This window comes from Tachypleus tridentatus, chromosome 1 (genome assembly GCF_004210375.1).
Source record: "Tachypleus tridentatus isolate NWPU-2018 chromosome 1, ASM421037v1, whole genome shotgun sequence".
NCBI classification, from domain to species: Eukaryota; Metazoa; Arthropoda; class Merostomata; order Xiphosura; family Limulidae; genus Tachypleus; species Tachypleus tridentatus.
Window position 1 is genome coordinate 46,411,356 of NC_134825.1, and position 72,089 is coordinate 46,483,444.

The following is a 72,089-nucleotide window of genomic DNA, read 5'->3' on the forward strand; positions in this document are numbered from 1 at the left end:
TATCCTTATATTTTATTCTGAATCCTTTGCAGACGATTTAATTATGTTTCAGGGTGATACTTTTTCTTTTTTTTTTTAGCAATGCAGACGATTTTCTGCACCAACGTTTGAGGGCGCAATCGTATACAATAGGGTAATAACTATTCTCCGAGGCTAAATTTCTAGAGTAGCGAAAAGGATTATAACTTTTCTTAAGTATCTAAATAATGGAAGTGGAAAATAAAACAAGCGTTAAGATGTTACAAAACTGGGATATTGTTTCTGACGATGCTAGAACTCTTATTTAAAATTTATGTATAATTTTACGTTAATTGTGTTGAAAATATCAAAAAGTAAGCGACACAATTGCGTGAAAACAACAGTATAAAAGGAAGAAAGCTTAATATGATGATTTAAAAATAAAACGGATTTATGTATAGTGACTCTGTTGTCTTGGTTATAACGACGCTTGAATTTCATCAGAAACTCTTTGTCAATATCAGTATCATTGGGTACGTTGAATTATTCAAAAATTAATTACACTTGTACTTACATTGTGTACCAAAAACTAAAAGACTACAAAACACTGGGATTGTTTTTTTTTTTGTTTTTTCCATCGTTTAATTCAGGATGATAAAAGCATATCGTGTTAAAATGACCTAATTATCAATTCCGTTTATCGTACGTAAATACGCAGAAAAGATTCGCGAATGTTCTTTAAGTGACTACTTGTAAATGTTATTAGTCTCACCACAGTTAATTACGTTAGTGGAATGTACATGATGAATAGTACACAGTAAACAGTTTTGTCAATAATGCCGTTAGAAGTAGATGTATATTTTAACAAGAGATGTAAACAGCTTTATCAGCCCCCAAAGTAATAACACTTACATTAACACCTTTATGTATAGATTAAATTAATGGACTACAGAGGAGCCGAATACACAAACACAAACATGCATACAGCCAGTATATCTTGAGTATAACAGGTGTGCGTTTCCCACCAGCCTCGAGCTCGGTCGGTACTTTTCACTGGAATATAAATTGGTACTGAGAAATAATGCTTCATCGACAATTTTTAACGCCTTAGTAGCGTTTGCCAGCCTTTCTTTGATGATGACTTTGTTTTGAAACATCGTAACGGTTGCTAAGCATGTGCATACGTTCAATGTATATTTTGACAGACTATTAATTTTCAAGGAAATTAAAAGTGGTGAGAAGTCTTGAAAACAATGGCTTTGAATTCGGAATAACTTAATGAGCAAAAATACCATGGAATTTGACAAATCTGTGAGTTCACGAACATAGTATAAAATTGACGTAAGATAATTTAAAAGAAAATAAATAAATTTGAAGCAATTGAGCTGTGGTCAAAATTAGATTTATTGTAGTTATAATGTACAGAAGCTTCAGAAAGAATGATTCATAGCTCACGACATCATTAATTATATAATAAGAGAAAAATGAACATGTCAGTTTGGTAATGATACCATAAGATTTATGTATTAAGTTATTGGAATTAAAAAGGTAAATCTCAGTGTGTTTTTTCTTCAGTAGTGCTGTATAGTGACCCAGAAAACTGTGGTTGTTATTAATACAGATTGTGATATTAAAGAGCCTGTAATACTTTGCTGTTTAATTATGAAGAACCACCTTTCTACAGCTGGCTACACACGTTAAATGTCAGTATCAACTGTGAGACGACTTGACTCGCCACCTGTGACTGGTTCTAATTTTTAAGGTGCAATTTACTTTTGCATGTGAGGGATTTTGATGGTCTATGAATTCTCACCATCCTGTTGGTCTTACGTCTGAAGATGTGTTTTTTATTCTTGTTTAAAAATACGCTGCCTTCCATCTCTGTAGTTTTATTTGTCTGTCGTTTATATACAACACTAGTTGTTCTTAGCATAACTGTGTGACAAAATGCTTTACAAATATATATATATATATATATATATATCACGTAGATTGAAACGAACAGTTAAATGAAACTACAGTACGAACAGTAGAGTTTGGTACTTGAGAAAAGAAAATGGGAGATTACTTTTTCATTTAAACTACACTTTTCTGTTTGTATCCAAAAATGTTATATTCTTTATTTTTTTCTGTTTCTAAGCGTTGGTGATAAAGGATTTAAATATAAATATAAAGAACATAAACAGGCAGTAAAGCCCATAATATCCACCACCTAAACCACCATTCTGTCTGAACTATTGTCAAGTTTTAACTTTCGTTCTACGTATGAAGTATGCAACATTTTAAATATTCCATCTAAATAAAGACAAAGGTGTTCAAGCCCAGAATGCACTGCGTCTAAATTAATATCTTTTTATATAACTGATAAATCATTTTTATAAATTCTAAATGATTTTTAGTGCTCTTTGTTTTTACTTTTCTATATAAATATGTATATTTAAGGAAAACACAGCATCTTCTTAATTCGAAAGGTCATTTATATTTCGAACAACTAGACAAAAACAAACTAACTCAGCAAATATATGCTTCTGATGTTACACTTGAAGTTTGCGATTATAGATTATAGTAGACAAGCGATCATCTCTTTGTGTGGGACCTACAACAGCAGTTATTTCGCCTTCTAGGAAAATTCCATCATTCTAACGCTATAGTTTGCATCTTTAACCCATTAACTGTAACTGCTCTAAACACGGGCAAAATTTTTTGCAGACTGTTATATGTTAAATCATATCCGATACCGGGAATCAACACTCAATGGGTTAATTGTTGGATTTGTTTGACGTGTACGTTCATGGCTATATGATTTTGTTCTAGTTATGTGAAATTAAGTACTTTCTTTGTTTCAGATATTGTTCATTATTAACAAAAATATAAATTTTTACAGATTTTCTGTTCATTACAATAACAGTAAGTATTGTTAAAAAACGTTGTTTTTATTAATCTATTGTCTGTCAATGTAAGCTCATTTTTAACATATTAGACCTCACATATTTTACCTACAAAAGTTTACTAGCATTATAGACGGAATATCTTCTCTCATTTACATTATTTATTCTGGTCAATTACATTAACTTATTTCTTGATTTCAAATGATAATAATAAAAAAAGATAGCATTACATAACCTTCATGTCTCAGTACAAAATAGTCCCTTTGAAATTACATATGACTTGTTCTGTAAAAAGATTTACTTATATCGTACATTATGAGCAATTCTATGTCATTTTCAGTGTAAATACTAAACTATTTATGGAATTGTAAGCTCTGATATACTGAAGCTTTCCTCAGGCAAGATGTTAAACATAATAACGAACGTTCCACTAAACGTTACGAAGGTTTACATAAATAAATTAGTATGTGCATGAAGAGATGACCTGTGCCGCTGAAGACACATATTTTGAAGTTATCCCCAACATACACCCGCTGTATAATTATGTTGACGATATGTTTATATGTTTATATATATATATCAGTTCACATCAGAACTACATCATCAAAATTACTTCTTGGCACACAATGCTACTTCAGCTTGAACTCTGATTGGTAAGCAACTAGTAACAAATAGGAGCGAGAGGTCGCTATTGTCTAACGTAAACTGACGTGTTTCCTATTTTCCCGAAACACTTGTCAGGATTTGCTTGTGCAGAAATAAATCGTTAACAATTTCAAAGTAAATGTATTAGGTGTCTAACTAATCGTCTATCATAACAATGACAGTGGCTATTGTCGTTAGTTTTCAAAATTTAACATACTGTCTTTTTCTTTGAATAATGTTCGAGTCCCACCTCTGATTGCTGAGGATTTCAGATTCAAATCCCACTAATATTGCTTTTTCGTAACTGCTTATATGAAATGTATATAGCTTACTGACAAGACAAAGTGGTTATAGACCATAACGGCTTTACGACATTCAGTGATCAATTACCATAGAAACTTTACTGTAATTACCGATCGGAAATGGTTTGAAATATTATGTACATGTGACACTGCTAAGTAAAATTTAAGCCAGTGCTTAACCGTAGTATTTTCTGTTTAGAAACACTGTATTAAGATTCTTCCAAGCTTAAGACTCTTCTTAAGGTCAGATATCTTTTTTGTTTATTTTGTATTTAATGCAGATGTGTCATTAATTTCACAGACTGTGTACAGCATACTATTATGGTGATTTATTCTATGCAAAAAAATGAAACAGTCATCATTCATTTCGTTGCGAATAAAACAGTATAGCAACCAGTAAATAAGCAACTATACTTCGCCTTCTAATGTAGTTTTGTATTTAATAACGTATAAGGTTGCTTAATTGTTTGAAAAAAAAAAGATGTTTTTAAATATTTCGATTTCTTATATATAATATTAAAAGTATTAATCTAGAGACTTATAAATAGTTATGTCTAAATACACATATAAAAATCAGTGATGTCGAGAAACCCACTTGTTGAGAAATTTATATGCAAAAACGGCTCGTTTGGGTTGAGAAAATATTTTACATAGAAGAGCGAACAACGTTTCGACCTTCTTCGGTCATCGTCAGGTTCACAAAGAAAGAGGTAACTGACCGGAAGCTGACCACATGTTTGAAAGGGGTTGTGTAACTGTGTGTCGAAATGTAGAGGGCGGTATTAGATGTTTGAATATATAATTTATTATATTAATATAGGTATAAAGGCGTTCCTTTATATTGGTTTATTTTGGGTTTAAGTTGTTGTATAAGCAAGGCTTTAATTTTGCGTTTGTTTATTTTTGTTTCTTTATTTAGTATTTGAGTGTTTTCTATGGTTATGTTGTGTTTTTTGATTTGCAGTGTTCGAAAACGTGTGAAGGTGAATTTTTATGTTCTTTGAATGTAGTTTCCATTTTTTCTACTTGTTTCTCCAATATAGAAGTCGTGGCAGTTATCACATTGTATTTTATGAATAATTAAAAAAGCCTTACTTACACAGCAACTTAGTCAAAGAGTAATCTTGTTGTCACGATACTTGCATGTATACTTAGGCCTACTGACTATTACTTACGAACTATCGCTTAGATCGAAAAGCTTAGAAGCACACCTATATCAGGCCTAAGTATGTAATTCGATTGGTAAGAACACGAGAATCACAAGAATCTAGATTCAAAGAACATAAAAAGTCACCTTCACACGTTTTCGAACACTGCAAGTCAAATAAACACAACATAACCATAGAAAACACTCAAATATTAAATAAAGAAACAAACATAAACAAACGTAAAATTAAAGAAGCCTTACTTATACAACAACTTAAACCCAAAATAAACCAATATAAAGGAACGCCTTTATACCTATATTAATATAATAAATTATATATTCAAACATCTAATACCGCCCTCTACATTTCGACACACAGTTACACAACCCCTTTCAAACATGTGGTCAGCTTCCGGTCAGTTACCTCTTTCTTTGTGAACCTGACGATGACCGAAGAAGGTCGAAACGTTGTTCGCTCTTCTATGTAAAATATTTTCTCAACCCAAACGAGCCGTTTTTGCATATAAATTACACATATAAAAAGTAGACAAATAGTGCACTACACATTTAAGACATAAATATAACAAATAATTATCATATTTACTCAAAGTTCTTTAGTTTTGAAGTTCCATTAAAAATATGAAAACGATGCCTCGATTTTTTAACTTGGTTGCAATTATCTATGTGTGTGTGTATATATATGTAAGTCTGTGTGTGTATTTCTGTGGAATTTGTCAGATTTCAGAAATTGATTTTTTTAACATTAAACTAAATATTTTATAATGCGTATATTAATTTTATAGTTAATGTTACATAGACATGAACCGAAATTTCCTCATCTGGATGTCTTCTAAGTGTATTTTGGCCATCTAGTGGCAGTTATATTAATCATCGACTCATAACACTCAAAGGTTCTCAGACAAGAGTTTTAGAAAGCATATACATCAAAAAGTACAGTTTTCAGAATATACACATACATTTTAAAGGTCTATTGAAGACAGGCACGAATATCAGTATATTAGAGTTACCTTCACCCTACTACATGAGTGTCAGTCGAGAATAATACCGTTCGAAGGTTCATATCCTCGTTATTCGATTCTATGATAGTCGAAAGATTTTACAAAATCGAAAATAAAAAGGTGTGGTTCATGAAGCTACAAAAATGTTTTGGACTCTGGCTTTTATAATGTGATGTTAAGTAAGTATCCAATTAACTAAGTTATGTTCTTCTTCGGCAATGTTTTCTTTTTTGCGACATTTTTATATTTCCTTTTTTTTTCTATTAGAAGTAAGTTTTGTTCTCCACTTGTCTTGATACACGTTACCGATTTGAAGCTCCAACGAAGAGTATTACCAAAGAAGATCTGGATAAAGAATAGAGGAAATAGCTGCGAACAGAACTACTGGAAACATTCCTTGAAGAGAAAACCGAGATAGTCCAGAAGTATCTGAAAGTTGGAAGAAATAAAGAAATCATGAAAATTACTCCAACCACCAAAAGAAAATGAAATAAGTCAATCTTACAATAATAAATAATCACCTGATGTGTATTTTTATATGTTCATATAATAATAAGGTATGTAAAATAGTTGTTTGTAATACGGTTGTCATTTATATGCTCTCAATGATAAATTATTAAATAAGACAATATACTTGTTGTTGCTATGTTTTATAGCACTTTTATGTGTTAAAAATGTATATAAATGTATTAAAATATCAATAATATTGAAAATACACACCAAACGATATCGTGTAAAAGTAATCACTATTCATCTGAACTGTTAGTGTACTTAATAAATCGTATGCAATACCCGAAATAATGTAAGTGGTACTCATGTAAGTGCAACCATTATTTAAGCAAGCATACGCTGTAACACAGAAATCTTTCAAAGCAAATATTTAGAATTACTTTTCGTGTTTTCATGTCAAAAGGCTATGTTAAAATTCGAAAAATGTCACAGGTTATAAATTCAGGCTTAAGTAAGTGAATTACCATTACAAAAGATTGAGAACATTATATTAAAACGATTCTGAATATAAAAATTGGTAAGTCCCTAAACCCACAGTCGATATAACATTGTAATATAAAGATATGTATCAAAACTACATTTTAATGTTGTTTAGAATTTCAGAGGTAGCGTGAAACCATCAAAAAGTGATCGTTCATGAAACAAGTAGGTAATTGTCATTTCCATCACAAGCTATTCATATAGTCAGCTTATAACAATATGTTTGGATAGGATAGTTAAAATTCCGAATTTGGTAACACTTATAATTAACAGCATTGGAAAACAAAACCTTATGGATCGACTTGAGAAGCCAGAAATATCGTAAAAGAGACTTACAACAAGTTGTAGCTTCAACTTGGTAAGCAAAATGCATCTTCTTGTAAGAGGTGAGAATACACGAACACAAAGATAAGTGGCAAAGCCGTACTATTGTCCTAGTCAACGGCACGCAACATAATAAAGAAAAATAAAACACATGTATACACAGAATACTTTTGCCACATATCTGTTCAGCTCTCGCATACTTCAAGCTGGTAGAGAATAAAACGGATATTAGTGATATTCCATAAAAAAGACATACTCGCAAGACATCAGCTACTGCGTATATTAATTTCTGTACGATTAGAATGTTTAAATAGGCGCTGGAGGATGGGTGCACATTGAACATCACGGCCTTAAGACGGAGCCTTTGACAATGCAAACAACGACATGTAAAGTCAGTCGTCAAGGTGACTGAACGTGGCTACATGGACTGCAACTACCTGCTAAGTCTCCGAAAGCGTTTCAATAACATACTCAACCTCAGTAAATGACAAGCAATTAAAGCTTGCCTTAACTTATTTTGAATTTCATAAACCACAGAGAACACTATGATAAATGTCTGTTTTAATATGGCATACCGCTGATTGTGTAAAGTATTAAACGAGTACACACACAACTCAACAGTGGGCCTAGAAGTGAACATCTAAGAATCTTGTCAGGATTAAGAACGTTATAAACCGAGAAGTTATCATTATTAGATATATGTTTATTTTTCCTTGCATTCAGGCTATTCTTCAGCCCAAAATATAAAATTAGAAACATATATACAATAGAAATCTGCTATGTCTCCTGTAAAATGTTCCTGTAAAACTTAATTTCTTGCGCCTGATAAACCCATTACTCAGCACGATACGTGGTTCAAACAGGAAAGTAAAGCAAATGAACAAAAAAAATCAAAATCTAATTTTCAACAATGGAAGATACAGTAATAATAATGAGTATTATTATTATTATTTTATTTAATACAGAATGGTACAATGTAAAATGCAATATAATAAAAACATCGTGTGTAATTTAATGATTTTTTTCTTTGTTCTGTTTTGTAACTTTCATCGTCGTAACTTGTGTTGCTTTTATTTAAGGGTTAATTTTTAATTCAGCTACGTCCATATGACTAACGTCGTAACCATTTATACTGAAAAGTAATAAATAATACAGAATAAAAAAGTATCCCCTTTAAATGTCTGCATGAGCTCTGTTGAATCTAAAATGGAAATCTAAAGTAAAATATATTGTTAACAATTTTTATTTATCTAACTAGAAACACCTAAATACAATATTAAAACGATATTTCTTTGCTCAACGAGAGAGCGGTTATTAATTACAATGGTTTCTCAATTTTTCTTCATAAACTTTTATATATTTCTAACATGAGACATAATTATATTTTTGTATACTTACAAGTATAATAACAGTATACACTAATTATTCCCAGAATTCCTTTCAGTTCCAACGTTTACAATTACATTGATACAAATCGATAATATTTTAGTAAATACTTATATAGCGGTTTTCTCTATGTTTCAAAAATGTTTAAAAGAAGTGATAACAATGTATAAAAATAATGTTATCCTACATGCGTTAGTAAACCGTTAAAATATCTCTATAAGACAAAAGATTACCTAAAGGTTTAAGTTATCCTTTTATAAACCTGTTATAATCTATAATCATTACAGCTTAAATATACAAATAACGCAAATCGCAACAAATTAAATATCTCAGAAGAGTTAGAAATTACACTGAAAGTACAAAAATATATTTTAAACTCTAAACCTAGTACTACTTCGTTAACCAAAAGTATGCTCTTCTAGTCAAAATATTAGATAACTAAATGAATGAGCTAACCTCACATCATTCTTGATCATTTTTTGGATAATAAAGAAGTTTATGATGTGAATAGAAAACATATGTTGAAGAGTTTTTGGAGAATAAACAAACGATAACCGCTGACTTATACTGATTAATTAAAAGTATCAAGACAAACAAGTAAGAAAGTATTCTAGCAATTCTATTAGTTACTTGCATATAATAACTACAGCTGAAAAAAAACTACAGGAGGGCTATCTGTGTTAGCTGTCCGTAACTTAGCAGTGTAAGACTAGAGGGAAGGCAGCTAGTCATCACCATACACCGCCAATTCTTTGGCTACTCTTTTACCAACATTTAGTGGGATTGACCGCCACATTTTAATGCCCCTATGGGCGTAAGGGCGAGCATGTTTGGTGTAACAGGGATTTGAACCCGCGACCCTCAGATTACGAGTCGAGCTCCCTAAACGTCTGGCCATGCTGGGCACGTTTCCGTCTAACTGAAAGCGATTACACGAGGTTGAATGATGTGTTTTTTTATGTGGATTACAAATTAGAAATAGAGTGATTATGCGAGTTTACTATTCGATACTTTTATTTAAAAAACTAAAATATGGCACCTGAAAAACGTATCTGTTCACGTTAAAAATAGCTGTGAAATAAATTTTATTTCCATATGATCTTTCTTAGAAATCTGTAATAAAGAATATTTTAATTTTCATGTGTGTGATTCATACTTTTAACATCCAGAGTTTACATGAGGATAGTAAACTCGCGAACCTAGTAGATAAATGAACATAATATGTCCATTTTCTTCACTCCAGCTGGTATAGATAAAGTACCAAATAAGTGGAAGTATTAAAAGAAAGCAGATGAACGTAAATGTCCTTCTTTGTGCATGTGAATAATAGCTTCACACCGAAGCACCAGATCACATTGTTCGTGTCATGATAGTTAATAACAAGCCTTCTCAGTTCACCACGTTTTGAAATACTGTACACTGACAGTGAATACGTGCGATACTACTTAATGGAAAACTGCTGTACATCGTCCCTCGGCGTTAATTCTTCCTTAATAATTAACTTGTTGGTCACGTGATTCAAGTATCATGAACAAAAAGAAAGTAACCTACAGAAGATTACAGGGAATTATGTTGAAATACTGTTTAGAATTAACAATAAATTAACTCTATTTTAGAAATAGTCACTCTCGCCTTTCATGTTAAGATTAAAACGAAAATTTTAAATTATTGATATGAAACAAACAGCAAAAAATATTTAGTTTTAAGATATTTTGAGAATTTTAGACGCCCCCTAACTTAAGCCCTTCCACAGACACTTTAACAAACTATTCTGAAAACAAACTGTAATTGTAATGTATTTGTTTAAGTATTATCCTCCATTATCTTCTGAAGGATGAAGAAACTGTTGGATAAATGCTATGACACAGTGAAACCTAATGAAACCAGATGGTGAGTACACTTTAGTATAATGTAACCAAATAAATTTCCAGGCGGAAAAGTGATGAGTCTTCAGATTTACAACGTTAAAATGAGGGGTTCAGTTCCTCTCCGTGGACGTAGCAGATAGTCCAGTGTGGCCTTGCTATAAACAACACACACATAAGCGTGACTAAATAATTCAATATTTTTTTTATTTTTTTAAATACAAAGGACAAGTTCAAAGGTCTGGATAGATAAGTTAATAACCTTTCTATTGACACACCAGACAAAATTAAGTTTAAAACATAAAAGGTGTAATCAGTTTCGCTAACCCGTAGACTGCGGCTGCTCCACATGGAAATGTTTATTCGAGCCGTGTAATCAGTTTCGCTAACCCATTAACTGCGGCTGCTCCACATGGAAATGTTTTTGCGAGCCGTGTAATCAATTTCGCTAACCCGTTAACTGCGGCTGCTCCACATGGAAATGTTTTTGCGAGCCGTGTAATCAGTTTCGCTAACCCGTTAACTGCAGCTGCTCCACATGGAAATGTTTTTGCGAGCCGTAAGCAGCACACTCGTATTCAGTTGCCGGAGTCAATGGGTTAAAACTAATTGTTTACTGTCTGTGTTTTAGCACAGTCTGCTGTTTTTCTCAGTGGATACTGTGTAGTGTTAATCATTGTAAGTGAGTAAACACGTTTACGGTAATAACCTGTAATATTCTAGTTGGATAGTATATTTTGGATGGACTAAAATGGCTTAAAGTTGTTTAGAATTAATTTCTTAAGATAAACTATTTTCGAAGCCGTCTTTAATCGTACGGTTTTAAAATTAATAAAGTGCAGAAATAAAATATCGACTGATCCATTGTGTTCCGATAGTACCTAATCCTTTGCTCCTGACAAAATACTTAAACAGTGCGACACGTAGATTAAACAGGAAAGCAAAAGCACTTTAACACAGCGTAAAAATATGATGATAACAACGGTAAAATCTACAGAACAAGAATGCAATGTAAAATAAAATACAGGATGACAAAAAACTTACATAATTCAAACATTAACCCTTCAGTAAAGGTAAAAAGATATTTCAAACATGAGCCCTTCAGTAAAGGTAAAAACAAGTTGCGAGTATCTGTGCTGTGCTGTATTTCGTTGGCAATGTTTCGCGAGCGAAATCAGTGTCCTCTGGAGTGAATGTGTTCTCATGTGACCGAATAGCCCAATTCAAGATTTACGTTGTTTGGAAAACGTTTAGCAGATAGTTCTCAGAGGAAGACGTTATTGCAAAAAAGGTTTAGGCGTTTTTATATTTCATCCTCTGTTGCTTCTGGATCAAACAACGCCAACAGGAACGGTCAGACGCATCCTCCTCCTATACGTTGAGGTTTATGAATACGTTTTGAGATTAGATTTCAGATTATTCTTCATTCCTTTTACTTGCTCACCCCGAGAACGAATTCCGTGGCGAAGTTCCAGTAAGAGGAGTTGACGAGGAAAGCAATGTTCCTGCATACGTAGACAATGACCGACCCAACCAAGTTTTGACCTTTCATTAGCCGGGTTTCATTACTCGTGGAATAGGCTTTTCAAGGACGTTGATGTTAGATCTTCTTTCCTCTCATTTGATTCCAAGGATTCAACTGATGCATCTCTGATGGAATCCCTCATGGGCTCTTGCGTGTCTTCTGTACACTATCCATTTTTCGCTGCCGTATAGGAAAACAGTAATGATCATTGTATGTTAAACCATCGACTTGGTTTTCTTTCTCCAATCTATGTTGTGGAAAAAGAGTCGTCTTGGTCTGTAGAAGCATTTCCTGCACAGCTTATTCTGCTTTCAACTTTCTTGTCAATGATATTGTTTGAAGATAGATGACTACTATGTTATCCGCACATTTCAGTAGTTCTTTATTGACAAACATTTCGATAGGTTTGAAATTTTGTTTCCAAGGTATCGGTTGAAATGTGATTTTAGTTCTTTTTCATATTCATGGAAAATCCAAAGCCGAGTTAATGAGATCCATTATCGTTTGCATATAAATATGATTATGGAAGATTATCATTGAAGTAACTGAGGACAAACGGGTAACTTTGGTTCTAGCTTTCAGTCGTTGCAGGTTGAGCATCCTACCCTCATAGTGATAATGAGATTGTATGCCAGCAGGTAAGTCATTTTGTATGAGAAAGAAAAATACTGACAAGGAAAGGTTGAAAAGGTACGGGACGATTACACATCCTTACTTCATGTCCGTACGGATTTTAAATTCGTCAGTTTGAGAGTTTTGGCAGAGTACAGAAATAGTCATACCATCAAAGGAGTCTGAAAAGTTGGATGAATCTTCCAGAGCACTCAAAGTTGTCAAGAATTGTTCATAATACTTCATGGTCGAAGGAATCAAATGCTTTCGTCTATACAAATCTTAGTCCCACTCACCACATTTTTCTTGCATTTGACAAAAATCATATCAGTAGTTCCACGAAAAGGTCTGAAATCACACTGTGACTCAGGAACGGCTCCCTCAGCTATCTGAGATATTATGTTCGCCAGATTGTGAGCCAAAATATTTCTTACAATTAATAAAAGTGAAATGACTGATAATTTTCGCGCAGGGATTTGTCTCCCTTTTTGAAAATAGTGACAATATGTGCATCGCGTAGGTTATATGGTACTTTTTCCGTAACCCAGATTTGAAGGATGATAGTATCCAAATTAGATGTCCAAATTAGAGTTTTTTCCGGGTACCTTTACTCTTTGCTGGTGAATGTCATCATAAATACTCTCTTCAACTGTTCTACCCCTGTTCAGAAGTTGCTCCAAGTGGTTCTTCCAGCATCCTTTTTATGGAATCGTCGTCTCTGAGAAGTGCTGTACGTACCATGGGTATTGTAACCCTATTTTTAGCGTTATAAATCGACAAAATTAACGCTGAGTAACTGGGTATTGCAAATTTACAATATAGAACAAGAAAGAGGAAATTTTCAACAAAAAAAATTGTAAATAATACAAAATATACCGTCTTGTGGGTATGCGTATGCTCTTTGTAAAATCTAGCTAAAGTTTCGTATTTAAAACAAAATAAGTTATCAATAAGTTGTAAGTATTCACCTAGAGGCACTTACATTAATTCTTAAAGTGATTTTCCTCGACTGAACATAAAGAATAATCATATCTCTATTTATTTACGTGTGTAATAACAGGATACAGCAATCATAGCGCAATTTTTCTTATTCCGACTTCTAGAATTATATTCCAAAAAATTTGGTTTACATCTTTATAACTACTTGTATTATGTTTCTTCTAAATTTTAGAATGTTTGAAAGAGGGATGTTAGTGTGTGAAAATTACCTCATACTACAAATGTTGGCAAACTGTTGAAATGTCTCCACGAACAAAAAGTAATTGAAAAAAGTTAAAAAGAAAACAAAGACCTGTCCTCTCATGCGAAAAGGAATATGGATGACTCTTGCACCATAGTGAAATTTAAAAAAAAAATGGTCTCTTAAATTTTCAACATTGTTAATATTCACATTCAATGCACAGCAGGAAAACATCTGAGGATCAAATACTGTTCATAAGCGTTTTAGTTCACAAACAACATAGAACATTTTATGTTTTAAACCTATTCGTGTCTAGTATGTTGGTTAAAGATTGTTAATATTTCTCATCCTGTTGACTTTATCATAGTCTATTTTTAAACTAACTATTATATTCTGATGCTCTTTATTCGCGAGGAAATACGATAGTAACTAACAAGTACTCATTGCTTATCTCTTTCTTTTTTGTATACGTTTGTTTAGTATGATACAAAAACAAACCGTAATAAAGGTTCTTTACTTTGGCCTTTGAAACATACTGGCTATAAGAGTTTTGAAATGTTTTAACATACCTTATTTATACTCTATTTTGACTGAAATGTTGCATGTAGGTTAGTAATAAGAAAGTATAATGAAGCGGCCTAAATAATAATTATTCTTATAAGTTCTGTACTATTTCTAGAAAAATGTATTTTACCCATCAGTTATTTAGAATCGTGGCTCAAAAGTAAAACTAAAACAAAAAAATCTAAATAGTGTTGTAGCTTTGCTAGTAAAATGTACATGGCACTAGAAAAAAAATGCTGGCGCACATTTTAAGAAGAAAATTCGTAGATTCTTAAGTATAAATACCTCAATGCATCCGTGGTATATACAGTCTGATCATTTATACTTCAATATTATGAGTGCAGAAGACTGATATAATTGTGATGTAATAAAATTCAATGTTTCATTTGCTAGTATCATGCCAGCCTTGTTATCCATATCAGATCTGTATGGCAAACTCAAAATAAGTATCAAGAAATGAAGATAGCGAGACACTATCTTTAACTTTTGATGGTTTCGTTAACGACAACATGTACAGAAACAAGACACTAAGAAAGGAAAAATGAACGCAGTTAAACACATTATAATACTTAAGTTTTTCAAATTACATTTCTCAAGACACAACTGAGATGAATAGAAAATTTCTATCTTTATGTGTCCTTGGCTTCCAGAACCTAAATCTCTAGCAAAGACATACGAAACAAAACGAATATCCGTGTTACAATGATGGGTGAGGTTGTTAGATGTACAGTTATAACAGACTTTATTAATGATCACTGGTGGACTAAATCCCATCATCAGCTTAGAAGGAAAATGCCACGTGTTTCTGAAGTTTTTTTTCATCAAATCTAAGAAGTCTTCAATCAACGAGGGTAGAAGATGACCGCTTTAAATGGTGAATTTATGTAAGTGTCTGTGGACATTCTATAACCATATATTTTATTCTCTCAGACAAGAATGTATATATATAGTCATAACTACATTTACGGTTTACAACTACGTATTTATAACATGTAAAAGTCCACGTGAATCATCTATTTTCGTTTTTAATATAATATTTTAACCAGGTTTATATCCTTTTTACATACATACTATTGTTACTTTCTATTGTTGATAACTGTTTTATTTGTTTTAAATTTTGCACAAAATTGCACGAGAGCTCTCCGTTCTAGACGTGACTAATTTAGCAGGGATAGACTAGGAGGAACGCAGCTCGTAAAATCCACCCACCGCCAGCTCTTGGGCTACTCCTTCACCCGCAAATAGTGGGATTGACCACACATTATAACGTCCCTACGGCTGAATGGGTGAACATGTTTGTTAATGGGAATGCGAGCTTACAGCCCACGGGCTACATTTCGAGCGCGCTATTCACCAGGCCATATTTTACTGAGACTGGGCTTTATAAATCTTTCAGGTGAAACGCTGAGGAAATTAATAATTTTCTTTGAACAGTCGCTGTTTGAACTCGTAAACCATTTATACGGTTTACTGGTCAGTGTAGGTCATTTCATAAAATAAATAACGAGATCTCTGTCAGATGAGGCTCGGCATGGCCAAGTGATTAAGCACTCGACTGGTAACCTGAAGGTCGCGGGTTCGAATCCCAATCACACCAAACATGCTCGTCCTTTCAGCAGTGGGGGCGTTATAATGTGACGGACAATTCTACTATTCGTTGGTAAAAGAGTAGCCCAAGAGTTGGCAATGGGTGGTGATAACTAGCTACCTTCCCTCTAGTCTTGCACCGCTAAATTAGGGACGGCTAGCGCAGATAGCCCTCGTGTGGCTTTGCGCGAAATTAAAAAAAAAACAAATTGCATACAAGTCTTTATGTTGATCTTCTGGCTGTAATTCTTGACCATAAGACCGAAGTGTCAGTGATATTAAAGTTACTGAGCTATTCATCTAACGAACTTCTCATAGCTAGAAAATTTTGCTAATGTCTTCAAAAGTTAATGTGGAGATGAAAAATATCTGAGAAGAGAGTGTCCGTGTTTATATTTTCTTATAGCAAAGCAACATCGCGCTGTCTACCGTGTCCACCGAGGTTAATCGAATCCCTGATTTTAGCGTTGTAAATCCGTAGAATTGCCTCTGTCAAAGCGGTGGACGAATCTGACAAGAAATTAAAGAATAGGTAACAAAGAGAGATGGCTCCACCCCCACCCGGCAGTTTATCAGTAAGCCTCATCAAAAATAAAATAAATTACACAGAAAGGTTAGTTTATGTATTCATTTTAACTGTTACGAATCTCCCGTCTTTCCGTTACCTTGGATTGACATCCATTGTTCTGCTGCTGCAGTTTTGAAAAACGGAGCGTCTGCCGAGACTTCGCAGCGAAATTTACCTCCAGTCTCTGCCTGGACATTCTGGATATAAACGGACTGTTTCGTGGACCTTGAGAACTGAAACATATTTAATTATTTTCGAGCTTTATTAGCTTATGCTAACACAATAACAAAACACGGGCTTTACACATCTTAAGAAAATATCAAAATATAAGTGAAAATTTAAAACACACAATACAGCACAAGTGAATTATGTATTGTTAAAGACAGTGTTTGAGATTATTAAAGTTTTACTTGTGGAAAAAGACATCATAAAAGAAACTGTGAGCCGACGATCTTGAAAAATATTTACGTGTCTTCTCGACATTAAGGAAATAAATAGTATATTTAGTAAATTATTTGATTTCACTGAAGATATTTATTTGAAATATAAACGTTTTGAAAAATAAGTACAGTATATATATTAGTGTGTCTCTTAACTTCAAAATACAAGTCAAGTAAAAAAAATTGAGATAATTCTAGTCTATGAAATTAAAAGATCGATTCCTCATTTAAAATTATGTTATCGAAGTTTAGTAACCATTACATAAAATACTAAAGTTTTGAAATTATATTTAAGTAATTTGAAAACAATTTACTATTTACAACAAATACACTTTATAAACTAGAAATTATAATCTTTTACTTACGTGTTAAAATAAAAATTTGTTGTTGTTTTTTTAACAAGAAGAACCGTATTAAAATAGTTTACGAACTTTATTCATTTGATACACTAGGAAAAAACGTAATTATAAATCATAAAAAGAGATAATTTTTTGATCTCGGTTTATTCATAACAGTTTCTAAAATAATAAAAGAGAATTTGTGATTTAACTACACCATCTAATTTTAACAGATGGTTTAAGGTATTTTTTCGTTAGTGAAGTCAACCCAAATTGTTAAATTAAATGGAAAAGATAAAAATACGACATTCTAAGTTGTTGAAGTCTGTAAATGTCAACATGTTTAGAATAATGTGAACAAACAAAAATAATTTACAAAAAAATCAAGACTTCTCAACTTTCCAAATTTTTTTCAAATATTGCTTCTCTTTGTCTTACATTAGGTTTAACACATTGAAATCTTTTTTATAAGTCGTTTTAAGACTTTTTTCTTATTCATGACACATGACGCAAAATAAGGTTTTTAAATATCCTGATATTTTCGTTTATGATTCTTCCAAATCTCGATGTTTGTTGACAAGCAAGAAGTTACTGTTGGTTTTCATAGAATACTAATTTTTAATCGCTTACAAAAAAAAATAATATGATGACAGCAACTTAAACTGTAAATCATAAATGTTTTAGTATTCTTAATAAATTCAAAAGAAAATAATAAAAATAAATAGTGATGTTGTTGCTTACATCAACCTCTATCCCTTCAAGAGGAAAATAAAGTTGCTGAGGCTCATCTCGTGGAACAAATCTGAAAAACTCCATATCATCTCGATACCACTTCACAGAATAAAGCTTTTCTCCCTCCAGATCGTAAGAACAAGTCAAGCGAACTTCTTGTCCTCGTAGAGCTGTTTGAGGAACGTCGAAAGATAAAATCTTAAGGGAGAGGGAAACTGAAAAAAACGAAACTAATTATGTTCATTGGAAATAACAAAATGAAAGTTTAAATATACACGTTAAAATACAATGTGAAAGGAAAAAGGGACCTGGACATTTCATGTTTCAACTCTTAAAGTGACATCAGGCAGCATTTATGGATCTAAAAGTCATACATATATCTTGTTTCATTTTTGTCTACATTTTTTTTATTTTTACTCCTTTTTTTAATCAGATTATCAATGCAATATTTTCGAAAAGTCTCCCACGACGGAATTTACAACCTGTGTATATCACCAGCTGTTTGATGAATACTGTAAAGTAACTAAGAATGATACTTATGTTACTCAAGTTTTGAATAAAACATAATTAATTATGCTCAGTAAGCTGTTTATTCGAAATCAATATTTCGCTGGATTTCGGCGCTTAAACCTTACTTTTTACCGCATTATACTGCTTAAATATGTATATATAATATTTCATAGAATCTGTTGTCTTTCACTGCCTTGTCCAACTGATGAGTTCTGGTATTGAACGAAAGCTTTATGTTTCATTGGCTTGTAAAAGAGGAAAGAAAAATCTGAAATGAATTTTTTAACAATTATGACTTGCCCCCCGGTATCTCAGCGGTATGTCTGTGGATTTACAATGATAAAAATCGGGTTTCGATAGCCGTAGTGGGCAGAGCACAGATAGCCCATTATGTAACTTTGTGCTTAATTTAAAACAACAACAATTATGACTTCGAGCAGTAACAGACAAATTAAGATAAATGGGTAAAAAATCCATCAATAGATAAATTTTATAACAATTTTAGGCTTAGTGATTTTCCAATTCTCCTCCTGTTTTCGGAGTTTAAATTGTAACGTTTAAAGTAGATATAGGTTTTGCACCAGTTATTAACATATATGCAACATAAAAAATTTTATCCTCCGGCATATTATCGATTGAGGCAACTTAGTTCGATGATTATTTTCACAATTTATTAATCAAGTACGAAAATAACCTGATAATCGCCATAAACGATACCTCTAACATACTTATTAGACTAAATAGTAATACTCGCTCAACAACGTGGTAAAACTCCAACACAATTTCATAAACGTTATCTTTCTGTAGAATGTTACTTCAGTAAAATAAATAACAAAACTGAAACATGTTTTATGAAGGTAGCCAATAAGGTATGTCACACAAACTTTCCTTTATTGACATCAAGGAAACTTGTAAAGACTGAAGTCAATGGTTTCACTAAATACAAGCAAGCCAAACATTTTAGTAATCGGTAGATCAATGAAGATCATTTAAAACTATCTACCAGCATACATATACATATACATGAAAGTATCCACAATGCAGTATGAATTATTTGTAATTATAGCTGAAATTAATATTAAAAAAATGCTCACAGGCACTGCTTGTGGAGTGGTTATTGGACCAGAGCATGCTGTGAAAGGTGCACACAGACACTTCTTGTGTTTTTCATCTTTTGCCCCGAAATGAGAGAGTAAAATGGTATGTAAATATTAATGTCATCAAAATCAGTTATTATTTGCTTGTTTTTTTTAAACATGAAGCTACACAATGAGCTATTTGGGCGTTGACTAAAGCAATTATAATATTCCTCAGGAAAGCCAGAAAAAAACTGCCAATAAAGAATAGTTTAGGTCTGTTTAATTTAGTATAATATAAAGTTTCATATTTATTATAAAACACTTCCATAACTTGCTTAACGCGCTCACGCTGAATGTTTTTAAACATCGTATGTTTTTCATCACACCTGAAGAAAGAGTGTATTGAACAAACATGCTATAATATTTCTTCTCTATTTCATTTTGTCTGCGCTTTCCTTTTTTCTTTTGTTCTTTTTTAACGTAATGTAACTTTCAACATATTTTTTTTATATTCCGGTTTCTTTACGGGCGAATCTTTATATGCTCATGTTGACAAGATATTTTCTGCCCAATCTATCTTATTCACGTTAATGCTTGTACAGAGAAGCACTTAAGTACAAGCCCTAGTAGATTTGTTTATTTGTTTTGAAAGTTTGAGTAAAGCTACACGAGTGATATGCCGTCCCTAATTTTACAGCGAAAACAGCTTGTCATCACCACCAACTGCCAACTCTTCGACTACTCTTTTACCAAAGAATAGTGAGACTGATCGTCACATTATAACGCCCCCTCGGCTGAAAGGGTGAGCATGTTTGATGTGACTGGGATTCAAAGCTGCGACCCTGAGATTAAATTACAACAAACAAAATAATCACAAGAAATACGAACACTGGTTAAAATCGAAGTTGCGAGAACAATGTTGCTTATAAATAAAAACAAAAGCATGCCATTTTATAAGTGTTGTTTATATCAAAGTAAAAATGTGAATAAAATGAAAACAATTAAATACTAAAAACTACAATAATAATTATTAGGGAAGCCCAATTCTCACCACACCTTTTGATCGAAATAATCAAAACGTAAGGATTACCATAGTATTGAAATTCGCTACAGGGTCTTCATATATCCAGACATGTGTATCTGGTGCTGCATCTAATAATCTACACTAAGAAAAGAAGGAAATGGAAATAATTTATATTCTGCGATAAGAAATGTGGTAATCAATATCTGCACATAAAATAAAGAACGAGCTCTTGAGGGTATGATTTTATTTGGCTCTAAGTATGGTATTGGCTCTAAGTATGCTAACGGTTTCACACTGGAACTTTCTTACCAACAAAGTCACCAGTGCAAACACACTAAGTTAACTTTCATTCAACTGGTTGTTAATGTTTATTTTTCATACCACCACAGGCTTTAAAAGGTTCTCTTAGATAAAGATCGTTTTCTCTTAAAGACAAATGACAGCAACAACGAAAAGCATCGTCGACTGATATTATACATATCCTTCTTCTTACCATCGTTCATATCTATACTTATAGGAATTTTACTGTACTCTTCTGTCAACAATTTATGTACACACACATCAAAAGAAAAGGAAACGGAATCTAACTGGAAGCTAATCAGTATTAACAGTTTATTGTTAATATTGTTGTTGTTTTCTATATACGGAGACTACTTGAAGCCTTATATGTAAATCAATAAGTTCCTTTTCACTAACAACAAAAAAAGAAAGTTTGGAGAAATATTTAATGAATAAAAATATCTTTAGATTAAATACGTTGTTTCAACGAGTTTGTTTATTTGTTTTGGAATTTCGCACAAAGCTACTCGAGGACTGTCTACGCTAGCCGTCCCTAATTTAGCAGTGTAAGACTAGAGGGAAGGCAGCTAGTCATCACCACCCACCGCCAACTCTTGGGCTACTCTTTTACCAACGAATAGTGGGATTGACCGTCACATTATACACCCCCAAGGCTGGGAGGACGAGCATGTTTAGCGCGACGCGGGCGCGAACCCGCTACCCTCGGATTACGAGTCGCATGCCTTACGCGCTTGGCGGGGCCTTGGATATAAAGTTCTAAAGTATCTTACAGGATTCGGTAGTTGGGACTTCTGAGAAGAGGAAGTTACATCAAAACTAATAGAACAGATTTAAAGTTAAAAGAGTCTTTGAAAAGGGAGCTGGAAAACAAAACGGAAATCAGCCATGAAACAGCACATCCATCGATAACCAACAACCTATCTTTATGGATAAACCGAAATAATATATTTATCCGAAACACCTCAAATTTGTATTTTAAACTGTTTTTCCAAAGAATTCTCGCATAAAACCTTCAACATAATTTCACAAAAAAAGAAAGCTAAGAAACAACCTTACACAGAAATATATTAATTCTGTAAATAAACTAAAACAGGACAACAACATCAAAATTCTCTAGGCAGATAAAGGTAATGCAATAGTTATAATGAACATAAATGAGTTCATTCAAAAATGAATAGTATTTTATCAGATTCAAACAAGTTTAAACCAGTACATGTAAATGCAACAAAAATACATGAAAACTAACTAAACAAAATGCTAATACAAACGGAAAAGCTAACATAATCTCATAAAATCTTTTTTCTTACGTACGCAAGACCGAATCATTCTCGCCACAACTATAGAGTACTCCCAAATCTCACAAACCCGATCGTTTACTACGACCAATAATGTCGACCTGTAACTTACTCAACTACGGCCTTCGTAAATACATAGCGTGGACATTTTCTAAATATGTAGCATCAATATATAGAAAACACCATCGTACTACGTAGAGAAACAAATGCAAAAATGCAAAATCCTACTTATACGTGAACTCAAACCAAAATTGAACCAACATAAAGAAACATCTTTACACCAATATTAATTAATAACGTAACTTCTAACTGCAACGCCCCCTACAATTTTGTACTTGTTTCCACTCTCGTTCCAAAGAGATATGCAAAGACGTTCGTGATGACGAGAAACCAACATGAAGTTGATCATAAGCAAACATTTCTGAAACTAGTCCGTAGGACAACTGTTCCACCTAAGTGTATATCATTGAAGAGGGTCTACAGTAGGTGTTTGATACGTGTGACTTGCGAAGACTGATTTTTAGTTTCAACTTATCATCATATCGTCTTTTACCGCAAATACCACAAGTAAACATATAAACACAGCATTTGACAGGCCTCTCAAATATTTTTTTTTAAATTCGTAAGCATGTAATAATATATTTTTAAATGAAACACAATTTGTACTTTTCTATCTCAAATCCAACTAGTCTAAGAAAACTTGCTTACGAGAAAAAAATCAAATTTATATGGCAAGTAACAAGTGCATAATGACATAAGTTACAAGTTTAACCAGTTTATAAATGAACTGCTTTCTTTGTTTTAAAGTAAACTGCATTGGGCTAATTGCTGTGTCTACAATGGGAATCGAACCTAGAATTTTAGCGTTGTAAATGTGTAAACATAACGTTGTTCCATAGTGAATTGTTTAAAAATTCATTTCAAATAAAATATTAAAGTGAAATATGGCATGCTAAAACACTCAAACAAACTTGTTGTACATTTCACAAGATAGAAGAAAAAGAAAGTCCTAGAACATTCTAAAATTACATCACTTGCATTATTATCTTATGGAATTCACTAATAAAACAATGATGAACTTAGTTGGTTCTTATTTGATTTAAAATAAAATGTATATTTACATATGTATGTGTACGTATAGCATTCCAAAGCAAGCTTAAAATGAATAAAACTAAAAGAAACTCAATGTATAAATTAATATGTCATCCTATACGTTACACAAAGAAGTTAAAGAAATATACTTTAAAGCTTTAACCATTTCATGTCACATCATTTAACAGTTTTTGATTTAATAAGACAAGTAGGTAAAGCTACAGAAATAATTTCATTTATAACTCTGTTCTAGAGTTTTTTATGTGTTTGTTTATCAGGAGACTTACTTTATGATCTAGAAATAAATTAATGAAGTTAGTTTACTAACCCAACGAGAGAGCCTACGACTGTCTTTTGAGAACACAAAGTAAATATAACAGAAAAAAGCTTGAAATAACTAAAATAACTTCATTGGATTGTTTATATAGACTAACCGTCTTTAATAATAACAGTTCCACTAAAAATGTTGTTTTTCTACTTTATATAACTCTGTATCCAAGGGAAACTTTGGATCCAAGAGTACTCATGTGATTCAATAACAAACAGGAACACGATTTTTTAACCGAGCAACATCTATTGCAAGAGTCCATCTTCTAATACCAATCAGATGGATATGTAGAATTGTGTTTCCTGCAGTATAATTTTTCTTTGCATGAATGTTCCCTTAAGTGCACTGGACTGCTATTTAACTAAAATTGTGGACATACTTCAAAATGTTATGTTGAATATTTTCTTTATGTCATTTCTAACCCTGTCACAAAAAAAATAAATCTGTCTGACTCTCCACAGCCAGTTTTCAGCAAAAATAGATCAGAATTACAAGAAAGAAGAATATTTTAAAACATTTTTGAAATACTAAAAATATATTAAAATATAAAAGTAATTAAACCATTGAAATGGGGGAATATTATCAGTTTTAAGCGAAAGAAAATGACATTTTTCCAGTAAAATGAGAAAATTGTATGATATGGGTTTTTTTACTTGTTGTTTTGAAGGATTTGTTTTTTTTCGTGTTTTTTTTTAATATTGTACAAAGCTACATGAGGGGTCTCTGCGCTAGCTTTTCCTACTTTAGCAGTGTAAGATTAGAGGGAAAGTAGATAGTCACCACCACCTCTTGCGCTACTCTTTTACCAACGAACAATGGGATTGAGAGTAACATTATAACGCCGCCACGGCTGAGAGGGCGAGCATGTGTGGTGAGACAGGAATTCGAACCCGCGACCCTCCCGTTATCAGTCGAACGTCTTAACCCATCTAGCTATGCCAGGCCTGTTCTGAAGGAATACCACGAGTTATAAGAAATATTTTAAATTATTTTTCCCGAAAATGAGAAAAAATATATTTTTTGTTGTTGTTTGATACATTAAAAGCTTAGAATACTACGCCATAATTCATTTTAAGAAACCTTCTAAAATAAAAATATTTTACAGAAAATTTTTCAAAATTGTTTTAATATAATGTACTCAATCCTCTGCACAATCTTCAGTAATAATAATTTAGATGTGATTTTTATGCTATTATAAGGAAAAGGTTATATGGGTAAATTATTCAATAGTTTGTACACCATTTGGACTAAGTGTCTGAGATATGAAGGTTTTAGGAAATGAAATTGTGAAGAGATTCAGTGAATAACTATGATTTCTAAAAGTTGTTTAGATTTTAATATTATTGGTCCGTAATTCTTTCTTTAATGGTATTTTAGACATTTCTCAGCACTTTGTACCCGTTCAGAAAATTTATATGTTCAATTCAAGTTTGTTTGTTTTTGGAATTTCGCACAAAGCTACTCGAAGGCTATCTGTGCTAGCCGTCCCTAATTTAGCAGTGTAAGACTAGAGGGAAGGCAGCTAGACATCACCACCCACCGCCAACTCTTGGACTACTCTTTTACCAACGAATAGTGGGATTGACCGTCACTTATAACTCCCCCATGGCTGAAAGGGCGAGCATGTTTGGCGCGACCGGGATGCGAATCCGCGACCCTCAGATTAAGAGTCGCACGCCTTAACACGCTTGGCCAATGTTCAATTCAAATATTAACTGTAAAGCACGGGTTAAGAGTCGTGGTGAACAAAATTCCCTCTTTTCGTTGTGTGGAATAAACCAAAATAAATGTGCAGTAAAAGAGGTTATGATGTGAATTAGAGGAACACTGCCGAATGGACGAATTCTCTTTAATTCTTTCAATGAAGTCAAGGAAAAAAGACTGAATATATCTGTCCTTTTCTTCGTCAGTAACTTAGGCCAACTCTCGAGCACGACCCATAAAATAATCAATGCAAAATCATTGTGATTCACGTGCCTTTCCACCCATCAACTATATTTGGCTTGAATGATATCTGATTAAACGATACCAGAACACTTTCTCTCATCGAATATTTCGTCTCCTAGGTAAACCTTCACCATAACATTACATAACACCATAGGAGTTACATTATATGAAATTCATAACAAACCTTTAAAGCTTTAATATGTTTTATCATATGGTATTCCATAACAGTATTTTTAAACATTTGATGAATCTACAGGATTCATTTATAAACTGCTTTTAATAGGTTTTATGAAATTTATAATAAATCTAACACTCTTCTCAAACTGTTTTAATAGGATTTAATGCACAATATTTCATGAGAGGACGTTTTCTGGTAATCTGTGATAAATCTACGGTTCTCTTCAAACTGTGTTATTAAATTATACAGTATATTATTTCATAAGAGCACTTTCTGTAATAACGTTTCAAAGTGTTTTAATGGATTTTACAGTATAATACAGTTCGTTATAAAGTTTTAAGTTTAATATGCGTATACTGAATACCATTCATAGGAGCACGTTTTTAATAATTTGTGATAAATCTAAGGCTCATTTCAAATAGTTTTATTAAGTTTAGCGTTATAATATTTTGACTGGTTTAATGGGTTTTACAGTGTATGACTTTATTACACAAAGTGTGTTTAATTTTCTGTACATTTGCATTGTGAATTTACGATAAACCCAACTTCTACCGAAATTTTAAGCTTTAATATATTTTATTTCTTCATTTTGTGAAGAAAAAAATTAGCGCAAAGTTCTCTGTTGGTCATTGTTGGGTTTTCCCAAATTTTGTAATTTGCAAGTACTTATGTGTTGGTGTTATACATTACACATGTTGGTTTTTAGTGAACGACACACATAACTCTTACTTTGAGTGATGTAATCTAGCTTTGATGATGTTCAGTGAAGTTGTGCAGAATAGCGTAATTTAGTATTTCTTGCATTTGTGACTCCTTTGTTATTGTTATTCATTACTTGTGGGATTTATTTTAAACTTAATCTTGTTTGATTGGCTAGTTGTGGTGAAACACAGAGCTATACAATACAAACCCGTTTTTAGCGTAGTAAACCTGCAGACTAACCGCTGAGCCACTGGCGGGCTTTAATCCACACAAAATGTAACAGAATTAGTATATCAAACAAGAAAGTAAGTTTAGGTTTTACGGTAGCTTAACATCTGTGGTCAAAGTAACAGTGAATATTGTTTTAAAACCTTACAAGCTGTTGTTGCTCTCATTATCCCTTGTTACCATAGTTACCAAGTGGTCACGGTATTGAGTTTGTATTTCAGTAACAGCAAAGTTTGTGTTGCATTTCGAAACTAAATATTCTTACCTATTTTTTCTTTTGCCATGAAATTCTATGAGAATAAACAAAATCCCCTCCATCAGTATTTAGATTGAAATGTAATAATATGTATTTCGCATTTATCTGACAATATTTTGTCTCATAATTTGTAAAAGAGTTAGGTATGTAAATAATAACATTGTAAAAAGAGAAATAAACAAATTACACTATGTTAAAAATGTTTACTTTTTCTTTTTCCTGGGCAAAGAGCGTTATTTTCCAATTATTTATGCCTAGAGTAAATGTAAAAGACTTATTTTTCTCTTCAAACTTTGCTTTTATGACCTGAGTAATGAAATTGTCAAATTTACCCATTTTTCAGAATATTCCAGGTAGATTCAGTGCTGAGTAGCTGATAAATACTTTTCTCCAACTTACAAGAAGTTTCAAGAACTTTCTAGAATATTGTAGAACATACAAGAATTTTCTAGAATGTTGTATAACTCGCAAGAATTTTCTGGAATGTTGTAGAAGTTACGAGAATTTTCAAGAACCTTTTATAATTTCCTCGAACTTTCCATAGTAATATATATATACAGTGGCTCACCACTCACCACTTCAGTTTAGTTCTAGCTGTCTAAGTTAACTTGTAGACCTACTTGATTTTATCAGAGATGGCATCAAGAAACTGCAAGCATTCTCCAGACGCATTCTGCTATGTATGTGGCCAATTTATCAAGACATTCGGTGCACCTCAAAGAGGAGTACAGTAGCATCAAGACCTTGCTAGAAGCCTTGACGTATGATCAGTATGGCTAAGAGGTTATCGAATACTTCAAAATGGTGTCATTCCTGATGGGTCTCCAAGGAGGCTTTACCAAGTTTCTCTGTTATCTTTGCCTTTGGGACAGCAGGGACACTGCAGAGCTCAACAACAAGAACCACTGGCCACAACGGACCAAGTTCTCTGTGGGGAGGCACAATGTTAAGTGTGAGCCACTAGTTGACCACCAGAAGGTGTTGTTCTCACCATTGCACATAAAATTGTGTCTTATGAAACAATTTGTCACAGCTCTTGATAATGAGTCAACAGTCTTCAAGTACCTTCGAGACTTCTCTAAGCTGTCTGAGGCAAAGGTCAAAGCTGGTGTATTCGTTGGACCAAAAATAAAGATGATCCTGCAGTGCACATAATATTCCAAGAAGCTCAGTAGGAAGGAAAAAAAAAACTTGGGGCAGCTTTGTCGCAATGGTTCGGTGTTTCTTGAGCAATCACAAAGCTGAAAATTATGTGGATCTGGTTGAATATCTGGTGAAGAACTACGGCAAAATGGGCTGCAGGATGTCCCTGAAAGTCCATATCCTTGACACTCATCTTGATAAATTCAAGCAGAACATGGGAGCATACTCGGAGGAACAAGGCGAGTGCTTCCACCAAGATATACTGGTCTTTGAACGCCGCTACCAAGGAGAATATAACGAAAACATGATGGGAGACTATATTTGGGGGCTGATGCGTGAAAGTGATTTACATTACAGTCGCAAATCTCGAAAACCTACTCACTTCTAAACATTTTTGTATAACGTTTAGTGTAAATATGTGTAAATATTTATTCATATGTTGTTTTATTCAGACTTTGTGTAAATGAAAATTTGCAAATTTGCCTGTTTTAACATAGAAAATAGGTTAATTTCCAAATTTTATTATCCAGCAAAGTTTGAAGGGAATAACGGCCATTGTCTGTACTTTTACAACATAAGCAATTAAGAAATAACACATACTATCCAGGAACAAAATTTGTGTTACGTAGTGTTATCAAACTAAAATTATAAGGTAACATTCAAAGCGACACTTCTTCATATAAAAACTAAAATGTTTTCATTGTCATTTACATACATATCGTAATGTATTCTGTGCAGTATAAAATATTACATGTTTATAAAATGTTACCAACAGTATCATGGTACAAACAATTCTAAAGAATCAAATGAATTTAATATCTGCTAAACAGCACGACTAAGTTTAACCTTTATTTGAGTTTATTGAAACGAGTTCATTGAAAAACATTTTCATTAAGCATAATGCTAATACAGAATTATTTGTATCAATGTAGAAACGTATTTCATAATCATTGTTTGCTCTGGATTTTTTTTATTATACAAACTAAGGAACAACTGAAGAAGTACAGAAAGTTTAAATGTCGTCAAACGTGCTATATGCATATACACATAAGAACAATCAGTCCAAGTGTCGTTAAACGTGCTAAATATATATACACACAAGAACAATCAGTCCAAGTGTCGTTAAACGTACTAAATATATATACACATAAGAACAATCAGTCCAAGTGTCGTTAAACGTGCTAAATATATATACACATAAGAACAATCAGTCCAAGTGTCGTTAAACGTGCTAAATATATATACACATAAGAACAATCAGTCCAAGTGTCGTTAAACGTGCTATCATTATATATATACATGTCAACATTCACTGTAAGTATCGTTAAACGAGCTGTCAACATATTTTTATCAACATTCAGTGTAAGTATTGTTAAACGTGCTATATATATATACATATGAACAATCAGCCCAAGTTTCGTTAGATGTGCTATCAACATTCAGTGTAAGTATTGTTAAACGTGTTATCAACAAATATATATATATATATATCAACATTCGGTGTAAGTGTCGTTATACGTGCTGTCAACATGTATATATATCAACATTCAGTGTAAGTGTTGTTAAACGTGCTAGCAACACATACATATGTATGTATATATATTAACATTTGGTGTAAGTGTCATTAAACGTGTTATATATATATATACATAAGAACAATCTGCGCAAGTGTCGTTATACGTGCTATCAACATATGTATATATCAACATTCAGTGTGAGTATCGATAAGAGTGCTATCAAGTTATATATATATAAATATTCAGTGTAAGTGTCGTTCAACGTGTTAACAACATATCTATATATCAACATTTAGTGTAAGTGTCGTTCAACATGTTATCAACATATATATATCAACATTCAGTGTAAGTATCGTTAATGGTAAAAAGAAAATTTTTCTTCAAGTCTTTCTGAAAATTAATAATTAAAAAATGCACAATTAGTTTTTTTCATGCCTTTATAGTTTTAACAAATAAGTAAAAAAATCTACTATACCACCATTGACAAAATAATTATTGAGGTAACACCAATCTGTTGTTGTTGTAAGAAAGGTAAAAACGCTAAGAAAATTGATCAAATGATATATGGTACTTTACGTCAAAATTATCATATTACTAACTCTGAGTTTCTCAGTGGTTCATGATAAAAATTTTATATTCTGGTAGTTTCTCTAGCTTTTAAGTTACTGCTAGAGTATACTTGAATCAGACGTTGTTTACAGCTGCTCTGCACCCGTCTTTTCTAATACTGTACGTTCCAATAGCTTTCTCTTTCACAATAATCTAATATTATGGTTGTGTTAAGTGTGAAGTTTGAAATTCAACGATGGAGGTTTAACACATGACAGTGTGTTTATTCATGTCTCAGCTAACATTAAAAAAGTCACGATTATCCACAATAGATCGAGGGACAAACGGAAAAATAGACAATATGACTATTTGAACATTATGGTTAACTCTTTCACTGTCACGTTTGTACATAAACAACTCTAGCAATACTGGTTTTATCTTTAGATATACAATGAAAAAAGGAAAGATACGTGTTTTAATATTTCTTTACTTATTTGAAACCAGTAAACTTTGGAAAGTTTGAAAGAGAATAACATTATTTCATTTTGGTACAAATTTTAACCTGATAAGGTATAACATTACATTTTTCAAAGTTAAAAAAAATTATATCTTGTGCCTTATGTCCAGAAAATAATATCTAGGTGTCCATGGAAGTCAAAGAGTTAAAGCAATCGATTTTTTTCTTGTTTGTATCTTTATATCCTGGAGACTAAATAAAGTAAGAATAAATGAAACTTATAATTGAAAAAACAAAGATCACTTGATGAAAAGATGTGATCTTGCTCCGACAGAAAATACTTTCAACAATGATAACATTGATTTAGATCCTAGAACATTGCACTATTTTACCTCACATTTAAGCAAAACGAAAGAATATAAGCTGTAAACTATCTATACCTTTGTAGGCTTAAGTGAAGATATATTAAATATGTTTTTATTTAGTAAATACAGAAATTTCAGGTAGCAATAACTTACTGTTTAAACATTTAAACACTTGTTAGTTAATAGAAAGACATGAAAGTGAATTAAAGTACAAATGTTTATGTCAGAAATAAAAAAGTTCAAATGGTGCACAAATTTAAAAAACTGGTAGATATTTTCAATCTAAAAGCATTGATGTGAACTGAGTTATACTGCTTATTATTAATGGGTTTGACATAAACTTATATCTGCATCTCATTAAGTATTCAAGCCTAAAATAAGCTTAAAAGGTTCAAATGGAAAAGTATGCAAATTAACAGTTTATATCTTTAAAATGTTTCAGTTTCACTTCGTCTGAATTCTTTCGAGCGTAAATTCCAAGACATTGTATAAATTGTTACCCTTAAAGCTATAATAATTACAATAACTTTGCATTATAACTGTATTAGCTTAAAAATTGTAAAAAAAACAATAATAAATAATGTGAGTGAACTATTATAAGCAACGTAAAGAAAATAATATAACCTAACTTGCGACGCTAAAATTTGGGTTTCGATAACCGTGGTAAGCAGAGCACAGATAGTCCATATGTTGCTTAATAATAACCGAACTTTAGGTTAACGCTTAATTTAAATATAATTTGATTTCACCACAGATAAGCAAACAGGTGGACAAATAAATACATTTTCTTAAATTTTGTATTTTTAATCAAAATAACAGAACTAGATTTAACTAATTTCACAGCAAACAAACAGTTGTTACAATAAGATAAAAATGTGTTCATCCATTACGCTATTACAAATAAGCATATATATATATATAATATTTGTAAATAATGTTAATGCTTACACTATTTGAAACAATTTCTTTCGTCCCTAATTACCGGTATCAAACTGTTGGAATAATAAGTTTATATAGTTTTATTGAAACAACCAAACTATTTACCTAATACAGTATATAACGTAGTGATCATAATATATGTAATCACATAAAAAGAGAAAAATAAGCATAATAAGATTGTTCTGGACTAGTGAAAGTACCCGTCATCGCTCAGGTTATTAAGTTGACAGCAAAATGGCATAAAAGCCATTGCTAGAATACGTTGTTACCACATTGGTTCTTCTATATAATAGAAGTTGTTATATAAGGAAGCACTTCTTTTCTATGTGGTTTTTAGCTAAATTGCCTTATTAGAAAAGATTCGCACGCGCGAGCACATACATAATATATATTATACTCAGTTTCAATATTTCAGGTTTTAAGATTCTTTCTTCTTGGAGTTATGGTAGTTACAGGTCTCTTCTTTATGATTTTTCGTTTGTTTACCTAATATAAATAGGTGCACGCGCAAGCGTAAGTAATAATACTAGATTGCACACCCTCAGGATTGTCTTAGTATTGGTGCAAAACTTCACATTTCTCGGTTTTTCTTCTTGGAATTATGGCGGCCGTACAACACATGCACGCAGGTGCATGTCTGTCTTCCTGTCCATTATTAATATTTTTAACATAAGGAATCACTTCTTTTCTAGGTAGTTCTTCGCTAGCTTACCTGATTAAAAAGCTGTGTACACACGTCGATAAAATAAGTAATAAAACCCAAGCATGTCCCCAGAGTCCACTTGTATTGGTGCAAAGTTTCAGGTTTCTAGGTTCTCTGCTATTGAAGCTATGGTTGTCATATATTTTTACTGTGTAGTTTTCCATCAGTTTACCGCACAAAAAGATGCATACGCACACATAAGTAAGTAATAATGCCCAGGTACACATTCATGGTTCATTTATTATGTGTGTAAAATTTCAGGTCTCCAAATTCTGTCTTATTTGAGCTATAATTGTCACTCACAGCAGACAGGACCTTTTACTATTATATTTAGATATAGGATTTCACAATAACTTTTTTTTCTATAATAAATCATCGGTAGTCTTAGATCTAGTTTATTTTAAATAATTCTAGTTCACCATCTTGTTTTGTCCAAGTACATTCTGGTATAATTCATAATATCAGTTTATTACTAAAATTACATAGTACCGACTTTTTAGTTATTTCAAGCGGTGAAAAAAATACTGTTTTTTGTTTTATTTCTCACACCAATAAATGTAACTGACATTTTTTGCGTGAGATAATAACAATATAATATATATGAAATAACTTGGAATTATGTGTTTCATACGTGTATAAGTATCAATCAATGATCATGCGATGCGCATGTTCTCCCTAGAATAGCAGAACACAATTTTAAAATTGTGTTTAGTAAAAGTCCATTTGCAACCAGTGGCGTAGCGCACATAGACCACATATAAGCAAGCCTCCATTTCCAGTGTTTTTCATACACTGTTTGAATAATCTTAACTCCAAGTAAGAACATTTTATTAAATATGCTCAAAATACTTGTCTGTATTGGAAACCAATAAGTTATTCAAAGTAATAATGGAAATTTAATCATAAGAAAAATTAAAGACGTTGCACTTGTTTGCACAATCGTTATTACCAACGTACCACTGATACTGAAAGTACTTTGTTTTATAATCCTTTCCCCCTTCCAAAAACAAACAAAACATTTAGCTGCAAGGTATAACAATTTGTAGTATGACTATAATACATATGCCAATTATTTCCTGTCACTGTGTTGTAGTATGGACACAATTCAGTATTAATTGCATTTTATTCGCATTAACTATAATGAGATCAAAGCATCGTTCGTAGGTCTCTACTGTGAACCATGTTATACAGTTAAACTTTATTGTTTTAAATGTACTGTTAATATAATAAAATTTAAAATAAACTCTTCATCAACTTATTGAACATAGTTTTTATTTCCTGTTTTGTTACTGGTAGTTTGAACTACATATTTATATATTACCTTGTTCATCATTAGTTACATTTCTGTTGCTACTAATTAATCAATCAAGACTTATGTTGTAACTCTAGTCATTAAGTACTGTTTTTTATTTTTATCATTCTGTAATTAGAATGCTTATTTATATTAATGACACTGATATCATATTATTTGCCAGCTGTAAACGGTAAGAAGACTAATTTCATGTTTTACCTTATAATGACACTTTGTCATCTTTATAAATTAGAACAATAAAATGTTCCTAACTTTCTTCGTGATTCCGTACGATTCATTCTCCTGGCATGGTCTGCCGATTAGGGCGTTTGCTTCACAACCTGTGTGTCGCGGGTCGAATTCCCCTACCAAACAAGCCCTCCCTTTCAGCATTAAGGACGTTATAAGGTGACTGTTAATACCACTATTTTTTGGAAAAGAGTAGCCCAAGAGTTGGCAATGGACAATGTACTAGCTGCCTTCCCTCTAGTCTTTCATTGCTAAATTTGGGACGGCTTCCTGGAGAAAAAATGGGCGCTACTAAGTAAATCTGCCCTAAAATCACCGACGATGCATCAGCACTTAAGACGAACCAGAGGTCGTAAGTGGCATCGCGGTTCAGCCACAAATACGAATAAATATAATCCACTAAAAGAGTTGCAATTAAATCAAAACGCTTATATATACCAGTTTCAACTTAGCTCCAATTGTAATTCCAAAGGGTAAACTAGTTGGTTTATGTAACGCACAAATTCTAATAGTGGTTAGTTTTTCATTCAGGAATATTGAATTTATTGGATAGTCTTCGAAATATAAAGATAACGTGCTTTTATTGATCTAATAAACTTTATTCACTACAAATTGTATAAAAACATTTTTAAAATTAATTATCAAAGTCTTAGGAAGTTCTGATACTTGAATTTTATGCCATGTACCACTACTGCTATTAATACGACTAAGCATTAGTACCTTATCTTTAATGATAAAACAATGTTGAAAACGTTTCTTAAAATATTTTTCGTTCAGTTCACCCAGTTTCTTTGGCTTCGTACGAAAGAATTTCTAAATAACTTTGTTTTTTGTTTATTTGCTTTTAATAACAAAGCTACACAACAGGCTGTCTGCGTTGTGCCAAATACAAGTATTAAAACCCGGCATTTGGCAGTAAGATTTTCGAAATAAACTACAAATACATTAATTTTTTATTTATCTTTGTATAGCCTATCTTACTTTTTATGTAATTTACCCAAGCACAAGCCATAAATTAATTTATTTCTCTTTGTTGTGCTTTGGTCCAGAGAATGTTTCAAATTTCTTTATTCAACACTCAGTAACATTAACTTCTGATCCCTGTCCAAAGTGAATCTTTATATTATCAGCATAATAAGATAAAAATTCCTTTGTTATCACTAAAATCTTATATTGTTCTCAAATAACTTAAGGTTCTACAGTTAATGTAAATTTAAAAAAATCACTTATTAGATGACATTACCACACACTATTCTTAAGAGTAATGGATGAAATTGAAACCGACCCATGAACTACGTAAAATATAATATTTTTATACATTACGTCAAATGACTTTCATAATATTTCCTCTAAAACCAACTTTTTGACTAGCTTCAAAATATATATGATTTATCAAGTCAAATTCTTTCTCGATATTTAACTTTACAAAAGTCAAACCTTGGTTATTTTGGTTTGCAAGATTATTATATCACCCCTAACATGCACATCATCATAAATGTACTAATCTGGTAAAGAGCGAGTCTGGTTTCATGAATCAGTTGACTTATAAAAGTTTCATTCTATACAACCATTACATAGACATGATACACAAATTATTTACTTTCCTTCCTAGGTGTTAACTTTATTGCTGCTTTTTTCATATTTCTAAAACATTCACTTGTCTACAGAGATACATTAAACACTTCGAGCAGAAATTTGACAATCTTAGGCCAAACTTTCACTAATTACTCAATTATTATGCTAAACTTTCACTAACCATTCAAGTGCTAGGTAAAACTTTCACTAACCACTGACGTTTAAGGCAAAACTTTTACTAACCATTCAATTGTTAAGCCATCAGTTTCAGAGAACTTAGTTTTTGCTAACAATTGACAAACACCAGTTATTTCTGTAATTGAAACGTCTAGAGACAATTTCACACTTTCTGATGTTCCACGCAAACACAGCAATAAGTCTACCGATTTACAAAACTGAAATGAGGGCTTCGATTCCCCCCGGTAGACTTAGCAGATAAGCCAATGTGACTTTGCTATAAGAAAAACATAAGTATGCACACTTTTTGACAAACTCGATGAAAAACGATTGTTAGTTTGATTTGAGTTTTTTTCTGAGTATAATCTCATACAAAAATCTGTAATTATATAATTTTTTCATTCGTATTTTGAGCTTCTATATAATTTTATTCTTTAAAGCAGTAAATACGGCATTTTGAGTACTAGATTTTTGTTCTAACTTAACAGAATTACATGTAGGAGTGAAAATTACCCTAATTCTTTGAATTCTTTCATGCATTTTGCAGTGTGCAGTTTGATTTATACGAAGTTTTCCAAAGCTTCCTCGTATATATATAATAAATATTATCAGTAATAGATAAATGAAAACACTTTTCTATATGTGTAAAAACAGCTCGTTGGGGTTTTGAAAATATTTTACGTAGTGGAGCGAACCTTCTTCGGTCATCGTCAGGTTCACAAAGAAAGAAAGAGGTAACTGACCGGAAGCTGACCACATGTTTGAATGGGGTTGTGTAACTGAGTGTCGGAATGTAGAGGGCGGTGTTAGATGTTTGAATATATAATTTTATATTATTTATTTTATTATTTTTAACATAGGTATAAAGGTGTTCCTTTGTATTGGTTTATTTTGGGTTTAAGTTGTTGTATAAGTAAGGCTTTAATTTTGCGTTTGTTTATTTTTGTTTCTTTATTTAGTATTTGAGTGTTTTCTATGGTTATGTTGTGTTTTTTGATTTGCAGTGTTCGAAAACGTGTGAAGGTGAATTTTTATGTTCTTTGAATGTAGTTTCCATTTTTCTACTTGTTTCTCCAATATAGAAGTCGTGGCAGTTATCACATTGTATTTTATGAATAATTAAAAAAGCCTTACTTACACAGCAACTTAGTCAAAGAGTAATCTTGCTGCCACGATACTTGCATGTATACTTAGACCTACTGACTATTACTTACGAACTATCGCTTAGATCGAAAAGCTTAGAAGCACACCTATATCAGGCCTAAGTATGTAATTCGATTGGTAAGAACACGAGAATCACAAGAACAAACACAATTTGAAGGTCTGTGATGCAATAAAATAATTCAACAGACCAAACTGTAGGGGGGGGATGATTGTATGGTCCATACCTCCCACCTAAAATGAAGATGGGGATGTATACCACCATTCCCCCCCAGGATCTATGTCCCTGCTAACTAATGTTATGTTGTACCTATTCCTATCAAGAGGTCTGGCATGGCCAGATAGTTAAGGCACTCGACTCGTAATCCGAGGATCGCGGGTTTGAATACTCGTCACACCAAACATGGTCGCCCTTTCAGCCGTGGGGGCGTTAAAAAGTACGGTCAATCCCACTATTCGTTGGTAAAAGAGTTGGCGGTGGGTGGTGATGACTATCTACCTTCCCTCTAGTCTTACACTGCTAAATTAGGGACGGCTAACGCAGATAGCTCTCGAGGAGCTTTGTGCAAAATTCAAAAAACGAACAAAAAACCTATCAAGAATTTTCGCAGACCATGTAAATGGTAGTTGATAACAAATAGGCTTTGTTTTTTTCTAACTACATATTGCGTTTTTCTGGGTCGTTCTCGTTTCATTGATTTATCTCTCAAAACTGACATAGTTTATCCTCTTTTATCATTGAACTTCTGTCTTTATATCCTTTTCTAAAACACATGGCGAACCGTCACCTCTGTTTCACACATTGCATCTTGTTGCCGTATATCTGATTATAACGTTTCGTAACTATAGGAAGTCTTTTACTGTCCATTCGACTGAACTTAGAAATGCGGCGCTCTATACGCTTACTCCAATAATTTTCTAATGACCTCGAAAATACGTTACCGTACACCTTACTTAAAAACACACCTGCTCATCTTTTCTTGAAAGCATTTAACAATATTGATAGTATTGAGATTCGTCTGCATTCCTCTATAATTTAATTAGATTATTTAAATATTTTCATTTTTTTTAATAGGCTGCATATTCCTATTAGTGTGTGCCAATAATCCATTCGCACCAGAAGACGTTTTATTAATTACCATAATTGAATGATAATGAACAATTGAAATGTGGACCCGCAAAGGTTTGCTTTTCTGTGTACTTTTGTAAAAAACGAATTAATTGCGTTTCAGAAAAATAACCAATTTCTCTCAAATTGCTGAATTATGCTCTTGTAATTCCTTCAACTTAGCGCAATTAAGGTACAATTGTGTTAAGTTGAATGAATTAATTACATGTAGTTGAACATCAAATAATCGTATAAAATATATTGTAATTAAAAATTCGAATTTAAATATTTTTAAATATGTAACTAGAATGAAAACTAATTTCACTGATGTAAAAAATATTGTTAACGTACAGGAACTTCATCTTTGTCAAGACCTTTTATTTAACACTTCTTCAGTAGGAAATCTTTATGATAATTTCTCTCAAAAGTTGGAATTGTAAGTGAATTTGTTAACACTCCAATTAACAACACCAATTTAAAATAGTTTGGGTGCTAATGTTGTGCTATAGAATTAGTTGAAGATGAGGTTTTAAAACAGACATACTGTGTTATAATTGTAACAATAGAATTGTAAAAATAGATAAGATTAAAATCTTTACATCTATATTTAGGAAAACTAAAATTTTAGAAATCTAACTTGAACGTTCAAATTTCTACTAAAGATAATCAAACAAAAGCTTACAAGATATCATGTTCTTTTTATCTTATCGTAGAATGGAGATCAAACTAAGTATTAAGATATTCAGCTCGAAATTTCAACAAAGATTGAAGAATAATAGCCCAAGCCTGAAGTTACGGTCATTGTAATTACTAGATAGTTATAGCTTAATAACGTAAAATTTAATACCATACAATGTTTCATTAGTGTAAAATTTCGAAATGGGCTTCCTATGTTGTTGTTTTTTTCCACTGCGGGGAATAGAGCCCTCGAATTTTAACCATCTATATCCTTAAACTTACCGCTGACCCACCGGACAGAAAATTAATTTTGTAATTATGTATTGGACAAAAGCATGCCTATTGTATTGTTTTATAATAAACGTTATGAAACTACATAGTATAAACTTAGAGGTAGTTTATAACGTTAAAATCTGGGTTTTGATAGGTAGTAAAATCACAAAAGCTTTGTGCTTAATTACAAACAAACATCAGAAAAAATAATAGGAATTTAACAAGGAGGATTTAGTTAGCAAGTTATACTTACACTTAGATTTTACTTTATGGTTTTATCATAATATTGCTGAGAATCTAGACTTCACATCATTTTTCGCTAGTACTTTCCATAAAGATATCCAGATTATCTCAGAAAATGTATATGTATTTTAAATTTTTCATTTTTTCTTTAATTTTCTAAACATTATCTTTCAAATAAGCGACTGTTTATCAGTGTTTCTATACTAAGTCATCTCGAGTAGCAGCAAATTGAGATGTTTTATCTTCTTGGTAGCTTAAATTTAACGTATATTTGTCAATTTTTAATGGCCACCAGAAGTTTCAAAGCCTGAACGTCAAATATGACTTCTGTAGACAAAAGCACTACTAATAATAACCTACATTTTAGGATGCGTAACAAGTCTAACTTGAATTAAGTTCCCTGCTGCTACAGCAGTAATTCTTTGGATTAACTTGGATTAAAAACTATGGTAATTGTTTTTATACAACATACAAGTATGAAGATACATTTAACGATCGCTTTTGGGCCAAAACGTGAGTTGAGTTAAATCTATTCTGTTGTATCTCGTATGTTGTTTTCTTTCCTTTTGTGTATGTTATGTGTAAGCTACATTATAAGTTCAATGAATTTTGGCCTGGCATGGCCAAACGCGTAAGGCGTGCGACTCGTAATCCGAGGGTAGCGGGTTCGCGCCCACGTCGCGCTAAACATGCTCGCCCTCCCAGCCGTGGGGGCGTATAATGTGACGGTTAATCCCACTATTCGTTAGTAAAAGAGTAGCCCAAGAGTTGGCGGTGGGTGATGATGACTAGCTGCCTTCCCTCTAGTCTTACACTGCTAAATTAGGGACGGCTAGCACAGATAGCCCTCGAGTAGCTTTGTGCGAAATTCCAAAACAAACAAATCCATGAATTTTTTTTTCAAAAGGAAAAAGTTGTCAAAAATCTAAAAATAGCTTGTGTGTTTCCTTATAGCAAAATTACATCGGACTATCTGCTGTGTCCGTCGAGGGAATACGAAACCCTGATTTTAGCGTTGTAAATCCAAAGACTTACCGCTGTCTTAAAACATTCTTGTGACAGACGATAGATAAGTGTCTTGGTTATAAAGCTAGTTGATCCCACTTAATAAGTCTTTATAATCTTATTAAATATATTTTGTTGAGTTTTATTGTGTTATCATGATGGCACTCAAGCTTGATCAACACGCCAGCATATATATACACGTAAGGTAAAATATACTCCCGGTGGGGACAATTACACGATATTTTGGGTGCGGTTAACTTGTCGAAAGACTATTATATAGTCTCAATTTATTAACCTGAATACTAAAATCCAGCGACTTAGTAACTATTTTTTGGAAATGTATAAGTTCTATAGTAATGTTAACAGCTTGAGCTAAACATTCACAATCAAAACTGGTTATTTTGTATAAAGTGAAACACTTGAAACATATAGCGGCGGACAGTACATATTTGATTGATTGCATTCTAACACGGAAACAAGTAAAAGCGTTGGAAAAGGGTCTTACGTTTTGTATGGGAATAGACGAGAATGATTTTTTGAGTCAAGGTTGCTGAATGAGATTCAAAATCGCTAACTTTGCGTTGCTTATTATCCTTACGTTTACTTTACAGTTCTTTAAATCACTTAAAATTGAGGTCGTTTTGAAAGTGTATGAAGAATGTGCTGTTAAAATAAGAGTAGGTAAGCTGAGATAAGTAAACAACAGGTAACGTATTGTTTAAGATTCCGTTAAAATACTTCTTAACAGAAGTACAGTGTCGTATTAATAATGAACTCAAGTTTAATATTGTTTTCATTTTTGTATCAGGTGCTAAAATATTGTTTAAATCTTATCTTTCACTTTTCACTGTTTAAAATCTTATCTGTTATTATATCTAGCATAATCAATACTAACGTTAGGCATTTGTAAGAAAACTACTGCTTTAGTGATTAACGCTGTAAGAAACTAGATCGATTTAAATTTTTTCATTACTATTACTCCGTGATAATGTTGTGAAAAGATGCTTTTGTTATTTTGTTTTAGTGAAACGACATAGGCTGCAGTCACGAGCACTATTTTGTGCAGTAGTTCTATAAGAAGGTACTAGAGTCACATAAAGTATGTATAGGTTTGATTTAGAATTCACTGGTTTGAATTTTGCGCAAACTTGCACGAGAACTATCTGCGCTAGCCGTTCTTTCTTAGCAGGAAAAGACTAGAGGGAAGACAGCCAGTCATCACTACCCACCGCCAACTCTTGGGCTACACTTTTACCAAGGAAAAGTGAGATTAACCGTAACATGATAACGCATACACTGTTGAAAGAGCGAACATGTTTGGTGGGATGGGGACCCTCAGAGTTCTAACCACCTGACCGTGCCGGATCGATTAGGAATTGTAAAAAGACATTCCATCTAAACACTTCTGTATCTTTAACTTAATCGTATTTAGAACCAGTTAGAAACAATATTCTGAGAAGGTATATTTAATACAAAAGCTCTTGCAACTGCTCATGAAAAGATGTGAGCTAAACCGTACTTTAGTTCTGAATCAATCTGTAGAAAGATAAAACAACATTACAGTACCTCAGAATGGTGATGGTATTTGAAATATTCTCGTTGTATCCTGTGAGTTGTTTTTTATTGTAATTCAGAACAAGTACATTTAGAAAACGGTCTCAACCATTACTGTGATTGTACGCTATTTCTTTAAGTGGACAAAAAAAATACTTATGCTTGTAAATAATATAGACAGGGGACACTGTTCATTGTGTGGTATTAATAAAACTCAACGCATACGTATATCCATGTTTGATTCACATGCAAAACTAGACTGAGAAGAGATCTTATCAACCTCATCCTTGATTCACACCCAGAATACATACCTAAGCTAAAATTATACAATTTATTTTTTGATGATTGAAAAGCTCCTTGAAACTATGTACCACAGCTCAAGTATTGGTCGCAGCCTGATCCATTTTTATGAACAGTTTAATCCATATTTTTTCAAAACGTTGTTGTTCATCTCACAAAATCTTTGGCTGTTATCTTGTAGTACTTCAGGAACAATTCAGCTTTTCCTACCATTAATCTGTGGTTAAGAAACATAACTTCCAATACTCTTGAATCAAACAGTTCATCAACAAATGAAAAACCACAAGAAATGTAATAATCATCATATTATAATTTTAAGAATATGAACACGTGAAAGAAACTAAGTTGTTCACCTTCTGTTATGTGTCCATGTAAAAACGAACTAAAACATTTGAAACACTAAGTTTTTTTCAGCCAAAACTCCTTCGCCTAATGCTAGAGAGAGAATACAAACTTTGTTTAAAATGGCGACGATGTCATAGACATTTCTTGAGCATGATATTACCATACATACGAATACATAGATGACACAGTTCCAAGCATAAACACGAGTTACAAGTAGGCATGAGTCGAGGGTGTAATAACAGAAAATGGGAGAAGCAAAGCCCGGGGCGTAGCATTTAAGGCGTTAACCTAAGGATACCTTCAGGGGAAATAAATTAAAAAAAACATGTGAAGGATGTTGCTGCGTGAAAGACGTTGCTACGTAAAGAAATGTGACTTGAACAATAAAAACAACAATAGTTATGATAAAGTTTATGAAACACATTATACGTTGCCCCAGGTGTACTCCTTCTATCACGTGTTCTTCCTTTTTTCCCTCTCGTAAACATTTCTGCACAAAGTATGTATATTTACTCTGTCGAACTCCCCAGAGACCAGATACTCCATGGTGTAGATTTGTGTTTGGCTTCAATCAAACAAACAATACTTTGTCCGTTATTTAGATTTTCTTAATTAATTATAACGGCCATAATATATTCTTCGACTTCGAAATTTAAATATATATATATTCAAAGCCCACTTCATGAACCTATTATTACACATTTTTCTAACTCCCTGTGCTTACATATACGTCTTTGTCTTTAAAAATATACTTATCTATTTATTTTTTGATTTTCCGATACATCTGTATTTATCTAATATTTAATTATTTTGTCCTGTATCAATTTATTCATATTGAGTGTTAATAGCATCTCATCATAACGATGCTCCAGGTTCTGTTATACATTTGAAAATTAATGTTTTACCGTTTGTCGTAATACTGTAATGACGGTTTGCAAAGGACAATGAATTAGATCCCACATCACAAATCTTGACAAACTTTCCACTCTACATATGCATCAAATTACAAGACCACGGAAGCAAAAATTCATTGAGGTTGAACTGAGAGACTTACAAGAATGTGGCCGAATGGAGCTGCTGAGATCACAGCTTCTTCGGCCATCATTCTGTTAAAAAAAGCCTTAATTTTCTATGTGAAGCTTGAAGCTTGAGAACCTTTGTTCTACTTCAACGTGTTGTTTGCTGTTTCATTAAAAGTTTCAAAATGTATGTCCAGCTTCATCAAAATGGCTTGTGGATAAGGATGTTGCACTATTTTGGCTTAGAACGTGGTTTGGAGCACGTTGCTGTCTTAGACACTCCATTTTTTAAGACTATTTATTCCACGAGAATATTGAAGGCCTTTTTCTCACAGTGTCCCGTTATTTTCCAAGAGGAAGGCTTACATCCTTGTGACACAGCACTGAACTCTACGATGTAAACCAGAACGCATTCTAGCTATAAACGAAGGAGTAACAGATTTTCCCAAAGGAAAGCTTTTGTCCTTGCAAGTTAACATTGGGCTCCACAGTATGGACCACAATGCATTTTGGCCATAAACGAAGGTGTAACAACTTTTCCCAAAGGAAAGGTTTAATTCTTGCAATATAACATTAAACTACACAAAGTGAACCATAACACATTCTAGCTATAAGCTAAAATTAACAGCTTTTCTTAAAGAAAAGCTTGAATAAAATCCTGTTACTTAACAATGAGCTCCACAATGTAAGCCAGTGAGCAATTTGACCATAAGCTAAGGTTTTCTTCTGCAATGTAGATGAGCAATAACCCATAGAAATCGTCGAAGGAAAGCCTTATGATATAATAGGCCTGTCAGAAAAAAAAAATTATTCTTTCACTAAAATAACTATGTATGGAGCCAGCAGAAAAAAATATTAAAATTATGATATTAAATCCGTAAGACTAAAAGTTTTCGCAATAGAAACGATATAATAACTAATTAAAGTATTTGATTTTTTTTATGAATGAAAGTTACATCATAAGCTTATTAAAAATAAAACTGGCATCACCAGTCTGTTGTAAAACAACGTTATTTGTTCAAAAAAATATAAAATCCAGCTGATATTTGTACTACAGGTTGAGCCAAAGTTATTTACCGGTTTAAAATGTTTTGTAATAACATATTATTGTTTAATATTTTTCTTTGTTTGTGCCTATTTAGCGCAAAGCTATATAACAGACTATCTGTGCTCTGTTTCCCGCAGGGATTTGAACCCCACATTTGAGCATTGTAAGTCTGTAAAGATACAACTGACCCCCTAGGAGAGCCATTGCAGTTTGAACTTATGTAAAAAACTATCAAATTATATTATACATTATTTCGATATTTTCTCTTTTACCTTTTTTGTTAATCACAGTGCAAACAAGGATATTTTAATTGATTAATTTAGAAAATTGAATGTAAAATGACAACGTTACTGGTATCTACCAGTTCAGATTATATTTGTTTTTGTTTGTTTTTTTTAATTTCGCACAAAGCTACTCGAGGGTTATCTGCGCTAGCTGTCGCTAATTTAGCAGTGTAAGACTAGAGGGAAGACAGCTAGTCATCACCATCCACCGTCAACTCTTGGGCTACTCTTTTACCAACGAATAGCGGGATTGACCCACGGCTGAAAGGGCGAGCATGTTTGGTGCGACCGGGATTCGAACCCGCGACTCTCGGATTACGAGTCGAACGCCTTAATACGCTTGGCCATGCAGGGCCCTTCAGATTATATATCATGCTTCACTGATGTCCTGTGTTCTAAGCTAATACGTCGGAACACTTTACGTATGATGAAACGTCTGTGTTCCAGGATCGCTGTAACGTTTTTCTTAACTGTATTCTTTTTTTCGTTATTGCTTATTTTCTTTGGTTTTTACCTTTGGTGAAACATTTCCCCTTTCACCTTTATTAAAACCTTTTCTTTGTCATCCTTTCCCTTGGTAGTTTAGTGATATGTCTGTTTATTTGTTTTTTAATTTCGCGCAAAGCTACTCGAGGGCTATCTGCGCTAGCAGTCCCTAATTTTGCAGTGTAAGACTAGAGAGAAGGCAGCTAGTCATCACCACCCACCGCCAACTCTTGGGCTACTCTTTTACCAATAAATAGTGGGATTGCCCGTCACATTATAACGCCCCCACGGCTGAAAGGGCGAGCATGTTTGGTGTGACGGGGATTCGAACCCGCGACCCTCGGATTACTAGTCGAGTGTCTCAACCGACCTGGCCATGTCGAGCCTGTAATATGTCTGAAAGCTAATAATGCTAAAAAATAGGGTTTCTATTGAAATGAGAAAAGCACAGATAACCAGTTGTGTAGCTATACGCTTAATGGCAAACGAAAAAACAATCACTTACTATTTGTGCCTTTTGTCTGTTTTTTTTACTTTCATTATTTCATTCCCTTTTTTACCTTTTAATGATTTTTCTTTCTCATTTTCTGCGTTTTTATTGTGTTGTTTTTTTAGGTTACAACAACGCACTGAACCTAATAAATTTTTATTACTAATCCTAATATAGAAGCTTTAGATAGTTAAATTATTCAACAATTTAATTCTTAGCTACAACCTTTTATATGGCAAATTACTATTTTATGTTTGTCTTTGATACGAATCCAAATGCCCTTTTCACTTTCTTCTTTGTTTGTTTTGAATTTCGCCCAAAGCCACTTAAGAACTGTCTGATCTAATAGTCCCTAATTTAGCAGTTTAAGACTAGAGAGAAGGCAACTAGTCATCACCACCCACCGCCAACTCTTGGACTACTCTTTTATCAACGAATAGTGAAATTGATCGTACCATTATGATTCCACCATGACAGAAAGAGCGAGCATGTTTAGTGTGACGGTGATTCGAACCTGGAACCCTCAAGTTACGAATCGAGCGCCCTATCCACCTGGCCATGCCAGACCCGCTTTCTATGTTATCAGTACTATTCATCATCATTTTGTAAACTGATGAATATTCAAGGAAAGACAAATTATTTGTTCCACCTGTTACATACATACATACACATATATATATATGTGTGTTTATATATACCGTGATACTCGCAGTTTTTCTGAAAACTGTTATGTTTATACAAGTACTGACTCCTTTTATTTAAGCATATTTAATGTTTTTGCATTGTATTACAGAACAATTTTATTATAGCATAAATGATCATATTTACTGTTTAAAAACCACGTAAAAACTGTTCGTTTTTTATTGCATTAAAAATCACAGGGCAGTTAAAAAAGGTTTCGAATTGATGAAATAAGATGGTTAAGGATCATCAGAATAGATATATCGTGCTTAGAGAGGCAGTGTATCGTGTAGAAAGGTTGAACTAATTATATAAAATGTGACTAAACCGGTCAAACATTATACTATTTATACTGATGTGAAGTTCAGTTGCATTTTTAGGTTGTCCAGAAATAAATGTCGGAATTCTCACGATTACATTTAGAGCCTGAATAATGAGTAACTTATCGTTGGCTGGCTGGTTGGTTTAATCCAACGTTTGTTGCTTACAAGGTGCCTTAATTGTTGTTTGCTGTTTCAACCCTACTTAGAGTAAGTTTCATCGCACCTAAGGCAGCATGGACAAGAAGGACTTTCGTCTGATTTTCCTGTACGACTTCAAACTTGGATGAAGAGCTACAGAAACTACACAAAATATCAATCAGGCATTCGCCTATGGATCTGTTACTGAACATACAGTTTAGTGTTGATTGCAAAGGTTTTGACATGTAGATGAAAGTCTTGAAGACCACAAAGGCCATGAAATAAAGTCATCCTTAGATGAAAACATATTAAGGGAAGCAGTTGAGACAGACCCTCGTGAGCTTGCAGAAAAGCTAGGCACAAGAAATAAAGCATTACCAACCAACTGATGGCGATTGGGAGGACGAAAATGTTGGATAAGTGGGTTCCGCATGAGCTGACCGAAGATTAACAAAATCGGAGTTATGACACTTTTCAATGATGACGCTCCAAACATTGAACGAATTGAGAATCGAGGTTCTGCCTCATCCACCTTATTCCCCAGACCTTTCCACTACAGATTTTTATTTTTTCAACTTTGGCAACTTTTTGAACAATAAAAGCTTTTAAAATCGGGTAGCTGTAAAAAAAGATTTCAGGGAGTTCACTGGCCATAGAAACTTTGATTCCTACAACAGGGGCATAAACATCATCGTTACATGTTCACAAAAGTGTGTTGAATCAAATGGTGCTTATTTTGATTACAGCATGTTTTACAACACTGGTTTATACTTTTCCAAACTTCACAGTTCAAAAACGACATTTATTTCCGGACAACCTAATATTTAGAAGAACTGTATTTTGTTAGAAGAGCATAATGTAAGCCGAAACGTCATTACTTCTCAGTATTCAAATGATGAAACAACTTGTTTTCTGAAAAAAATTACTCAAATCTTATATTTACCATTTTTATCACTAGAAAATTATTTCGTGATTGGATTTCTGCTTACTGCGTTAACTTAATCAACATATATTTTATTTTTTTATCCATTCCCTATTTTCCACAAAAAATTCTTTATTAACATTCTAGTTCACTCTGATTTCTCATTCTTTACTTGAAATTACTTTTAATAAAGCAATCATTGTTTAAATTCATAAAACTACAATGCCAATTATTTATTTAGTAAAAAGATATTTCTACAAAATATCTACCGTCAGCTAAATACATCTTACTTTAGCCATTTATATTATTCATTGTTTTTTAGAAATATTAGCCCAATATAAAAAAAAAAAAACTTTATTAGGATGTAGATTTCGATATTTAATCAGAAATTTCTCAACCAACAGCTCTTTAATTTTACTTCAATATTAATTATTAGTTTTTATATAAACTTACAATTTATTTTATAAACATTTACCGTTAATTTAAATCTCCTCAGCTGAGGGACACATGAACATAATAAATTATCATCAGCTCAACAATAAGTTTATTTTGGAAATAAAAATTTAATTAACTCTGTTATTGCACATTTCTCCAACCATTTGCATTCGAACTTTTTTCTTTACAATAGTTATATACATTTCAGTGGAGGCAAATATACACATTTTCAAATGAATTAACAACTAATGACAACATCGGCGAATAGGTTTGCCTGATATATGTAGTTTTTTCTCGTATCCCTGTCTAAATTATCATCTAGGTAGCAAAAGCGTCACTTAAATATCCAGCAGTACTGAACCATGATGCTCAGAGAGTGTAACATTCAAGGTCATTTCAAGTGGATTCGGTCGTTTTTAGGTAATAATTCTTGTACATATGTAATCAAATTCCCTTTTCAATGTTGCATGACGTTATTTTGGTGATAGATGGTAGTGATATGGTACCAGGAGCATTGTAAACGTAATACCAGGCCTTGTTCTGGCGTGTTTAACGACATAATTCCTTATTTAATACTTGCATATATTTCAAATTAAGTACTACTAGAGGCTGTATTATGAGTTAGTTCTCTACTGTTTTATGCAGATTTGTCTTAGTGCTTTCAGAATTATTATTGTTTAATGTATCGTAATTTCATTTTTATATCTCACGCTATGCTTTGTCGGTCGACGGTGTTTATCAATTTATGCTATAAACGAACTAAAGTGATAATTAAGGCTTAATAGTTTTACGAATAAAAACAAAAGTAATGTTTACACAAATAACCTGTCAAAACTAATTTCGTCCTGCGTTAAACTTTGATAAATTATTACTAGTTCGTGTTGATCTCTATGTACTGTTCTGTACATACGATGGAATTAACTTCTCATCCACACTGACTATCTGGATATTTTAAACTGTTTCTTTTTAACTCAAGGACTGAACAATTAAAAAGTTTTGGTTTAAATTAATGTTATTTTTAATGGTCAGTAATCCAAAAAATAATGAAACCATTTCGTCAATTTTGTTCCCTGCTGACTTAGTAGTAATCTAGTGTTGCGCTTAACAACAAAACAAAAAACATATTCACAAAGGTTTTGAGAAAACTGGGAAACTGTAATAAATTAATTTTTGAACTATCTTTAGTGTGGAGCTATTATTCTGTTTAATCTTTCATAGTTACTAATAAATAATACAAAAGCAGCTTTAAAAGATAGGTTTTGTAATGAAACAAGCAAAAATTGCACAAAAACGTTTTTCTAAGTCTTTACAGACATTTGTTTCTCATTTGGAGGCTCACGTTTTTATTTAATGTTTGCTCGACAGGTCTGAAGCTTCGCTGAGCATAAGACTGAACATTTTACTGATATTATACACAGAGAGATTTACCAAGTAATACAGGTGTAACGTAACTGTATTTCAATTCTTACCAAATGATAGGTCTTACTTCAAACTATTGATATTATGTATCAATATATTAAACATTATATTAAAGTAAACGAATAGCTTAACTAGTAACAACTAACATGTCCTTGTTTCCGTGAAAACGTATATTTTTATTCAAAATATTATACAACGTTCAAAGAGAGTTAAGGAAGATGCTTTCGATTAATACTGAATAACTAATTTGAATAATTAATTATTAAGCTTTCGAATAACGTCATAAATATATCCCAGATGTGTTTCATGTATTTTAAATCTAATGAAATTATAAGGAAGTTATTGTTTAGCAAAATGTTTCAATTATTTATGAAACATATTTAACGGTTTTTTTTATTTATTCACTAAGAAGTATAGGTTGTTCTACTTTATTAAAAACCTAGAGCACGTTCAGACTACGCCATCAAAACATCAATTTGTTTTAATAAAATCAGTCATTGCAGTCAGTTTGAAATGAGAGTATATTAAATCTATAAACTGGTAATGTGAGTTTCTTCGTTTACAACGGTTATTAAATATATATCAATGTTTCAGATTTGTATGAAGAAGAAAAAAAGAGCGAGAAATTTGTGAGTATGCGCACATTTGTTTCCAGTCGTACAACTGCTGGTTGATATACAGGTCTTAGCCTAGTGATAAATATGTATCTCATAACGGTTTGTATTGGTATTAACACTTATTGATAAGGATAGAACAACGTTTCGACCTTTCTAGGTCATCTTCAGGTTAATTTTATTTCAAGCAGGTTTCTCGTCATCAAGAATTACAATATATACCAATGAAACTATTAACACATATATTGAAATTACATTAAAATTCTGAATCGTAATATTTTATAGCTATTTCCTGACTGAAAAACAAAGAATTATAATAAAATGTACTTTTAAAGTATTTAAATAATAATAATTAATATGGTACAAGATAAAAAGTTGAGTTGTATTTACTACATTTACAATATAGTTCTTTATTATAATTTCTACTACAGAAAGTGACTTATCTAAGTTAAACCATTCCTAAAAATATAGGTTTAATTGAAATATTTTTTTTGAAATTTGTTAAAGCAGATGAATATCGCTATCAAGTAAGAATAGAAAAACAAGTTATTATTGAGAGATAGGGTAATGACAGTGTTCTTAAATCAAGTGTTTCTGAGAATATGAACTGAAACCTACATTACACCTATCTCTTATCAACAACGAAGAAATCTCGCTTTTACGTCGCGTACAGTTAAAGTTATTTCTTTATTGGAACTTATCAATTAAGAATATGAGAATATAAACTCTTCCTATTAAAAATTATCATTAGATGTCACTGTTATACGAGCATTTGATCAATATATGATGGTTTTATGATAATATGTACTGAGGGTGAATACGTTATATTAAAACAATTCTGCAGGCTCACCGCGTCATTACAGTTCATGTCTCCGTGTCCAGTAATGCTCTGTCTGACGCCTATTGATAATGTCAATGGTCCTGTAGCTCAGTTTCCATTGCAAATGCTCCCATCATAAGACTGTTGTTCAATAGCATACTAGTTCTTTCTGTAAACTTTCCATATTTCATCTATTTTTCAAGGAAAATGGTTTCCCAGTACCCATTTTAAGAATCCAATTGTAAGGAAAGCCATAGGCACTACATCTCACGACTTGATCGGTATGTCTTCGTCTGGAATAGCATGAATACCTATTTGATCCTCCAAGTGCTGGATTTACAACGCTAAAATCAGGGGTTCGATTCACCTCGGTGGGCTGAGCAGATAGCCCTCTGTGGCTTTGCTATACGTAAAACACATACACACACACACACTCCTCCAAGTGCTTAAAGTGTACGATGCTTAAAGTTATGTGCCGTGAAAACAACTTGTATAAGATGCTACACTTTGTTTACTATAATAAGAGTACGACTTACTGCATGTCTATTTTTGGATGGTTCTGTTACACCAAGTCGTTTTATTCCATTTTTAATGCTAGTAAGTATAAGGGAATTCTTCGGAGTGGAAATTCTAGATTTTAGATCTAAATACTTCCTTATGAACTGAATGTGTAAGTAGTAAACGTCAGAATTGTTACCACAGTGACTTATATTGACTGCAGTTGTCATGTAAGTTGCTGATTTACACATTCAGAATAGTTTTACTATGACGTACTCAATATTCTATAGGTGAATTAACAGTATGAAAAGTTGGACAGTATTGCTTCTGAATATATTGTTAACTAAGGTTCAGAAGCTTTTATTTATTTGTTTTTTTTAACATTAGTACAATACCATATCTTAACTTTTTTCCTGCTGTTTAAACGAGTATTTAATCATTTCTTGAAAGCTGAAATAATATCAAAACTCGAGTGAAATACAGCGCACATTTTATATAAATATAAATATGATTAGTTACAAATGTTAATCATGTGTGATGTTTCTTAAGACTCGTTACGTGTAACACATACTTCCTTGAAGTATTTTTATGAAAAGCTTTAAACTCCTTTTTGTTAAAACAATGTGGATTCTTATATACAGTTTATTAACTGGTATTGCAGTCAGCTCAGCGTTGTCATATGTATATAATATATAAATTAGGAGAAAAAATAAAGTATTTAATTTTACCTTGTGTAGAAAGAAGAATCATAAAAACCATCCACAACTGTATTGGAAAATCCATTTCTTTCTGGTTTCTTTTCTTTTCGAACTAAGTATTCATGCCTTTCAAATATTTCTTCTATGATTTTCATACAAATAGATTTCTAAGCAATTTCGAACACCGAACTTACGTGAGCGGCCGAACAACCGACTTCAACGAAACACATTAGTCGCGCACGTGCCACGGGACTTAAAAGTGATGACGCTCTTCTGACAACTGACAGCCGACGTAACTACTAGCGCCACCAATGAACAGTTTTGTAGCTTAGGAACGAGGTGGTTATACTTACAGTTTGAAATCTATTACTTATTATAATATACGATGTAAATATAAAGCACTCACAGTCTGTATTGGAAGCTAATAAACAATTCATGTAGCAAGTTTGATAAAAGTTATATCTTTCAGAAGTGGGAAATTTAATTTCTTATCTAAGTTTTTTTCCACAATAAGCTGCTTTTCGTTATACGCATGCTAATATATATATGTATAACAAAAGGTTTACATATCTGTATATATTCTAAAACTTGTTTTTAAAGAAGCCATCATATGTTGGGATAGAAATAGAGTCGCTGATCAAAAAACGTATATATAAAGATATTGATTTACAATCCTATATGCACATGAAGCTATATTTTGTTTTAGACTTCAGTTCTTTGTTTATAAATTTCTTTTTTAACTTAATTCCTTTGAAATAATACTTTATTGATATATATGCAAACATCTGCGTCTAACAAAAAACATACAGATAATACACAAGTGTTTATATTAAAAGCTATAAAACTGTTAAGTTTGGTATCTAAGGAAAAGAAATCGCAACAAAACAGAATTCAAGAGCAAGGAGAAATAAACCAAATGCCAGACATTCAAATAAATAAACAATGCACAAATTGCTAAACATCGCTTTAGGTAAGGTAATAGGAGAAATGGCTTTTATGTTTCATGAGGGACACATGGTCTATCTGATTCATATCCCATTCGTGTTTATAGTAAATTATGGAGAATATATGGGCTCTTCAGTCCTCACCAGAACTATTATTTACCGAGTGCAGCCATTTATAAGAAGATTGTTGTGCTTAATGAAATAGACAAAAAAAAAAAAAAAACAGTCGACGTAGTATTCGGTAATCCGTTCCACCCAGTGAAGTAAGGTCTGGAAAGAGTCAAATTCTTAAAGTCAGAGTGATACTAGTACCTCACTTGGTTTATCTTTTATCATCTATGTTCATTTACATGAATATGTTTTATACAAAAGTATGAATACTGGAACAAATAAACTTTAATATATAAATACAATGTATCTATATTCTATTCATGATGAAAAAAAAATTGAAAATGCGCGCCAAATGCCTTACATAGTTATAAATTATAGGTGGCGACATATCAAAGTCTTCCGTCTTCGTGCGAAAACTGAAGACTTATGAAATTTAACCTATTTGTTTAACCTTTGAGGAAAATTTTGCTATCATTGTAACGTTGTTGATACAGATTTTGTCACATTAGTTTTCTTACAATATATTTAATGTTATTATGCATTGTTGGCTTTGTCTGTCCTCTGTCCTTTGTATTTGAATTGCTTCTTTGACTTAAACTGCACACATTTTATACAGAGTAAGGCAAAAGTTACTATACATTTGGTAAAATACAGCTAGTAGTGTGGGTATTATGTAGTTGATGCATAATAGCGAAAATATTACGAAGGCAGTCTAAGCCAAGTTAATTATTATTTGTTTCAGAGTAAGGCTTAGAAAGTAAACTGTTTTAAATGATACAACAGTATAATCGCATTATCTCTCTATATATATGTATATATGCAACAAAACGAGATATTTTCAGTTGTTTGTGTCCTTCCTTAACTGAGACTGTTATTACTCTTTCAATCATTATAATAAGAACAATACTTTATTATACGTATTTTTTCAATACTATTCAGACACATTTCTATTAAATTATGTTAGAATATCAACAATCTGAGTATCTGTGACTTCATCTTACATTTTTAAGAAGTGTATGTTCGAATACTTAACAACCCTTTGTTTCATTGAGGAATGGCTGTAATTGTTTGTTTGTTTTTTAATTTCGCGCGTTAACCGAGACGAGAGCTATCTGCACTAGCTTTCCCTACTTTAGCATTGTAAGACTAAATGGAAATCAGCTATTCATCACTACCCACCGCTAACTCTTGGGGTACTATTTTACCAATGAATAACAATTCCATGGCTAAAAGGGAGGGTATGTTTAGTGTGACGAAGATTCGAACTCGGGACCCTCTGATTACGAGTCCATCGCCCTAACCACTTGGCCATGCGGGGTGTGGCGGTGATATTACCAGTTCTTATCTCGAGGTGTATCTCAGTTCTTCTTTGCCTTGTATGCTAATTTTATTTTAAACTTTCTGTTTCAGTACTTCACATGGCCCGACATGGTCAGGTGGTTAAGGCGTTCGACTCGTAACCTGAGGTTCGCGGGTTCGATTCCCCGTCGCACCAAACATGCTCGCCCTTTCAGCCAATGGGGGCGTTATAATGTGACGGTTAATCACCCTATTCGTTGGTAAAAGAGTAGTTCAAGAGTTGGCGGTGGGTGGGGACGACTACCTGCCTTCCCTCTAGTCTTACACTGCTAAATTAGGGGCGGCTAGCGCAGATAGCCCTCGAGTAGCTTTGCGCGAAATTCAAAAATAAACAAATAAAGTACTTCACACATACTTTCAGAGAATTAGCTTCATCGTAATCTTTGCTTTTGAAGTAAGATTGCTTCTAGTTGAAACATGGTATAAGCTTAGACGGTTCTTCAAGTTGTTATATTTATATTTTGATAGAGAATACTGCTAGATTTAAAAATCACAATAATATACGTTCGTGTGGTTTAATTTCCACCATATTTTAAGAACTGTAGTATATGTATGTTAATTTGATAATTTCTATTCTACTAAATTCTTACTACCTGAAAACCTTACTCACTTTCTAACAAGTTCCAGTGGTCCACCAGTTGTTAATAATACTGAAGTTATTCTTATCTCTTTGCAAAGGACCAAATATGACATAGTTGTTAGCCTATGGAACAGGGGACTTGAGGGTTTCTGTTAGACATGTACTGCTACTAAACACTTTCAACTGTAGCTGTGTTATAATAGTGCTAGTTTTTCCTGCCATTTAGTTAAGAATAGCCGCTTCAGGCGGCGAGTACTACTGACTGTTTGCCATTCTCTTATCCATTGATTAAAATTAAAGACGGACATACCTGAACTGCACAGGAGTCTTTAACTTGGCCTCTATGTACATAATCAACAACCAAGCTCACTCACAAAAATTAGAATTCGTGTGTGTGTTTTTAGCAGAGACCACATCGGACTATCTACTGAGTACACTAGATTTTTTTTTCCAATAGTTTTCTCTACTTTTTTATTGTAACAAGATTTTGAATGATAGCGTGGAGCGTACATTTAACTTATGCATATAAGTAGATATGATTATCTTACATATTTCACCAGTAATGGGTATTTAAAAGTTTCAGATATTTCTTTCGTTCAGTAGAACTTCAAGTAGCGAAAAAGTTACATTGCTTAAATTTCAGAACTTTAGGTGTATTTGTATATATCAACACTTATTATAATACAGTTCTTGAAAAAAACTAAAGCTATTCGTTTGCTTGAAATTTACATATAAAATAAATATTTCGTTACATTTTCTTACTATAACCCAGAATTACTATAGTTATTAATGTGAACATTATCCGTAAAACTTGACATCAATAAAAACATACTGCAAAATCTAAAGACATTATTTGAAAAGCTTTTACTGTTTTTGAAGCCAGGATTTAAAGTTTTTTATATTCCGTACGTTATTCGGAGACATTTTATTTCTTGCTTACGTCCAAGGATGTTTTATGTATCATATCGTGATATAAATTAAATGTAAATAAATCTCGCTAACCTTAACATCGCTGATTAACTGAAGACACATTCTTGCAATAAATCTTTCTGTAAAGATTGTTAAGTAGTCAAAACAAATATTTTTCTTGTTGTTTTATAGTGAAATCTCTAGATTTATAAATAAAAATAAAGATAGGATTTTATACACGAAAAATTTATATTTAAAAAATAAGCATAGACTTAAAATACAACTATACTGTCTCAAGATATTATTTATCTTTAAAACTAACACTTTTATATTAATTGTTTCTATATTTTAATACTAAAACAAATACAAACGATAAGAAAACTTAACACCACGAATTATACATCCTTGCATAAAATTGAAAAAAAATATGCCGCGTACTTCTAGGTCAAACTATCGCTATTCATGTATACATTAGCTGTGATATAAAATATATGCCTCTGAAAGTGGTCAGTTCTCATTACAATGGTCACTTTTTGTTACATTTTCTCTTAAATTGTGACATTCATATTAGACATATCAAAAGAAGCACATTTACTTTTAACCAGAAGTAGCGCAGAGTTTTAAACAAAAGTCAAAAGCGGGATTTTGTCTTTTTCTCTGATTTAGTATTTAAAAAAACAGCGTAAAGTTGCTGATTTTGTTTGGAAAGAAAGTGCTTTCCCCGAAAATCAGACACATAGCATTTCATAAGACATCTTGAGATTTGACACTAACAGGCTCAACATATTTAACAAGATCATAATAAACATTATCTATTTCCATAACGACAGCTCTAATTATTGTTTAAAAACGTAATAAGCAAGTTGATATGTAAGCCCAATGAAATCTCTTCTTTTACTAGTTCACATATTTTCTATGAAAAGTTTTCTAGTTTGCGAGCAGTTGGTTTTTGTACTTCTTTTGAATTGGCTGGTAACATAAATGAGATTTGTGTTCATGTTGATAAGTAAGTCCATTGAAATCTCTTATTCTATTATTCCATACGTTTTTATACTGAAAATATTTTCTAGTTAGCGAACCGTAGTTTTTTTTTGTATTTCTCTTGAACTGGCTGATAATAGAAATGAGACTTGTTTTCAAGCTTAAGATAGATATATATGTAAGCATACAATATTTTGTTATTGGATCTACATTTTTATATTGCTATATGATACTAAACTCCCACAGTCATATCTAGCATTGAAACACTGTTCTGGTATATAGGTAAAAACAGCTGGTATAGGTAGATAAAGCACCATGTAGAGGAGCGAACAACGTTTCGACCTTCTTTGGTCATCGTCAGGTTCAAAGTTATTTTACAGAACTCTTTCCTAGGGTAAAGAAAAAGGGATACCATAAGAGAATGACCCAGAATAATAGATAACTAGGACAAAATAAATTTAGCTACATTTTTGTTAAACCTATGTACAGGTATGTCAGAATATAATCCGTGATGACGATGACCGAAAAAGGTTGAAACGTTGTCTGCTTCTCTACATAGTACTTTCTCTACCCATACCAGCCGTTTTTACATATATAATTTTCTCTACGAGTGGGTTTTCTCGACATCACGGAAGACTATTCTGTTAATTCTTCTTTCAGTCACAGAACCAAGATTGTTGATGTTTTGAACAAAAAGGAGACTGATCGTCGTCTCGACCAGTTTAACATCTGTTCTTCTGTTTCATTCAGCCCTATAATCACACTGTTCGAAAAATCAAAAGACATCTTATACTCTGTAATCTACAGAAAAAGTTCTGGATTTAGGACATTCCATGTCCAGTTGTTACTTACGTCTTCTTCTGTACCAGTTCATTACTACTCCTTACATATACGCCTTGCGCTTTTCTCTGCTCTGTCTTTCCTGGTTGGAAACTAGAGGTACGCTTAACAAAACATAGTTTACTTGGATCTTTTCGTAATGTTATACTTACAAAATGATATATCTTTGATTGGAACTCATTTAACACGTACATATTACGCAAGACTGAATAAAACAGAGGTTTTAAACAGCATCTGCACACAAAAACGTGTTAAACATATTTATTTATTTATTCGTTTTACTTATATAACATATATTTGTGCGTGAGAAAGTATAAAGCCGACTGGGCATGCGCAGGAAATTTCAATAAAATGAGAATCCTGTTGCCACGAGCAACATGTTTAATATATGTTGGTTTACGGCAAACTCTCGATTATTCAGCAGTAATTTTAACAAAAATGCACTCACAGTGAAGAACATGTCTTAGTCCTTTCCAAAGAGAAATAATCATACAATTATAATTTTTAATCTGTGTAGAATGAAAAGATACAACATTGACAGTAGAAAATCTTCCCTGTTTCTCATGGAGGTGAAAAATCTTGCAATGCAGTGGCTTTAAAACCAGATACAAACCAACCAGGACCAATGCCCTAATCAGGAATGTTGAACTATATTTACAAAAGAGAACCTTTCGAACAAACAGCCATTACAATAAAGTTGGGTATAAATTTTAAAGATAGTAACAAAATACTAAAGAATAATTAGAATCTAACAAAAATTCACAATATTTTAGCAATACATATAAACCAACGTCCTTTTTCGAGAAAAAAATGGCCAAAGAAACTGTAATAAGAGAAACTTTACTCTTACTTCCATATAGAGGAAATATCTTTGGAAACTTGACAAGACGCGTGGTTTAAAATTGGCCTTACTGTCTTTCATGGAGGCTTGTCACAATGGACATGGTGGCGTTGGACAACAGTTCAAAATCATAGCCATAAGACAGAGAGCAATCGAATATAAAAGAAGTACTTCCAATAACACAACCAGAGTTTTCCTAAGAATTTTTTGTTCAACTCTATAACTGTATTTTAACCTCCTTACTTTTAAATACATGATGTCTTATAACACTCAATAACATCATAGTAACAAATGATTCAAAAAATAAAGAATATTCTGGCAAATATATTTATTCATCAACTTTGGAATGGAATTTTATGAACTTAAACAAGTTTTTTTATTTATTTATGTTTGTTTGTTTTTGAATTTCGCACAAAGCTACTCGAGGGCTATCTGTGCTAGCCGTCCCTAATTTAGCAGTGTAAGACTAGAGGGAAGGCAGCTAGTCATCACCACCCACCGCCAACTCTTGGGCTACTCTTTTACCAACGAATAGTGGGATTGACCGTCATATTATAACGCCCCCCACGGCTGGGATGGCGAGCATGTTTGGCGCGACCGGGATGCGAACCCGCGACCCTCAGATTAGGAGTCACACGCCTTAACACGCTTTGCCATGCCGGGCCGCTATATTTATTTATGCACTTGAACTTACTTATATAGGTACATTTTCAACTGTACAAATATTTTTACAGGTACCAAACTGTAGGCCCGGCATGGCCAAGAGTGTTAAGGCATGCGACTCGTAATCTGAGGGTCGTGGGTTCGCATCCCCATCGCGCCAAACATGCTCGCCCTTTTAGCCGTGGGGACGTTATAATGTGACGGTCAATCCCACTATTCGTTGGTAAAAGAGTAGCCCAAGAGTTGGCGGTGGGTGGTGATGACTAGCTGCCTTCCCTCTAGTCTTACACTGCTAAATCAGGGACGGCTAGCACAGATAGCCCTCGAGTAGCTTTGTACGAAATTCAAAAAAACAAACCAAACTGTTATCAACTGCAAACATGGAATACCACTGAAGCCAACGGAACCTGGTGTATCGTTCTTTTAGATATATTTTCTAAACATAACATTAATAAAAAAATATTTCTTTTTGTAGCTTACCTAGAAACTGTTGTCTCTCAGTCTTTGTTTTATGCAACCTTATAAACAACTAACAAATATGACTGCTTTAAAATTATACTGTTATACTTGGAGCTTTACAGTGTGTTTAAAAAAAAGAGAATAATACTGTTAGTACACACAAATAATATTAAACTCGAAAACAGGTTAAAACTTCACTGAGACATATTTGTAAGAATATTAATAAGATATCGCATCATTTATTATTTTCTGTTGTCAAGAAATAGCAACTCCTAATCAGCAGAAGTACTGTGTTTACCCTATGCACCAGATTCCAATATATCACTGTGACAGAAAATAGGGAAAATGACATTCAGATAAATTGATTTTCCTCACGGCATTTATTAGGTATAAGAAACTAAAAATGTCATGTAAAATTCTGAACTGCCACTAGGTGGCTGTGTTTGTTCTCACAACGGATTATTTTATAGCAAGCAACAAAAGTGTCAAGATATTGTTTTTACGCCATATATTATATATATATATGATAAATTATTTTAATAAAGACATATATTGTTACCAGAGTACATTTTATCATTACTTCTTTGCAAAAACTTTTATTTACCTGAGTTTAATTATTCAAACTTCAAACCCATCTTTTGTGTTTTTATTCACATTTTAGAAAAATTATACGTGTTTCTTGATTTTACATTAAATAATTAAACAATCTTAATAAAATAACAAAAGAGTAACTGTATAGGGCTAAGACTAACATACTTACACATGCAACACTCATGTATTGTCATTTAGGCCTAATCCAGGTATTTTTACCCAAGTATTTTTTTATATTTTCTGATTCGAGCATATTCATATAGGACTGCCCAGAATATTGTTATAGTGATCTGATCCATGTACTGTCATATCGGGTGAAACATGTATTGTTATAAAGATATGATACTTGTACTGTCGTATCGTGAGAAACAAGTATTGTTATAGTGATCAGATCCATGTACTGTCATATCGGGTGAAACAAGTACTGTTATAGAGATATGATACTTGTACTGTCGTATCGTGTGAAACAAATATTTTTATAGTGATCTGACCCATTTAATATCATATCGGGTGAAACAAGTATTATTATATAGATATGATCCATGCACTGTCATATGGTGTGAAACAAGTATTATTTTTATCATCTCCAGTTTTACTTAAAAGATAGAAACAAATGACCTTTAACTTATTCATAATTATGAAAAATAACTTTTTATTTTAACCAACGTTTTGCGGCTTCATCAGGGTTAGTACATATGTCAATTATCTTGCTCATCCTCCAGTCCTAATCGCACCTGTATAAAGTGAACTCAAAATCTGACTTTAGCAGTGACCAGCCTTCAACAGTGCATGGATCGCCAACTCTATGCAAAATCGTTGTTGTACAATAATGAATGGTGACGTACACATAACCGAGAGTAATTGCGCGCATTACATACTTCCGGTTTCCGCTACTTCGGGAGCTCGACATTGAAACAGATATATATATATATATACAATACAAAACTATATCACTCATTAATAGCATCGTAAAGGGAGGCTGATAGACTTCTTTTTCTTCTTCAACACCATTTTCTGCATCTGTTTGTCTGATAAAGAAGTAAACACCGTCGCGTTTGTTGTATTAGAAATAATACTCTTACTATAGTAGAAAAAGCAGAAGAAATTCTGTGGGAAAAATATCAAGCTTCAGTTTTCTTTACACTAGCAAAACACTTTAAATTATGATGTAGAGATTGCCTATGGCTATATTCACTTCTTATGGCGTTATTATTATTTAGTTTTAATTAATGCGGGCACCGTCGTTCTGCAGAGGGTTTTGTTTGTAGTTAAGAACAAAGCTACACGATGGGTTATCTGTGTTCTGCCCATCACAAGTATCGAAAAGCCGGTTTCTAGTGTTGTATGTCCGCAGAAATACCGCTGAGCCACTGGGGCCTTTGTAGAATCCTTTCAAGTTTGCGTGAGTCTACGTACATGCGTAAGAACTGGTGAGGCTTGTTTTATAATTTATAAATACTTACATTAATAACTGGTTTAAAAATAATGAATATTCATACAGACTTCAAGATAAAATCATTTATATAACAAGTTAAATTAATAAAATCATAAACTGCTCTTCACTATATAGCACAGTATACTTTACATTTAATAAGACCGTCAATCATCAAATATCTTCACAAGTTGCAGTTTTAATAAATTTTTATGGTAACTCATACTGTGACTTTTTGTTTTACTACTATGATACCACATCGTAGGCTGTTACTGGATCTAAATACAATATTTAATATGTATGCCAGACACGAATACAGACCTTGGCTTTAATTCATTTTATGGTTGTATTACTTTAGAACATGTGTCTATTGTTACTTCAGAGGCGAACCACCGCATTAGGGAAGCGCTACTGACTTTTTTACGCCACGACATTATTGTCCTGGTATAATGTTAAATATTTATAAATTACATTCAAAACGATAGATTTGAATTCTTAAAACTGATTTAAGTTTATCCGTTCTAAATAATTGATAATACAAAGCGTCAGTCGTGTTTAGTGAACTAACTCACACTGGAATCTAATAGGTTGTAAACCCATTTTTGTATAGAATATGGCCTGTAGGCTAGTCTAACTTCACTAGCCTTTACACCAAGGCAACTTTGAAGAGAAATCCCACGCTACGTCACAGAAATCTCACCAACCAGAAATTACATTTCATAACACTCAATTTGAGAGTCAGAAACGTTCATTCAATTAACTTTGGTATCTGTATAAATATAATGTACTATCTCTTGTGTGGCCATGTAGCTACTTTGCAGGGTAGAAATAGAGCTTCACCAAAATTGGTATGGGAGATCAATAGGTCTATGCAGGGATACAAACCCTTTTTTCGTTTTGCATTTTATATTTTACGTTTTTGTGAGTGTTTTTGCGTTTTCTACTACTATTTCATCCCTTGTTAATGGATATTTATGAAATCTGGTATGAACGTTCATTGGATCCATGGAGAGATAAGTACAAATTTCCAGTTTTGTGTTTTGCAGTTTTTATGGAAGTTTTTTATATGAATATTCATCAAATTTTATATAGAGGTTCAATGAGTTCATGGGGAGATACATGCAAATTTGTACATATAATGGAAGTAACTATTCATGTCTCAAGATAACATTTCATTAAGCATAAATTTACATAACTTCCATCCGGGGAAATCCAGATACTGTAGCTAGTGAACAATATAATTGGCTACATTATTGTGAGGCGGGTGACTACATTCTACACTTCTAATTTCACGTAGCAGAAAATAATTAATGAAACTTGGACATCGTGCAAACAAACTGTTTTTAACAACTGCTTTCAGTAATTGGAAGCATTAGATAGATTTCCGAAACACGAGTCTTCTTATAATTAAAGATGTCTCCAATAAAACATGATGCTGTTTAAAGCAATATAAGAGGTGTTGCAGAATTCTCAGTTATAAACAAAACGAACAAAAATTCACAGTTACGTCATTCTACACATTATAATCGAAAATCTAAGTTTTGTTGGTAGACAGGATCTTATATTTTGAGAAAAATTCAAAGGTAAATGACTCAAAGGTTCGGCAATTATTAAATCTGAAAATGAGCAAGAGCTCTGAATTTGATGCATGAAAAAAAACAACTAATATAAATACACCAGTCCCGAAATTCAGAATGAAACGCTTCAATACTGCATAATGTTATAAAGATAATCTTACACAAACTGTCAGGCAGGTGGTATTCCATCATGCCAGAGAGGACAACTGGTGTATCCAACCATTAGTAACTACTTTTTCCATCTGATGGTTGATGAAGACCTCCAACCTCAGGAAGTTTTTTGAGCCTACACAAACCTCTTAAGACAACTGCTTAACATATTTTGTCAACTATTCAAAACATTCTTTTCCGATTCAATCTGAGCTTGTCTAATTGTCGTGGACAATGCTTTGAGTGTTATGGTTCGAACCATGAGTGGAATTGTAATTCAACTGTTCCAGAAAAAGGGAAAAATTTTATTCTCACATTGCTACGGCCATGCTCGCAATCTCGTTTGGCAAGACTTGATCACAAAAATGAATCTCTAAGAGACTCACTGGAAAATGTTTTTGAAATAACAAAACTTATCCAAAAATTCCTAAAGTGACCAATAATTTTTGAGAATCTTCGAAAATAGTGACTTTCTTCCTGGAAACCGTATCTTATGTTATGCCTTACGTGGTGGACTATTTGACAAATCTGGTGAAAACTATCTCAAAGAGTTACAAACTATATTCTTTATCTCAAAATAAGTCTAAGCTAAAGAATGTGTGTCAGATACAGATATAAGAGCCCGAAAGGCAGGATTACTAAGTACGATTAACTCTTCAAATTCTTGTTTGATATTGAATTGTCCAAAAGCGTACTTTCAAACTCTTCAAAGTCTTCAAAGGGATGACTGTAGCAGCGTTGAATCTCATGACAATTTTGATTTTCTAGAAAAGGTTAGAAATGAAATATAAATCTTTAAATGAAGTATTTAAGAACACTCTCTTCTACGAAAAAGAAATAATTTCAAGCACTTTTAAAGTTGGTAAAGGGGATTCTGATTACCAAACAATATCCAAGGATCACTTTCTAAGAATTTGTGTCCAAGTAATGATGTTTTGGAAACTACAATTAAATCCCGTTTCAACGAGAAAGAATACTAAATTATCAAGAAGTTGGAAGATATCATGCTCACATTTAAAGTTAAAAGTGGTATTATTGTTGTCTGCAGAGAAAACTTCAATATTACAACATTGTGTATGTAGTTGTAGTTAATCAAAGAAAATTTACCAGATGGAAAAACGTATTTTTCAAGAAAATTTGGAATCTCTGCGAAAGCTCACCACTGCATAAAAACATTCATATTTTAAAGTATTGAAAATGGTATCTCTTATCGTCATCGTTCTAGCTACCAAGGTGGTCAGTGAGCGCAACTTTAATGCCTGAAAAGACTCGAAACGTGACTAAGAAGCAATAAGTCTCTAGAGAGTCTGAAATCAGCAAATATTTAGCATGTGCGTTTACTTAAAACACTTGAGATAAAAAGAGGTCAAACATTCATAGCAAACAGTCAGAATAAACATTTTCCGAATTAGGTTTTTAGACTATCGTCTAATAATATCGTTTTTTATATCTGATTTTGTATTGTTATGGTTTGATTAAATATCGTTGCTTAATAGTACTTTTTTCTCTTATGACATCAAACCGCTAACTTTGTTAAATGCATGAACATCAGTATCGTCTAATTTTATCTCTATTTTGACCCTATATTTTGCTAGTTACTATGGATTTAGAGATATACGTATTAGGTGCATTATTGTCTGGTGTTTGATCTGGGTTAGATACAAATTCGCTTTATTAAAATATAAGAAAACTCTGAGTTCTTTAACTTTTTAGGTTACTTGTATTCTTCGTGATATAAGTCCCCCGTTAGTACAGCGGTAAGTCTATGGATTTACAATGCTAAAATCAGGGGTTCGATACCCCTTGATAAACTAAACACATGACCCAATGTGGCTTTGTTATAAGAAAACATATACTAACACACAGTCTTGATATAAAATGATTTAATATATTAGATACATAGCGTACAATACATTTGTAAGTACATAGAATAACGTGACAGGTATTCTTTACCGATGCTGAAGTTGTTAGTTTACGAATAAGGCGATAAAATTATGGCATTTTAACATACATTATGTGTGAAAACATTCAGCATTTTAGTTTACAACATTCTCTCCGATTTCAGTTATGGTAACAGTGAAACTAATCGTGGTAAGTAACTTTCCTTTCCTTATTTCGAGTCCAAGTTCGTTAAGTCAAGGGCATTCCTGCAGATAATTCATTCCTGTTTGCTTATCTTCTGTGTTCTTAAGTCAAGGACATTCCTGAAGATAATTCATTCCTGTCTGAATATCTTCTGTGTTCTTAAGTCAAGGGCATTCCTGAAAATAATTTATTCCTGTCTGCATATTTTCTGTGTTCTTAATTCAAGGGCATTTCTGCAGATAATTCATTCCTGTCTGCATATCTCCTGTGTTCTCAAGTAGAAGGCATTCCTGCAGATAATTCATTCCTGTCTGCATATCTGTTGTGTTCTTAAGTCAAGGGCATTCCTGAAGATAATTCATTCCTGTCTGCATATCTTCTGTGTTTTTAATTCAAGGGCATTTCTGCAGATAATTCATTCCTGTCTGCATATCTCCTGTGTTCTCAAGTCGAAGGCATTCCTGCAAATAATTCATTCCTGTCTGCATATCTTCTGTGTTCTCAAGTAGAAGGCATTCCTGCAGATAATTCATTCCTGTCTGCATATCTTCTGTATTCTTAAGTCGAGAGCATTCCTGCAGATAATTCATTCCTGCCTGCATATCTTCTGTGTTCTTAAGTGAAGGGCATTCCTTCAGATAATTCATTCCTGCCTGCATATCTTCTGTGTTCTTAAGTGAAGGGCATTCCTTCAGATAATTCATTCCTGTCTGCGTATCCTCTGTGATCTTAAGTCAAGAGCACACCTGCAGATACTTTATTCCTGTCTGCATATCTTCTGCATTCCATCAAAAAACTATTCCTATTAAAAGTTTGAAAATCGTAATTAGGATAATATAAAGTTTTTCTCGAATTTATTTTGACTCCTTTAATATTTTAAAAGTTAAATATCAAAAAGAGATATATGATGATACTTTATCTATAAAGAAAATCATATTGTTAAATGTATCAAATATTTTGCTCAAAACGTTTACTTTGCCGACATTGCAAATAAAAAGAAGGGTTTTCACTTATAATGTTCCCTATGAGTTTCTAAAGTTCTTGTTGGTATGTCGTTTTAGGTTATTAATTTAATTCAAGTCTGGATGAACAATAAGCAGATTAGTAAAAAAGAACACATCAGAAGTTGAGTTTATGACCAAAATAATGCATAACATACACTAAAATATTTGGAAACATTATCTAATAAGGGTGACAGTAAAAAGCGGGTGCTTTGGTGGATCGTTAGTCTGATGACGTCAAGAAGAAACTAAATCGTTTAGAAGACACAGCTTACAGCATATGTAAACATAAGAACGAAAGTAAGGAAAATCCAAACATTATGTCGACATTGGTGGCTTGCTACATCCAAACAATCGTTCTATTGATGTCTGGAACTAAATTTCCCAAGAGACTGTTAAATCTATGTAAACATGCCGTTTTCAATTAGAGTCCATAAAAACGTTTTTGCTACTTCGAGATTAAATAAAGTGAAATATAAAAGTGCGCTTTGATGCCTTATTACTTAATACACGGTTATAGAACAAAGAATTAAACATGAATATAACAGACTTAAATTATTTGTTTTGCTTTACTGTTTTAGAGAAGTGTGACTAACAAAATACTAAGGTAATTATCATTTATTTCAAAACAATCAAATATTCCCAGTTCTATAATGATCTATAAATGTAAAAAGAGCTTATTGCTTTTTTAATTAAGTATACTTTTGTCACCAATAGACATTAACCTCTCTTAAAATACATAGGTCTTAAATTTTTCGATGTGAATATGTGATGAATACATTTGTTTTTATCTTAACATCAGTCACAGTATTTGCCTAGTTGTTGTACAGTTTTGCCCAAAGTACTGGTGCTTGAGGTTGTCTCATTATAAACGTTTGTTTGTGAACACTTTGCTGTCAGTTATTAATGAAAGCTTATTTATTTGTTTGTTTTGAATTTCGCGCAAAGCTATAAGAGGTCTATTTGCGTTAGCCGTCTCTAATTTAGAAGTGTAAGACTAGAGGGAAGGCAGCTAGTCATCACCACCCAACGCCAACTCTTGGGCTTCTCTTTCTCCAACGAATAGTGGGATTGACCGTCACATTATAACGCCCCCACGGCTGAAAGAGTGAGTATGTTTGGTGCGACGGAGAATCGAACTCGCGACCCTCGGATTACGAATCGAAAGCATTAACCACCTGGCCATGCCGGGCCTTAGGAAAGCATCAACAAACCAGTGTGAATAAATACACATTTAAGACCCATCCTACCTTTGCTCAATAGTAGTTGTAGGTGAAAATTAAATTTCTACCTGAAACCAGTTTTCTGTGTAAAACAAGTACTTTCATCAAATAAGTAAAGAGATTAAAATTCTACAACTTCTATTTAACTCATACGTGTGTCGCTAACGTTAGGTGTTTTAATGCTATTTGTCATTTTCGTTAAAATTTATTATTAAGTAGTTATCATACGATTTGATATATTCATCATAACAGTATTATTATAAAAATATTTTGTAATTTTTTTAGCTAGTGTTTTCACCATAAATTTTGTTGTTATCTTATTTTCATTTTTTAATTATTTATCTGTAATATATTACATGATATTTATTCAAATACAGTAAACATCACATGTAATGCAGTTTCAACGATGAAAATTTGTTAGTAATCTTTATAACACTTTCTTTCCGTAGAAAAGTGTGGAATGAAATGGAATGAATCTTGTTTATTTGCTAGAACATAAATCAAATGAGTTGTTTAAAGATATGGAATCGATCAAAATATATTTTAACGAGCATGTGTTGCTATGATAAAATAAAAACATTGACAAGCAAGTTTCTTTAGTTTCAGAGAAATAAAAACAGTTGTCTCTTATTCGTAGTTACAAAGTAACTTGAAATTAATTAACTAACTAAAACGCTATTTTTTAAGTCCAACTCAAATAATATGAAAAAGTCTAAACCAAATAAATGCATGTACTAAATAGTTCTTTATTTACTAGTTACATATATTGATTCACGTAATAAGAACCAAGTCAAAAATATCACAAATATTGATTCACGTAATAAGAACCAAGTCAAAAATATCACAAATATTGATTCACGTAATAAGAACCACGTCAAAAATATCACAAATATTGATTCACGTAATAAGAACCAAGTCAAAAATATCACAAATATTGATTCACGTAATAAGAACCACATCAAAAATATCACAAATATTGATTCATGTAATAAGAACCAAGTCAAAAATATCACAAATATTGATTCACGTAATAAGAATCAAGTCAAAAATATCACAAATATTGATTCACGTAATAAGAACCAAGTCAAAAATATCACAAATATTGATTCACGTAATAAGAACCACGTCAAAAATATCACAAATATTGATTCACGTAATAAGAATCAAGTCAAAAATATCACAAATATTGATTCACGTAATAAGAACCAAGTCAAAAATATCACAAATATTGATTCACGCAATAAGAACCAGGTTAAACAATTTAAAAGCAACTAAAGTTTTGACCGAGACTTAAACTGTAAACTGATCAACTGTTTTTACACAAATATAGTGTTTCATTAGTATTAACATGTAGTTTTTCTTTTGGCATTTAATCGAAATATTGTTTATTGGCATGTAAAAAACGCTGAAAAACTTACTGATAAAAGTGTTAACCTCAAACATTTTTTGGGGACTTGAGGCTGCTTTTTCTCAAGTAAATTTATCTATACACATCTCTTATAAGAATCTGCCTATGAAAATTCCAGTCTGAAACTCTTTAAATTATATACAACAAGAAAATAAGAATAAAATAGTGGTATACCACTTGTAATAACTTACCAAAGGTAATGTACTCCAAACCTTAAGAATATATCCTCTTCATCAGAATCTGTCAACAGTCACAAGTCAAACGACAAAAAAGCAAAATAGGAATGTAACATATCCTCATACAAGTGTCCGAAATCCTCACAATTTCTAACCAGTTCTTCACAAATATTCTAACTATTCCCCTAAGGATTTTGACTCGTTCTTATCCACTCCAATAACATGTTTACATATGTTAATGTCATTTTATCAATTGCAGAGCTTATTTTGTTTTCCTAAAGGCACAATTGCAAATATGTCTATGGATACACATATTTAACATTAGACTAAACTTAAACAACAGTTTTTAAAATAAAGGTGAAGTATTCCTCCATTGTTTTAATACTGAACATAAGGTATAGAACTTCCCCATTGTTTTAGTACTGAACATAAGGTAAAGTATTTCCCCATTGTTTTAGTACTGAACATAAGGTATAATACTTCCCCATTATTCTAGTACTGAACATAAGGTAAAGTATTTCCCCATTGTTTTAGTACTGAACACAAAGTAAAATATTCCTCCATTGTTTTAGTACCGAATATAAGATCAAGTATTCCTCCACTGAGATACTAGTATTCGTCACACTTCACATGGAACGATCCAACCATCTACATACTTCAGTAGCATCCTTTTCATTTCAGACTTCAGAGATTTCCGATAATGATTTAAAATAAGCCAAGGATGCACAGAAAGTTGTTGTATCGATTTGGGACAATGAAGTAAAAAACTATGGTTTTAGGGAGAAACAGTATAGAAATCCACGTTTAATGGCAAGAAAAATAGGAAAAATATTAAAATTCTGAAAGACTCTATTTGGCCATTTTATTATTTTTTGTTGTTATTCTAATCAGTCCATAGTTATCCTAGCTGACTAGGTCAGACAAAACAAAGCAAGTTTGGGATCCTGTCTCATACCCAAAGAGTCCCGAATTGTTCTACCATTAACAATCGAAATTACAGTAATCCTTTAAATACACTGCCTCATGATAAAACCCAAACAACCACTCCTGAGGTCTTATTGGTTATGTAAAGTTTATTTAAGAATCACATAGTGGACAAACTAAGACTAGTACTATTACCTGGAATAGATCTCTTTAGACACAGACACATAAATGTGACAGTAATCCTCTAATAACTGTTCATTATTATTACAATATAGAAAGGTGGTAGTTTCTGTAATTGATTTTTGTTTATGCTATTATTGTTTGAATGTATTCATGTATTAATCACTGAGTTTTGTGTTGCTAATTTCATCACCTAGCAACAATTAATGTCGTTTTATGTTGTTTGCTCTTTGCGTATATGCGTTTAAAAAATAAAACAGTTGTGTAATTTCTAACTTTTAATTCAAAGGCATCTCCTTACCTTGACCGTGGCTAATTCAAAAAATTAGAGACAAATAAATAAGAACAAAAAGCGGAGTCTATAAAAAAACACACAATTAAAACGTTGATACATATAATAATGTGGAAACAGTAAAAATACCATGATAATACACACTGCTGGCCAAAATCTTAAGGTCAATGAATAAAAAAAAAAATATGCATTTTCCGTTGTTAGACACAACCACTTATGTGAGTATAGCTTCGAAATATGAAAATAAGAAAAGGGAAAATACAAATAAAAAACTTTTTAGCATTTAATAGCGAAAATGTGAACACTATGAAATTTGCCTAAATACTAGCTGATCAAAAGTTTAAGACCATACTGAAACGAAGCGTTAATCGGTAAACACGTTACGAAATTTAGTCATTTGTGTTCAAGCATTAGCATTGTCAGCATCTCCTACTAACATCTCCTGTGTTACATTGGGTAAAAACATGGCAAAGGCTAAAAAGTTGACAGAGTTTGAACGTGGTAGAATTGTCGAGCTGCAAAAGCAAGGTCTCTCTCAATGTGCCATCGCTTGTGAGATTGGGTATAGTAAAACTGCTGTTGCAAATTTCTTAAAAGATTCTGAGGCATACGGAACGAGAATTTCAAGTGGTCGGCCCAAGAAAATTTTACCAGCGTTGAGCAGGAGGATTCGATGGGTTGTCTGGCAAGACACTAGCCGATCGTCAAACCAGATTAAGGCCCTTACGGACGCCGAATGCAGCTCAAAAACAATAAGACGGCATTTACGAGAGAAAGACTTTAAAAACCGTAAACGTCTTAAAAGGCCACGCCTCCTTCCACACAACGAAACAGCTCGGTTAAACTT

At 32.6% G+C, this 72,089-nt stretch overlaps 1 protein-coding gene across 1 annotated transcript; it reads right to left on the bottom strand.

Moving 5' to 3' along the window:
* Window positions 1-5,852: 5,852 nt before the first annotated feature.
* Window positions 5,853-52,748, bottom strand: LOC143248811 (uncharacterized). The gene is made up of 4 exons (XM_076497629.1): window positions 52,547-52,748; window positions 18,080-18,285; window positions 16,658-16,793; window positions 5,853-6,388 (listed from the first exon to the last, which is right to left on the bottom strand). The coding sequence occupies exons 1-4, from the start codon at window positions 52,599-52,601 to the stop codon at window positions 6,291-6,293; spliced, it is 495 nt and encodes a 164-aa protein (XP_076353744.1). The 5' UTR covers window positions 52,602-52,748; the 3' UTR covers window positions 5,853-6,290.
* Window positions 52,749-72,089: the final 19,341 nt, after the last annotated feature.

What these genes read in the sequence shown, in the direction of transcription:
- LOC143248811 (XM_076497629.1), bottom strand. Translation starts at nt 52,601, where the DNA reads ATGGATTTTCCAATACAGTTGTGGATGGTTTTTATGATTCTTCTTTCT. An exon ending in TTGAAGGGATAGAGGTTGAT is followed by an intron (nt 16,794 to 18,079) that starts GTAAGCAACAAC and finishes AATATGTTTCAG; the next exon opens with TTCTCAAGGTCCACGAAACA. An exon ending in ACAATGGATGTCAATCCAAG is followed by an intron (nt 6,389 to 16,657) that starts GTAACGGAAAGA and finishes TCCAACTTTCAG; the next exon opens with ATACTTCTGGACTATCTCGG.